Source organism: Phoenix dactylifera, unplaced genomic scaffold (assembly GCF_009389715.1).
Source record: "Phoenix dactylifera cultivar Barhee BC4 unplaced genomic scaffold, palm_55x_up_171113_PBpolish2nd_filt_p 000391F, whole genome shotgun sequence".
Taxonomy (NCBI): Eukaryota; Viridiplantae; Streptophyta; class Magnoliopsida; order Arecales; family Arecaceae; genus Phoenix; species Phoenix dactylifera.
The window spans coordinates 72,810-144,898 of record NW_024067837.1 but is presented as its reverse complement, the minus strand read 5'-3'; positions in this window follow the sequence as shown (position 1 = coordinate 144,898).

Here is a 72,089-nt window from a genome sequence, read left to right as displayed (position 1 = left end):
TCATATGATCCCTGTTAGACCTAATAAGACTCAGCTACGATAGACTGGCCATGATAAGTGTAGAAATGCAATCGAAGGAATAGGACTCGGCTATGATAGAGAAACCATGATGAGTTTGGAGACACAAGTCGAAGGAAGTTAACTTTATTTTGGAATGGGATATGGCTAGAGAATATGTTGTACATGAAGTTCATGGAATCATGGAGGAAACATTCGAAATCACTAAGAATTGTGAGAAGCCAACATGGACAGTTACAGAAACTCAATGGTTATTCAACAGTTTTAGTAATGTGTATAAATAATAGAATGTAATCTGAATAAAAGATCATTTCGCCAATCAATGAAACCAATTTATCTTCAAGTTATTTTTACTTTTATCTTTAAATGCTTTGCTTTAGTTTTCAAGTAAGGACTCTAATTTGCTAGCAGGAGTAGTAGTAGAGTACTTTGATTGTAGCTCTAGCTATACCCTATCTTTTGTTCTTCCAAATAGATGGTATGACAATAGCGAAGGTCTTTGAAGGTCAAGACATCAAGATCCATACTACTCTTATTATCATCCTTTCATTATCCCCTTTCCGGCTAATTTGACACCAATGACACACCCGTGCATCTACCCTTACCTAGCCATTAGACTTTTTACCACTCTTTGCTACCATTTTGATGAGACAAAAAGATGCCAACAAGTTTTCTAGCATTCTTATCTCTCTCTCCAATACCCGCGAACAATATTCTTTTGTACATATCCAATACGATAATGTTGGTTTCATTATATCTAATTATAAGTTATTATCTCGTATATAGAACAAGAGACCACATGAATAATATTCTATTGTACATATCCAATACAATAATGTTGGTCTCATTTTATCTAGTTTTAATATATTTTTCTTATACTTGGAATCCAAGAAAAATCTTTCATACAAATTCACTACAACAATGTCAATCTTATTCTGTCTAGTTATAATATATTTCTTTTTTATTTGGAAACATAAAATATCTTTTGCACAATTGCCTGGTTGTAGTATGCAAGATCATGAAGTAAAACTTGGTATCACTTTACTAATAATTGCACCATTTGCAAAAAATTTGCAAGGGTGCTTCGATCTGTCAATACATAGGGCCTTAGAACTATATGATCTTATATGATGGTTCATCATCAGCAGCATATTGTGGCATTTCTTGGCAAAGGTTTGCAATTTAAATTGTGTCTTCTTTCTCAAGTGTTGGCAAGTGTAGTCTGTGTACAACCACAAACACGTGAAACATCAATCTCAAATTGCCACTCCAAGAATTGTGCTATGAATAAATCTGATCAAACGTACCACTTGGCTACACTTCAACCTCACTATGATATTATATAGAACGGCATGCTATCTAGAGTAGAATTACCACACTGGCCCAAAATCTAGAACAAATACCAAACACAAAAAATATTTGTAGAGAATTACGAGAAAAAAATAATAGTGGAAGAAAATATTTGGGAAAGAAAAATATATTTATTCAAAAGAAAACAAAGGCCAAAACAATGAGTTTGGCTCTCCCTCACAAAGAAGCCTCTCGTCCCTCCAAGAGGCTTTAACTCACCAAAAAGAATCTCCTTTACCATAAAAAATGTCTCACCAAACTCTCCCTCAACTCTTCATGAGACTTTCTCCCACTATTTATAAAACCACAATCTCTCTTCCACTACTCGACAAAACCATCACTATCCCACTCCGACTAAAAAAACAAATTCAAAACACAAAGTTACAGTACCCAAGCGAATGGGTGTGTGTTTTGCACTCTAGATTTAATTTTCATGCTCTCTCATGGCCCTTTTGCCAAACAACTTGTGTGCATCAAATATGGGTGACTGGGGTGGTAGCATGATGGAGGGTTCCTCATCGAACATGGGTGACTGGGTGGTAGCATGATGGAGGGTTCCTCTGGTGGTGATGGAAGCTATGGACCGCCATGATCTTGGGAGGATGACCTGACATGGGCAAAGGGTGTGCAGGGTCTCCCGCAGCCGCTGGCGGGGACGAACTATAGGATCTCCAAGGAGCTAGAGAACCTTTCGAGGCATTTCACAGAGGTGCTTGAGTCGAGTAGTGCTGAGAGAAGTTAGCTGTGATAATGCCGAGCTTAGGGAGTCGAGTGCCGGCGGAGTGGGTTGCTCGAGTGTTGAAATCGAGAGGAAAACTTTAGTATGAGGTCGAATCCTTTTCTCTTACTAAAGACCATTTCATCTTCTGATTTAGAACGGAGGAGGATCGAATGCTGCCCTTGTGGGTGGTCCTTGGCTGGTAGCCGAACAAATCCTAGCGATGGAACCATGGATCCCAAACTTCATCCCCAGGATGGACTGGCTGATTGAAATCCTTATAAGGGTATGATCTATGGTTTTTTAGCAACCCTTTGTCTATAAGAATTAGAGATGGGCATCGAGCCGTGCCGGGCCCGGCCCGGCCCTGGCCCACCGGGCCACAGACTCAACGTCTCGTGCCTAGCACGGCCCGCTTAGCCTATAAGCTAAGCCCGGCCCGGCCCTAGGCCCGTGGGGTGGCGGGTCGTGCCGGGCCCTGGCATGAGACGGGCCGTGCCTGGCACGGCCCGTATGGCAAAAAAAAATAGCCGTTACGGGCCGTGCCAGGCACGAGACGGGCCGTGCCAGAAAAAAAAAATAGCCGTTACGGGCCGTGCCAGGCACGAGATGGGCCGTGCCTGGCATGGCCCGTCTGGCTACCAAAAAATAGCCGTTACGGGCCATGCCTGGCACGGGCCGTCTGGCAAAAAAAAAAGCCATTGCCATAACGGCTTTTTTTTGGTTTTTACCCAAAATACCCCTCCCAACAATCATAAAACGGCAAATTTGAGGGATATTTTGGGAAAAAAATATTTGGAGTCCTGTAAATACCCCTTTTCTCCCTCATTCTCACCACACCAAACCAACTCTTCTCTCCTTCTCTACTACTACTATTTCTCTCTTCTAGCAATATTTAGCAAGTGCTCTTCTAGCAATTTAATTTTTAGTTTGCATTTAGCAAGTGTTCAAGTGCTACACAAGAAGAGGTTCTTATTGAGAAGAGAAGGAGGTTCTTGTTGAGAGCACAAGAGGAAGCTCACAAATCTCGGCTCTACCTCTGGTCCTCTACTCAATTCCTCCTTGTGGTTAGTTTTTATTTTTTGCATTCATCAATTTAGATATGTCATCTTTTGAGAAAAGTCATTTTAGCATTCCTCCTATTTCTGAGGAAAAAGAAACTAATCCCCAACCCTATGTTCCTAGTTCCTCTAGAACTAGTGAACCGAGTGAAGATCAAACCTCTTCTCGTAAGAGGACTAGTGCTGTATGGTATGAATTTGATAGAATTATGGTTGATGGAGTCTGGAAAGCAAAATGTAAAAAATATGCCAAACTTTATAGTTGTAGTAGTAGTGGGGGAACAGACCATTTAAAAAGACATCAAGAGAGTCATAGGATGCATGATTCTCGTCTTCAAAGTACCCTTAATATACAAGGGGGATCACTTTTAGGTAATTTTGCATATAATCATGAAAATCAAAGAAAATCACTTGTAAAATGGATAGTTAAGGATGAATTACCTTTTAGTTTATGTGAATCTTTTAATTTTGAAGAATATGTTTAATTAAACCTACAACCTGCTTACAAAAGAACTAGTAGGCGTACATTTAGAAGAGTAGCTATGACTAACTTTTTAGCAATGAGACAAAGTTTAATTGAAACACTCTCTACTTTAAATGTAAAAGTTTCATTAACTTCTGATATTTGGTCAGCATCTGTAGGTAGTAATTATTTTATTGCTATTACTGCTCATTATATTGATAATGATTGGCAATTAAATAAATGTATTCTTGCTTTTCGTACTTTTGATTTTCCACATTCTGGGCAACAAATTTCAAATACCATTTATCAAACTGCATGTTCATATAATATTAATGATAAAATTATGTCTATTACTTTTGATAATGCATCTAATAATAATTCTGCTGTTACATTATTAAACGACTCATTGCATCCCATGTTAAATGGAAATTTATTGCATATTAAATGTGCATGTCATATCTTAAATCTTTCTGTTCAAGCTGGCATGGGCATGATTCAAGATGTCATTTCAAAAATTAGAAATGCAGTTTTTTTTATTCATGCTTCAAGATCAAGACTTCAAGAATTTAAGGAACTATGTATAAATCATGGTAAATGTTTTAAAAAATTTAAACTTGATGTAATTACTCATTGGAACTTAACATATAGCATGATACATGATGCATACCCATATAAAAACTTATTAAGTGCATATATTAATGATCGTGGATTAGGCTTTACATTGACTGAAATTGATTGGAATAAAGAAAAAAATTTGGAAGATTTTTTACTTAGTTTTTATAATGCTACTAATGTTCTTTCTGATATTTATTATCCAACTTCATGTTCATTTTTACAACAAGCATATATGATTAGTCAAAAATTTGCAGAACATAGATATGATGATGTTTTAATGCCTATTATTGAACAAATGGAATCTAAATGGAATGAGTATTGGGACAAGATATGTCCTATGCATAACTTAGCTGTTGTATTTGATCCAAGAGTTAAATTGAATGGCGTACTAATTTTACTTGATGCATATTGTGAAAATATGATTCAAGATCCTGAACCTGCTAAAATTGAGGTAAAACAACTTCTTTATGATATTTATGCTATATATGATGAAAAAATTCATGGATCTAGATTCTCCGTACAAAGCTCTATTTCTTCTTCTAGTAGTTCTCGTTCGTCATCTATTTTTTTATTCATTGCACAGAGAAAACACACACATGCTTCAAGTTCATCTTCATCTTCTTCATCTTTAAGTAGTGAACTAGAATTTTATTTACGAAATGATCTTCAGTCTGAATATGATGAAAATCAAATAGAGAGTCTAGATGTATTATCTTAGTGGAAGAGTGTTAAAAATCAATATCCTGTTATGTCTGCAATTGCACGCGATATTTTAGCTATGCCGATGTCTACAGTAGCATCGAAATTCGCTTTTAGTGCAGGTCGGCGTGTTCTTGACGAAAAGAGAAGTAGGATGACTGGCGAAACGGTTGAGATGTTTCTCTGCTTCAAAGATTGGTTGGATGCTGAGGCGAGACTTCAAGATAAAGGTGGACATGATACAACATCCTCTGATGATGATGATACAAATACTACTGAATAGTGAATACTGATGATTAGTAAGATTTTGATCATTTATTTTTATTTCTTAATTTTTTATAATTGTATATTTTTATTTTTTTAATTGTTAAAGTGAGTCATCTCTATTTTTTCTCCTTTCTTATTGTATTCTGGAGATCAGACCAAGCTCCAAACCTCCCTTCATGTACCATTTTGATTTAAATTAATAAACTGGTAGGGGTCTATGCCAAACCCCCCACCATTAAGGTGGCTTTATATTAATAAATTTTTAGTTCCCAATATTTATTAATTTATGAAAAAAAATTTATTTTCATTTATTTTAAGGGGGACGAGCCGTGCCTGGCCCGGCCCAGGCCCGATTCAGGCCCTTATGGACCGTTCCGGGCTGGTTTGCGGGCCGTGCCGTGCTTGGCCCACGAATCGTGCCAGCCCAGGCCCTTATGGGCCGTGCCGGGCTGGCTCGCGGGCCGTGCCAAGCTTGGCCCACGAATCATGCCAGCCCAGGCCCTTATAGGCCGTGCCGGGCTCGGCCCGCGGGCCAGAAATTCGTAACCCAGCCCGGCCCCCTTTTATGGGCCGTGCTAGGCACGGCCCGTTACTGTAGCAAGCGGGTCATGCCTGGCATGGCCCGCTTCGTGCCGAGCCGGGCCGGGCCATGGGCGGCCCGGCCCAATGCCCATCTCTAATAAGAATATCACTCTACTTTGCTTTCAATGCGGCATGATAGGGCATCAAGAGAACACCTCAAGTTCCCTCCGAGATCGTTGACCGACTCGGACGGCTAGTAGAATCCGACAAAGGTGGCATTGTGTCGATTGCCGGAGAAGAAGGGAGAGACAGGCAAGAAAATGGTGATTGGGTCTGGTACTTGGTTCAACCCATTGTTGGACTTGGGCTCGCCAAAGGGGCCTAAATCGGTCGGGTCGAAAATCCTTATGGCGGAGGCCAGCTCAGGCCTGACTCAGCTAAAGAGGCCCAAAAGCCCACCCAAGGTACAGGTGGGTCGCTCGCAGGATCCCTCCAAGTTGGGCTCTTTGTGTGTGGGCCCGAGGGGACTAAGGCTTCAATTTCAACTAGTGAACTGCCTCCCTCATTGAAGAAGATGGGGCCATGAAGGAGGGTGGATCTGGCAACAGCCGCTCAGAATCTACATTGGGTGATGGAATAACAACTAGGTTTGTATTATCCTAATCCATCCTACATCTGGTACTGAAGAAGTTGAACAATTTTTTTCTAATAACTATGGGTGCAAATAGGTCGGTCGGACCAGGTCACGAGTGATCTCGACCCAACCTAATAGAAGATCAGGTCGAGTTAGGTCGGGTCCATGGCTAAAATTTCTGACCTAATATATCATTCGGGTTGAGTTAGGTCTATGTATAACCCGATCCCAACCCAAAAAATTCAGATCTGGGTCGGGTCTACGTCGGGTCTGAGTTAGATCTCTGTACTTGTTATTCCCTGTACTTGATTTCTTTCGCAATGATAAAAATTATCGAAAGCAGATTATGTAGGACCATACAAGTGAAAGTGCCTAAGTATCAAGAATTGATGCCATTACAAACTAACCTAATTATGATAGGCTTAACCTTGTTAGCTTCAAGAAAAATTTTCTATTCATATATGCAATACGTTTTTTGAGTAGGAAAGAATTGCATCTATGCTAATCATTTTTACTCAACAGTGATATCCTCCCAATTTGTCAGAATTTATCTACTACTATTTTTTCTTCTAGACATATTATTAGAAAAGCATACTTAGGCCAAAATAAGGAATATAGTTTTGATAATGACATATGACAAAATTCAACAGCTGCAAAGGACTCATCATGAGCCCATCTTCTTCCACATGACAAAATTATTATTTTTTTTAGGAATATATTTTGCTTTCATTAGTTTGAACTTTCTTTTTAGGAGAATAATTTTCCCATTTAATATAACCAACCTAAGCCTTAATATAAAATTCATACCATTCGATAGTACAAAAATGTTAATCTCTTCCATCCCACTCTTCCATTCCAAATGGAGTGTTAGAGATCCTTAAGCACTCATGTGGGCCCTAACAGTGTACCAAGTTCGGTCGGATTGGGTCGGGTCATAGGGTAGAAAATCTAAAATTGTCCCAAATATCAAACGGGTTGGATCGGGTCGGGTCATGTCAGAATTTAGTAAACCCAGACTCGACATAGAAAATAAAACGGGTCTAATTTTAGAACTCGACCCAACCACATGGGTCCTTTAAATCGAGTTGGACCCGACCCATTTGCAACCTTACTAATAACAGTTTCATCCTCCATATTATTTCCATCATCATCTTTATGGAAGTAAATTCCATTCCTTCTCCTAATAATTGTGGCTTGATGAAAAACTTTGCATTCCCATCATCCTCCTTGAGCCATTTAATTCTTGGTTTTTGTCTCCACACAGTTTCTTGTTGGTACACAATTGAGAGATGTTGAGCAAGACTGGATCGAAAAATGGATAAATCCTCATTAGAAAGACCTCCCTCATCACACTCCTTGCCTTGTAGCTCCAAACTCACTTTTTCAACATCCTCTAGTCTTCTAAATAATATCTCCCACTATCATTCTATTCCATGATCTCAACCTTCTTTTAGTGAGCTCCCACCTTCTAGTCATGCGGTACATATCATTCCCTCTAACAGGATTATTCCACATACTACGAACAATGTTCCAAGGTTGGAGGTAATACAGCCACAATTTTTCAAATTTAAAAGGAGATTTGCATACCTTTCTAATGCCAATCTAACTCATATGTCTCCTTATGATCTTACCATGTAAAAAAACAAAACCCTTTCAAGTGGCTTTTACGATTTTGGTCTATAAATGAAAAGAAATATTTCCTGCAAATTCGTCACATGTATGTCCTTATTACATTTCACAAACACCTAGATTTTGTTTCCTATACAACTAAATGGAGATTTATCAACCAGCAAATCAAAGATATATTATCCATTCAGCATATAGAGACATGCGGGCATGGCATCCTTACAATCTCATCGCAATAGACACTTAGGGGTATGGAATCATTTGGATGATATGTGTAATGGCCTGGTTCCATTGAACTGGTTTGGGTCGATTGAGAGGGCCCAAACCAGATCCTTCTTTTTTATTTTTTGCTAAAATGGATGATTCATACAGTTCTAATATGGATACATCTAACAAGATCAGAAAACCACAAATTCCGGAGCGCTCTAGGTAATTCTCCTTTCCAACCCATAGGGTACCTCTGGAATGACTAGCCACATACGAAGCCACCCAGTTGGTGGCCCCTTTAACCTCTCACCCTTCTTTTTTCCTTCATGTGAATAGAATGTGAATGGAGAGGAGTCCTACCAGGAGTCTATCTCCTCTCCCGACTTCATTGGGCATGGGAGTCTAGGGATTGTCGGAGCCCTAGACCTAGTCTATAAAAGGAATTCCCCTCTTCCCTCTAACCATCTCGCCCCAAGCCCCGATCAACCACCGGTGAATCCCATCAAGTTTCCTTTTGGTTTGCATTGATCAGTCTCAGTGAGCCCTGTCAATTACCTTGCCCGAATAAGGTAATCAACCTCAATGCCCCTTCCATACTCATCTCCCAGTCCCTCAACCATTGTCACGGCTAGATTGTCACTGACCAGTTGCCAGATTTAGCTATGAGAGGTTCCCCTATTTTTGGTTCTTGCTTTCCTATTCTGCCTTCATCCATTGTCGGCCACTATGGTCGTCGTCCATCGTGGCTTTCACCAAAGATCGAGCTCTCGACGGTCTCCTATGACCACCCAAAAAGACTCGGTTGCCAACGAATGGACCGAGCCGCTATCCGTTGTTTTGGTTGTCAGTCCTCTTTCCTTTTCTTCCACACTACTGCTAGCCACCACCACTGTTGCCGCTGGATGCCATCATGGGCCACAACTCTCCGGCCATGTCTCTCTCATTTCCCTCTTCCTTCTCTCTCTCTCTCTTGCTCTCTCTCTCTCCTTTTTTTCTCTCTTCTTCACTCTTTCTCTCTTTATTTTTTCCTATTTATCTCTCTAGATATCTGACGGACCAATGGAGGGTCCAAGTAGTTATGTGGCTTTTGGTTGAGTCTAGGAGACATCCCAACCAGTATTTTGGGACTAGGTCTTGGGCTAACATTGTGCAACCATCTACTCTATCCTTTTGTAATTTTCCATCATTGACCCTATACATTTACAACTGTTTTGATGATGAGGCTTGGCTCTGTAGGTGAACAATTGTCTAGGCAAGATGGTGTTGAGCAGAACACTTTACCCCCAAGTTTATGAGGAAAGGGTCGATGTTCGCTATGTTTGAGTATGTCACTGGTAAAAGTAAGAATCCCTAGGCATGATCACCTACATGTAAACCTATTTATGCATTGCATGTTTTTGGTTTCAAGTGGCTGATTTTTATTAATAAGAAAGAGGTGATTATGTATACCTATTTATGCATGCAGGATTTAGGTGATTGCCATTACAATTATTTAATATAATGTTATATTATATTTTCTTGGTGTGAATAAGATTTAATAAATTGATAGTTAAGAAAGAGATAATTGGACTAGCCATGTTAAACTATGGATAGCCTCATCACGGGCAGAAACGTGGCAATATGGATAACCTCATCACAACCAAAAATGTGGCATTATGGATAGCTTGCCATGGGCAAAAACATGGCATTGTGGATAGCCCCACCATTGGCAGGAAGGTGGTACTTAAGATTGCCAGTGATAGGCTGGAGTATGGCCACGGTTAATCCAAAATCTAAAGATAATAATTGATTGTTTCAGATCCTATTAATGAGAAATAGATGATAAATAATATGAAATCATTGAGAATAATTGTAGTGGATTTGTGATGATACATATGCATACAGAGCAGTTTTAGTTATATAGGATGCTTAATATAAGGTTTCATGAATTATACTATTATATTGGTGCGGATATGTGGAAATTCTTACTTGGCTCTCATATCATCATTTTTTTTCTTTCAAAGTCACATAATGCATAGTCTTGACTGGGTTCGGTGTTGAGTTTGCATGATGGAGTCATTAGTTAGTTTATTTTCTTATACCAAATAAATATTTAAAAATTTTATAATTGAATAAATTTGATTATTTGATTATGATTGATTTATTTAGTTAGATTATTTGGTTATTAACAATTATATTAAAATTTTAAAAATATTAAAATTTATTTATTTTAAATTTTGTATGATTTTTAAAGCGGTTCATACGGTCGATCCAGATGGTAGGTTGGAGGCATAATAGTGCGCCTATTCAGTAACATTAACTCATCGCTTTTCGTTGGACAGTCTAAAAACTCAGATTCAGACACAAATTAATTGGAACATGAGACATATGAAGACACCATGTGAAGTTGTACCAAAAAAAACACCTTGTGATGATATTCGTACATGCCCAGTGCAATAATTTGGTCTTATTTTTTATGGTTGTAATACGGGAGACGTTGACAGAGACATTATCTATAGAAAATATGCTCTGGCTAGCCGTCTTGTACTGTTCTGTACAGATGGTAGTCTCAACTTTGATGGGATAGAAATCACCCAAGTATCTTTGAATTTCATCTATTTCCATTGCACTTCAATTTACATCGGTTGATATTATTTTATTACAGAATCATAGTTCAAAATCTTATGGTGGCAGAAGAAAATAATTAGGATTTATCTGTAACTGATCAGTTTTTCTTAGAGGCACGAGCAAATAAAATTCTTTCAACTTCAATACTGAATAGAGACATTGCCGCTTGGTTGGGTTGGGATCGTTCATATATATTATCTATCAAAGATGCAGATTTATATTAAAAATTATTTTATCCTAAAAAATTACTTATTTATATAAAAAATTAGTATTTATTCTAAAATTATTTTATTTATATAGAAAGTGACGAAAGGATCATCCGATCAAATTCATATGATCAAGCCTACCATGCCAAATATTAGGAGATTCAAGATTTAGAATAAAAAGATGATCTTTATTAGAATCTTTAGGAATTACACTCAAATTTAATAGGACTTCATATATAAAGCTTTGTCCAACAAACTCGTTGGTACTTACAAGCTTATTTTCCTAACAATCTTATAGCCTCTAGATAGAAGAAGAGATCCACTAATGAGATTCTCCTAACATTAGGGATGAACAGCAATTCATGAAGGATTAGAGTTTTTCCAGATATCATCTTTACGTCCACTCATCCTTTTTCTAACACTTGTGCTGAGAACTTGTTCTCAAGTGTTACACCTCTGACACTTGATTTTTGAAAGGTGGAGAACCAGGAGAGATTAAAACAAACATGAATATTAGCTTCGAAATCAACCCACCAATCACAAGAAGAATGGAAAAGAAAAACCAAAGAGTTTTAACTTTCTGACCTAAAGGAAGATCTGTAACCATGTTCAACCATATTCGCTTAAAGTGTAGGTGATCCTTTCTTCCAAGGTTTAGTCTTCCTATGGTAGCAGTCCTTCGAAATATGATTTGATCGCCCGCACACGAAGCAAAAGGTCTCCTTTCTTTTTGGCTTCTGATTTGGATGGTTATGGCTTCTAGGAGGTTTGGAGGAAGAGACAAGATTTGAAGGAATTTGGAGTTTTTTCTTTTTAAAGAAATTTTTATAGGGTTTGAAATAGGTTTGACTTGATTTGGTCAAATTGAGCTTGGGTCCAAAATAAGGTTTAGGCTTATGTTAAAGTCAATGCTCTTCTTCGATCCTGATAGAGTTTATAATCTCTGATAGGGTTAACTCATCTTGCTTATTACTTAACTCATGAGAAAAACTTGACCAAGATAGAGGGAGAGAATCAACCAAGGCTTGGACTTTGTAAGTTTCAGAGAATTTGCAGCCTGTCAATTTAGTCTTTCTAAGAAGGTCTTGAAATTCATGAATTTGGATGTTGATAGATTTGGAATCCACCATGGCATATTTACGGAACTTGAATATAGCGAACCGATCAAGACCAGCATCATTCAATCCAAATTCCGCTTAAAGAGCATCCCAAAGCTCCTTAGCCAATTTGGTGGGAAGGTACACATTATATAGAGAATCAGTAAGGGCACTAAGGATCCTATAGGGGCAATGGGAATCAATTTCTTCAGGGGTTTTAGAAGGAGAGCCAGATGATCCAAAATCTTGAGGGCTAAAAGAGAGTTGAGAGATTGATCTAGATGATGGTCTAGAATTAGTAAATTCTACGGTAGTGATCAACCCAAATATGGTGATCCAATATTTTACTTGGCTTTGCCACCTTCTAAAAGAAGTTCCACTATATTTTTTAGGTTTTATTGAACTATGATCATCAAAAGAAGCCATTTATGAAGTTTTGTTTGCTTAGTTTGTTCTGCAAACACAAGTTTCATGAAGATTAGCCCTATATGTTTGAATAGTTAATTAATAGCTTTCAATAATATACTTCTAGATTTTGAAATAAATGCAATAAAGAGATATAATAACAATAAAATTAAATTATTAAACTAAGAAATATAATAAGTAAAGTAACTTTATAATATTTGCACGTTTTCCAAAGCAGCAGCAATAGATATTTTAAAAACAACTAATAAAAGGCACAGATTTTAAAGATTGCAGAAACTAGTTTGCACAAAATTTAAAGCCGTAGAAAATCTACACAGATTTTAACAGTAATTTTCTATACAAATTTTTAATCTGTAGAAAATTTCTTCACTATTTTCAAAGATGTAGAAAATTCTGCAAAGGTTTTAAATATGCAAAAAATTTTCTGTACGGCTTTTAAAGTTGCAGAAATCTATTTGCATAATTTTTAGAACAATATGACTTTCCTAAAAGATTACTTTTTGTGAAGAAAATAACCTTCTGAATGTAGTTAAGGCTTTTAAATTTTTATATAATTAAACTAAATCTAAGTCTATGCTATCAAATTAAATTTTGATAAATATATATATATATATATATTGTTGCCCAGACGTGCAGCCCAAGAGGGGGGGTGAATTGGGTCTCTTTAAAAATAGTTAAAGTTAAAACGTGAAGAGAGTATGAGTTCCTTTTATCTTAAAGATTCAGTAGCGGAAATAAGAATGCACAAATATGACAGTGAATAAAGTTATGAAAAGTGTCAGGAATATGCAGAGAAAAGGAAGAGAAGAAGCACAATCACAAACACTAAGATTTATAGTGGTTCGGTGCATTTCCAGCATCTACGTCCACTCCTCAAGCCTAGCTTGAGATTTCACTATAACCCAGCAAATTACAGCCTGATTGTCTTCCGGGCTCACAATCAAAACCTAGTTGGTTTTCCCAAGCAACCAACCGAAAACCTTTTGTTTTTCGGGATCACAAACAACCCAGTTAGTTTTCAGACGAACCAACCAAAAACTTTACACCGTTTGTTTTTCCGGGCTCACAAACAACCTAGTTAGTTTTCAGATAAATCAACCAGAAACTTTTCCCTTGCTGAATATTTTCTATTCAGCAACTTCCAATCTAGGCTTGAAAGAGCCTTTACGAGTTTCAAATTAATGAAACTGTTACAGCAGCAATTAATCCAACTAAAAGAATGCTGTAACTAGAAAACTTAAAGCTTCATAACATGTAAAGAATAAATCAATGAAAGTAAAAGCTGAAGCCGATGAAGACTGTGGAAGAATGTTCCAATGTCCGAACAGCAGCTCTTCAGAATGCAGTGAGAAGCTTCGACTGATTTCCTCACAGGAGAAAGTTTTAGATTCAGTGCTGGTGAGGATGATGAACTGTTAAGCTTTTATTCTCTTTTTTTCAGTGGAAACCTTTTTTTTCTTTAGAATCTTTTTTCTTTTCTTGTTGTTTCCATTCTGAGGTTCCCTCGTATTTATAGACAAATTCTTTGGCCGGATTTGAATTCCTTTCTTTCCGTTCTGATGAGAATCTTTTTCTGTTACAGAAGAAGACAAAAGTTGTTCACAGCTTCCCGTTGTGGTCCTAGCAGTACAAGGGTCGATTTATATAGCTCAGGGGTCGACTCATGTTCATTCTGGATCGGCACTTCAAATTGTCGAGAAGGCTTTTGCTTGGTCATCTTCAAAGGGTCGACTCTTTATCCTTAAGGATCAGCTCATCTTCATCAGGAGTCGCCTCTTCAAATACAAGGGTCGGCTCATGCTTTGGTTTTTCGGTCGGCGCTGAGACTGAGCAGGGGTCGATTCTTCAAGTGCAAGGATCGACTCTTCAATTTCGGGGGTCGACTCATTTTTAACAAGGGTCGACTCATGATATATTTCTTTCGGTCGGTGCTTAGATTGAGCAGGGGTCGACTCTTCAAACGCAAGGGTCGACTCTTCAATTTCGAGGGTTGGCTCATTTTGAACAAAGGTCGACTCTTCAGGCTTGTCTCAGGCGGTGAGGACTTTCTGTTTACTTTGAACTATACAAGGGTCAACTCATGTTTTGCGGGGGTCGACTCTTTGACTGTGTTCCTTGAATAAAACTTATCAGAATCAACTTAAACTTGTCCTTTTTGCTTAGAGGTTGACTCAAGTTTTTCAAACAGAAAATCTTAGACTTCCTCTCTAATCTCCATGGACTACATTAAGATCATTTCCTTTTAGAATATGTCCAATGAGATATTTGCAAAGAACTTATGATTTTGCAGTGCTTCATTCCTTTTGATTTTTCTTGACTTATAAATCTTCATAATTAGACCAATGTCATTAATACACAACATGATCTCAAGTGTTTTGTAATCATCAAAATTCATGTTTTAGGGTTGACAATCTCCCCCTTTTTGATGATGACAAAACCATTGACTTAAAAAGAATTTTGTAATAAATTTCACAACAATTATTAGATTTCTATAATGAAGTTCCGAGCAAATATGACATTCAGAGATATATGCATAATTTCAACAGATTAAGGAGAAAGGTCTCCCCCTATCAATTATAAACATTCGAATTATGCAGAGTTCTTGTTCTTTATCATAATTTAAATCTCCCCCTATATATTAGCTTTAGTGTAAAGATTTGTATTCTAAATTCTTTTCATATTTCTTATATCTCATATTAGAATTTTTCATATATTTCTCCCAATTTGTATTCTGAATTCTTTTCACATATCTTATTTTTCATATTAGAATTCTTTTTCATATAATTCTCATTTCTCAGATTAGAATTCTTTTCATATTTCTCCCCCTTTTTGTCATCAACAAAAGGAAGGAAGTTAAAAATAATATCTGATACTAACATTAAGAATTTTGATACCATTACAGATTTTGATATGTATCAGATGCAATATGTATTAGAGTAGTATATAAACCAATGAAGATATATGTTTCAAGAAAGATAATCATTCATTGCACTGAGTAAATAAAGTACATTTGATAAATCAGAGAATTACAATTGGTATCAATTGGTATTAGTCAGCATACAAGTGTGCCAAATAATCATGAAACTCAGCTTAGTATAAGATTATGTTTTGAAAACATGGGTTTCAGTCTAAGCTTAGGTTAGGTTTAGTCTAAGGTCAGTCTAGGTTGAAGGTTTTGAAGATGAAGGTCCAGACTGATCTTCCTTTGGCTCTTCCATCAGCTTGTCAATTTTACTGTTTAGTGCAGTGATGGAGCTAATAAGCTGACTTTGTTCTTCTTGCAATTCTTGAATAGAGCTTTGAACAGTATTTTCTTGCTCTTTCAGCTGGTTTTCAATCTCAGTAATTTTTTTCTGCTGGTTAGCTGCTAGTTGTCTTAATCCTTGCAATTCAGATTTTACTTCTTTTACCAAATCAATGAGATCAATAACCTGATTCCAGCAGACTCCAGAGTTGAACATTGCATTTATGATGTTGTCTCCAATGAACTTTAACTGCCATTTTTCAAGTCTGAGTGGAGGATCTGATGGCCTTTGTATTGGTGGAGGCTGACTGACTGGAGTTTCTGTTGGAGGTGCTTGAGTAGAAATTCTTTTGCCTTTTTGTGGTGTAGGAGTGTCTTGACCACTTTCAGCTTGAATTCCTTTCCTTTTATGAGTCCATTTGCCCTCATATTTGACAAATCCCATTCTTTTCAATGATTTGTCATTGGAGACATCAAGAGACAATAGTTCCTTCTTGGTCTCCCCTTCTAGGTTTACATTGAAGTAACAGAAGACTTGAGTTAAGACCATACCATAAGGAAATGAAGCTCCTTTTCTCTGTCCTTGAGCTTCCATATATTTAATCATCAGGCATGGTAGGTTCAGTGGGAGTCTTTGTATGATATCATGCATTACTAGTATATCCCTTTCTGAAACATGATCAAATTTTTCTGTCTTCGGAAAGAGCATTTTATTGATCATGTGATGCAGTAGACGCATCTCTGCATTCAGCTGATTGGCACTGATCTCAGTCCAATCTCCTGTAACTTCTTTATTTAGAATGGTACTAATCCCTTCGTTCCTATTTTCAAGGTGATCTTTGTTTTCTCCATCATTAGGGATCTGAAGAGCATCTCTAAGAATTTTTCAGTAATTAAAATAGGGACATCTTTTACCTTGGACGAGATTTGTCCTTGTCGATATCTGGCATTGTTGTAGAACTCTTGTACCAGGTCTGGGTAGGATGGCACATTTAGTGAGCAGAGGTATTCCCAACCCATATCTTTGAGATTTTTCCCTAAGGGGAAGTTTTCTTTCTCCAAGAATTCAAAATCTACTCTCCTTCCAGTAGAGACATTTCTTATGGAGAGAGGTCCTTGTTTCGACACTGAGGATGGAGGTGACAGAGGAGCCGTAATGGGTTGAGGCGGTGGTGTTGTTTGTCTTTGCGGAGTCTCTGCCTATGCCTTTGTCCTCCTCTCAGTTTGTGGAATGGCATTCTTCCTCTTTGGTCCGGATGTAACTTGCTTTATTCTCACCATTGGAAGATCAATCAGAAACTTCGGAAAGGTTTTCTAGGGTTTTTTTGGGAGGTTTTTTTGTTTGAAGAAGAGTTTGAAGATAAAAAGGCGCTCTAAGGGGTATGAAACGTTTCAGATTCAACGTTTCAGAGAGAAAGAGAGAAGAAGCCTTTTGGAATCCGTTAATGGTTTCCTCTTTAGTCAACTCATTCAACTCATGAGTCATTTTCTATAGACTAGGAGTCGACTCTTTTAACTTAAGAGTCGTCTTTTGTGAGTTCGGGGTCGACTCTTTTAATTTAAGAGTCGTCCCTTACTACATGAGTCGACTCCTCATTCACATGAGTCGTCTCCTCAGACTGTTCAAGAGACAAAATCTTTTTGAATGATATTTAAAACTCAATTGTAAACCACGGATTAAATCAACCAAAATTCAACCAATAATAGTCAATCAAAATACAAAATTTATCATTCATAATCAGTCATCAAAATGGATCACAAATGCATAATTCACCTCTAAATTTATAAAATACTTCTTCATTAAGAGGTTTAGTGAATATATCTGCAATTTGTTTATCAGTATTTATAAATTCAATTTTTATATCCCCATTTTGAACATGATCTCTTATGAAATGATGTCTGAATTCTATATGTTTAGATCTTGAGTGTTGTATAGAATTTTTAGTCAGATTTATGGCACTAGTATTGTCACACCTTATAGAAATTTTATTTTATTTTATGCCATAGTCCTTAAGTTGTTGCTTAATCCACATAATTTGAGCACACCAACTTCCTGCAGCAATATATTCAGCCTCAGCTGTAGATAATGCTACGGAATTCTATTTCTTGCTAAACTAAGAAATTAAGTTTATTCCAAGAAATTGACAAGTTCCACTTGTACTTTTTCTATCTAATCTACAACCAGCAAAATCAGCATCTGAATATCCAATTAAGTCAGTTGTAGATGTTTTAGAATACCATAAGCCTAAGTGTTGTGTTCCTTTTAAGTATCTTAATATTCTTTTAACAGCGATTAAGTGTGATTCTTTAGGATTTACTTGATATCTTGCACACATACAAACACTATGTATTATATCAGGTCTACTTGCTGTAAGATAAAGTAAAGATCCAATCATTCCTCTATACAGCTTTGAATCAAGAGATTTACCATGCTCATCTTTTTCTAATTTACAAGAGAGGCTTATAGGAGTAACTATTGATTTTGAATCTTCCATACCAAACTTCTTTAAGATTTTTTTTGTGTACCTACTTTGGCAGATGAAGATTCCATCTCTTGTTTGCTTAATTTGGAGTTCAAGGAAGAAGTTGAGTTCACCCATCAAACTCATCTCGAACTCACTTTGCATGAGCTTAGCAAATTCTTCACATAAACTTTCATTAGTAGCACCAAATATAATATCAACAACATATATTTGAACAATTAGAATGTCAGCATTTTTCATTTTAATAAATAGAGTTTTATCAACATTTCCTCTTGAAAAATTACTCTTTATCAAAAAGTTGCTTAGTCTATCATACCAAGCTCTAGGAGCTTGCTTCAAGCCATAAAGTGCTTTGTTCAATTTAAAGACATGATCTGGAAGTTTATGATTTTCAAATCCTGGTGGCTGTTCTACGTAAACTTCTTCTGTTATGAAACCATTTAGAAATGCACTTTTGACATCCATCTGAAATAATTTAAAATCCATGTAGCATGCAATTGCAAGTAATAGCCTAATGGCTTCAAGTCTAGCTTTATTTCTAATTACAATTCCATCTTCATTTAATTTATTTCTGAAAACCCATTTTGTTCCAATTACAGAAATATTTTCAGTCCTTCTAACTAAATTCCAAACATTGTTTCTTTCAAATTGCTTCAGTTCTTCTTGCATTGCCATTAACCAATTACTATCTTTTTCAGCTTCTTCAAAAGATTTTGGTTCTATCTGAGAAACAAATGCAAGATGACTACAAATATCTCTAATGGAGGATCTAGTCTTAATTTCTTGTGAAGGATCACTAATTATTAGTTCTCTAGGATGACTATGTGTATACCTCCATTCTTTTGGTAGAGTAGTTTTACCTTTGAGTATTTGATCTTCTTCTTCTTGATTTTCATCATGCTCTGAATTTTCAGATGCAGAGACATCCTTTAGGGTTAAATCTTTGACTTGCTCATTTAGTTCTTTTGCATCATCATTGAGATCTACATCCTTTCTTGAAGAAGGGTCATTAGATTCATCAAAGATAACATGTTTTGACTCTTCTACGACTAGAGTTCTCTTATTAAATATTCTATATGTTTTGCTTGATGAAGAGTATCCAAGAAAAATAGCTTCATCTAATTTTGAATCAAATTTTTCCAAATTATCCTTACCATTATTTAGAACAAAACAGATGCAACCAAAAACATGAAAGTATGAAAGATTTGGTTTCTTATTTTTCAAAAGTTCATATGGAGTTTTCTTTAGTATTGACCTAATAGTAACTCTATTAAGAACATGACAAGCTGTATTTATGGCTTTAGCCCAAAAATACTTAGGTAAGTCACTCTCACATAACATTGTTCTAGCCATTTCAGGAAGAGTTCTATTCTTTCTCTCTGCAACATCATTTTGTTGTGGTGTTCTTGGTGCAGAAAAATTATAATCAATACCATTTTCGGTGCAGAAATTTTCAAAATCATGATTTTCAAATTCAGTTCCATGATCACTTCTAATCTTGATAGTTTTTAATCCATATTCATTTGAAATCTTTTTATACAGTTTAGTGAAAGCTAAAAATGCTTCACTTTTGTGTGTCAAGAATAAAACCGATGTATATTTAGAAAAATCATCCACAATAACAAAACCATAATGCTTTCCACCTAGACTTGCAGTTCTAGTTGGTCCAAATAAATCCATATGCAGAAGCTCTAGAGGTCTGTTTGTGGAGACAGCATTTTTAGATTTGAAAGAGGTTCTGATTTGTTTTCCTAGTTGGCATGCAGAGCAGATTTTAGCTTTTTCAAATGACAATTTAGGCAAGCCAAAAACAAGTTCTTTTGGGATAAGTTTTGAAATTAAGTCCATGCTTGCATGAGCTAATTTTCGATGCCATAACTAGCTAGCTTCACTATTTTTGGTTTTCATTGCTACTAAACAGTCCATGTTTTTCATGAGTATTTGATCTAAATCAACCAAATACACATTCCCATGTCTATGTCCAGTAAATATTATACCACTGTTATTAGTTCTAGAAACTAAGCATAATGATGATTCAAAAGTCACAATATATCCTTTATCACAGAATTGGCTAATACTTAGCAAGTTATATTTTAATCCATCTACCAATAAAACATTTTCAATAAAAGTAGTTGGAGTAATCCGAATGTTACCAATACCAATGATTTTGCCTTTTCCATTATCACCAAAGGTAACCATTCCTCCATCTTTCTTTTTGAGGGACATGAATTGAGATTCATCCCCTGTCATGTGTCTAGAGCATTCACTATCCAAGTACCATTTTCTGTTTGATGCTTTGGATGCTAGACACACCTACAAAATAGAAATTCAATTCTTTATCTTTGGTACCCAAGCTTTCTTGGATCCTTGAATGTTAGCAATGATGGTTCCCTTTGGAACTCATATTTTCTTAATTGAAACTTTGCTTATAAGTTTTTGGCTTTTAGTATTGCAAGCAGTGTATTCTTGTTTCTGTTTATCTAATTTAAACAATGTAGATTTCGGTTGAACATGAGTTGGCTTTACAAATATGTTCTTCAATGATTTCTGTTTTTTCCAAGGATTATATCCTAAACCAGCTTTATCATAAACCGCTTTCTGACTTTCTAGGATTAGATTTAATTTCTCAGAGCTTAGGTTGAATTTATCTACTATAGATCTCAGTTTTTCAAGTTCTTTAGCTAACTTCTGTTTTTCTTCATGCAGTTCCTTCTTATTATCCAGAAGCAGAGCATTTTTTTTTCTAATGTTTGGTTTTTAATCTTTAGCTCCTTATTCTTTAAACTAAGCATTTTATATTCAATCATAAGCTCAGAAAAAGCATCTTGAAGTTCATCGAAAGTGAAATCATATTCAGTATTTAAGTATACCTTACTTTCGTGTGCCATTAGACACAGATTTGCAGCTTCTTGTTGCTGTTCCTCTTCTCCAGAGCTGGATTCATCACTATCACTCCAAGTAGCCAGCATAGCTTTCTTCCTCAACCTTTTCGGAGCCTTTTTTAGTAGAGGACAGTCTGTTCTGAAGTGTCCAGGCTTTTTGCACTCATAACAGACATATTGCTCCTTATTTTCTTTGTTTTGCTCCCCCATGATTACAGGCCTTTTCTTAAAGTTTTCTCTATTTCTTCTAAAGAATTTTCTGAACCTTCTTGTAAGCAGGGCCATTTCTTCATCGTTTTCAGATTCAGAGTCCTCACTCTCGTCCTCATGCAGAGTGGATTTAAGAGCGATGGTTCTGCGCTTCTTGGGTTCATCTTCCTCAAGGTTCTGTTTCATTGAGAGCTCATGAGTCATTAAGGAACCCAGCAGTTCTTCCAGTGGGAGAGAATTGAGATCTTTGGCTTCTTAAATGGCAGTGGCCTTTGCTTCCCATGCTCTAGAAAGAGATCTAAGAATTTTTCGGACAAGATCACTGTTAGAGTAAGATCTACCAAGGCTCTTCAGGTCATTTATAATATCAGTGAATCTAGTAAACATTTCAGTTATAAATTCACTGTTTTCCATTCTAAATAATTCATACTTATGCACTAGCATACTGATTTTAGATTCTTTGACCTGGTTAGTGCCTTCATGTGTAACTTTCAGCCTATCTCAAATTTCTTTAGTAGTCATGCAAACAGATATACAATTAAACTCATTTGCATCTAAAGAACAGTAAAGAACATTCATGGCTTTTGCATTTAGCTGAGCTATTTTTTTTATCATGGTCACCCATTCAATCTCAGATTTGAATAAGGTGATGCCATCTACAATCTTAGTTGGTGTGTGAGGTCCATTGACAATAACAGTCCATAAATCATAGTCAAGTATTTGAATAAAAATACGCATACATGCTTTCCAATAAGTAAAATTTGTGCCATTGAAAAGAGGTGGTCTATTGGTAGATTGCCCTTCGGCAATAGAGGTTCCCATAGTGGCTGCCATGACCTTTAACTCTTAATTGTTAAATCAAAAGGTTTCTGTGAGTACCAGGCTCTGATACCACTTGTTGCCCAGAGGTGCAACCCAAGAGGAGGGATGAATTGGGTCTCTTTAAAAATAGTTAAAGTTAAAACGTGAAGAGAGTATGAGTTACTTTTATCTTAAAGATTCAGCAGCGGAAATAAGAATGCACAAATATGACAGTGAATAAAGTTATGAAAACTATCAGAAATATGCAGAGGAAAGGAAGAGAAGAAGCACAATCACAAACACCAAGATTTATAGTGGTTCGGTGCACTCCCAGCACCTACGTCCACTCCTCAAGCCTAGCTTGAGATTTCATTATAACCCAGCAGATTACAGTCTGATTGTTTTCTGGGCTCACAATCAAAACCTAGTTGGTTTTTCCAGGCAACCAACCGAAAACCTTTTGTTTTCTAGGATCACAACCAACCCAGTTGGTTTTCAGACAAACCAACAAAAAACTTTACACTGTTTGTTTTTCCGGGCTCACAAACAACCCAGTTGGTTTTTAGATAAACCAACCAGAAACTTTTTCCTTGCTGAATATTTCCTATTCAGCAACTTCCAATCTAGGCTTGGAAGAGCCTTTACAAGTTTCAAATTAATGAAACTGTTACAGTAGCAATTAATCCAACTAAAAGAATGCTGTAACTAGAAAACTTAAAGCTTCAGAACATGTGAAGAATAAATCAATGAAAGTAAAAACTGAAGCCGATGAAGAAGTTGGCTGTGGAAGGATATTCCAATGTCCGAACAGCAACTCTTCAGAATGCAGTGAGAAGCTTCGACTGATTTCCTCACAGGAGAAAGTTTTGGATTCAGTGCTGGTGAGGATGATGAACTGTTAAGCTTTTCTTCTCTTTTTCTCAGTGGAAACCTTTTTTTTCTTTAGAATATTTTCCCTTTTCTTGTTGTTTCCATTCTGAGGTTTTCTCGTATTTATAGACAAATTCTTCGGCGGGATTTGAATTCCTTTCTTCCTGTTCTGATGAGAATCTTTTTCTATTACAGAAGAAAATAAAAGTCGTTCACAGCTTTCTGTTGTGGTCCCAGCAGTACAAGGGTCGACTCATGTTCATTCTAAATCGGCACTTCAAATTGTCGAGAAGGCTTTTGCTTGGTCATCTTCAAAGGGTCGACTCTTTATCCTTAAGGGTCGGCTCATCTTCATCAGGAGTCACCTCTTCAAATACAAGGGTCGGCTCATGCTTTGGTTTTTCAGTCGGTGCTGAGACTGAGCAGGGGTCGACTCTTCAAGCGCAGGGATCGACTCTTCAGTTTCGGGGGTCGACTCATTTTTAACAAGGGTCGACTCATGATATATTTCTTTCGATCGGCGCTTAGACTGAGCAGGGTCGACTCTTCAAACGCAAGGGTCGACTCTTCAATTTTGGGGGTCGGCTCATTTTGAACAAAGGTCGACTCTTCAGGCTTGTCTCAGGCGGTGAGAACTTTCTGTTTACTTTGAACTATACAAGGGTCGGCTCATGTTTTGCGGGAGTCAACTCTTTGACTGTGTTCCTTGAATAAAACTTATCAGAATCAACTTAAACTTGTCCTTTTTGCTGAGGGGTTGGCTCAAGTTTTTCAAATAGAAAACCTTAAACTTCCTCTCTAATCTTCATGGACTAGATTAAGATCATTTTCTTTTAGAACATGTCAAATGAGATATTTGCGAAGAACTTATGATTTTGCAATGCTTCATTCCTTCTAATTTTTCTTGACTTATAAATCTTCACAATTAGACCAATGTCATTAGTACACAACATGATCTCAAGTGTTTTGTAATCATCAAAATTCATCCTTTAGGGTTGACATATATATATATAGTAATTTTTAGTACAATCATGAAACATGTTCTTTGACTGTTGAAAAAGTATTTTGCCTAAAAATTGTTATATATTTATTTTATAAAAGTACTATAAATGAATAATCTATTAGAAAAAATTAGAAGATTGAAAAAAACTTGCCTAGATCGAGGCATGTGATATACACTGCCCTAATAGTATGTTTCACCCCTTATGTGTATATTTGCGGCGATCTCGTCCCCAAGGTACAACAATCCGGCTCACCCCGATCCTCCTCTAATGAGTACGATCGTTAGAAAACCTTGACTCGACTAACTCCTTCAGATGCCCAGATTAAAAAAAAAATTGAAAGAGATTTGGAAGAAAAGAAAAAGAAAAATGAGAGAAGAATTCTTTATTTCGTCTCAGAAAGCAAAGAAGTATTAATTTGGATTGTGTTGTTTAAAACACTGGACCTAGAGCTTATTTATAGACTATGTTCGGTGACCGATAAGGAGCAGCATTTCTGAAGATGCGATATTTCAGAAATATCACATCTCTATGGAAACCGGAACCAACGCTCTTTTCATAAGAGTTTCAACTCTTCTGAAAGAAGCGTCTGAAGAAAATAATAAGAGTTTTAAAATTTTTAAACATATAAAATTTAGAAAATAAAGCTTGAATATTTATTATTTTTAAAATTAAATCTTTTTCTTTTAAGTTAAAACTCCAACAATTCACTTAGGCGCCACCATCCATTGGTTTCCTTAGGGTTAACTTTAACTGTAGTGTGTTAAAATGAAGTAATTTGGATTGAGCAAGTTTTGTTATTAGAATTGCGAGTGGTACATTAGTTGTAGCAGGAGGTGTTATATTGTTTGACATTGCTATTCCTACAGCAGAAATACGGGCTGCATGAAAAGGTATATTGTTTGACATTGCTGTTCAAAAATACTGGAGCGCCCACTGAGGGCTCCCTCCCTTATTACATATAGAGAAACTAATAATGTGACAGATTGAATGGCATCATGTATTGTTAATTGTGATGTGGCTTGCTGATGGCGATAACATAAAAAAAAAAAAAGAAAAAAAAAGCTTGGCTATCATGTGACTTCCTGGTGATCTGTCTTGGATCTACATGAGAGAAAAATCACAAGCGTACACACCTGGAACAAAATAAAAAAAATAATAAAAAAAGGGTGCTTTTGGCTACGATAAAGGGGCTTCAGCTTGGTCTGCTCGTATTAATGTCATTTGCCAGATTTTGTGTCCCTTAGTGTGTTATTTTATTTAGAAACCACCACCCATTGATTTCCTCCAGGTTAACTTTAACTATAGTATGGAAAGATGAATGATTTGGATGGTGCAAAGTTTTGTTATTAGAAGTATGAGTGGTATGTTAGTTGTAGCAGGAGATGTTATATTATTTGATATTGTTGTTTCTACAACAGAACGTGGATCAGGGGCAACTACTGGCGGAGGCTGATGACGATCTGCATCAGCATGGATTAATACAAGAGAAAAGTAACATGCCACATGCCTGAAAAAAATAATAATAATAATAATAAAATGGTGCTTTTGGCTACCATAAAGGGGCTTTAGCTTCGTCTTCTCGCCCCAAGAGGTAATCAAATTGCCATCAATCCAAATAGCAATAGCAGTGGAAGTTAATGGCGGAATTCCCCTTGAATGTGAATCACGAACATGGCCGGCCCCTCGAACGTGAATCACGGGCAACTACTAGCGGAGGCTGATGACGATACATATCTACCTGATTAATATGAGAGAAAAGTCACATGCCACACACCTGAAAAAAAATAATAAAAAAGGGGTGCTTTTGGCTGTTATAAAGTGGTTCAGCTTCATCTCCTCGCCCCAAGAGGTAATCAAATTGTCATCAATCCAAATAGCAATAGCAGTGGAAGTTAATGGCGAAATTCCCCTCGAACGTGAATCACGAGCATGGTCGGCCCCTCGAATGTGAATCGCAGGCAACTGCTAGCGGAGGCTGATGACGATACGTATCTACCTGATTAATATGAGAGAAAAGTCACATGCCACACACTTGAAAAAAAATAAAAATAATAATAAAAAAGGAGTGCTTTTGGCTGTTATATAGGGGCTTCAGCTTCGTCTCCTTGCCCTAAGAGGTAATCAAATTGCCATCAATCTAAATAGCAATAGCAGTGGAAGTTAATGGTAGAATTCCCCTCGAACGTGAGTCACGAGCATGGTCGGCCCCTCGAACGTGAATCACGGGCAACTACTAGCGGAGGCTGATGACAATACGTATCTACCTGATTAATATGAGAGAAAAGTCACATGCCGCACACCTGATAAAAAATAAAAAAATAATAAAAAAGGGGTGCTTTTGGCTGTTATAAAGGGGTTCAACTTCGTCTCCTCGCCCCAAGAGGTAATCAAATTGCCATCAATCCAAATAGCAATAGCAGTGGAAGTTAATGGCGGAATTCCCCTCGAACGTGAATCACGAGCATGGTCGGCCCCTCGAACGTGATAACGATACGTATCTACCTTATTAATATGAGAGAAAAGTCACATGCCACACGCCTAAAAAAAATAAAAAAATAATAAAAAAGGGGTGGCTTTGGCGGTCATAAAGGGGCTTCAGCTTCGTCTCCTCGCCCTAAGAGGTAATCAAATTGCCATCAATCCAAATAGCAATAGCAGTGGAAGTTAATGGCGGAATTTCCCTTTGTTGCTGGAAATTGGACCCGAGGGCGGTCGTCGGCTGAGAAGGTGGAGCTTCGGCGAGAGTCTGTGGATGGCGTTCCGTCGGTGAGCGGCGTCCTCCGTGGGGCCTGCAAAAAAGCCAGTGGCCGGGGTTTTCGGCGCCGGCCCTCCGATGCCTAAGTTAGAGGGGGCAAAATGTGAAAGAGGGAAGGTATGTCCAGTGTTTCTACGTCTAGCCCCCTTTGAGGTAGAGGGATTTCCCTTTTATAGAGGGGAGCTGGGTTACCTGTGATGCGACGGGACCAGATTGCCGTATGACTGAGCACGTCGCATGCATTGGTGCATGATCATGTGAATTAATGCCTTGCCGTAGAGGATGAGGTCGGAATCAGGGAGTTGTCACGGCTGACTGAACGCAGCCGAGCTGACTTGCCGTGGAGGACTGAAGATCCGTAGATAATGGGCGCCACGCGCATTAATTGTTGAGTAAGCCAGAGATACGCATTAATTGTTGAGTAAGCCGGAGATACGCATTAATTGTTGAGTAAGCCGGAGATACGCATTAATTGTTGAGTAAGCCGGAGATACGCATTAATTGTTGAGTAAGCCGGAGATACGCATTAATTGTTGAGTAAGCCGGAGATCTGCGGGGGTCGCGTGCATTAAATGCCAGGGGCGGTGGCAGGGCATGGTCTCTGATCGGACTACAGAAGGATGTGGCTGCGGTAGGTGAGTGGCGAGGTCGGACTTCCGAGGTCGGGCGTTCCGAAGTTGGTCGCCTGGCAGGGTGTCCGAGGTCGGACGCTAGGTCGGGCGCCCGAGGTCGGGCGCTTTCGAGGTCACGTGCTGTCGATGTGCTCACGTGCTTTGGGGCGACTTACATTCCCCAACACTACCCTCCGACTTCCAAGTTCGAGCCATTTTGCAAGCTCGGGCTCGGAAAGTAGTGGTCTTTATTGCACTAGTGGAGGCCAGTGAGTCTTAAATTATTTCGGCGTTCCGCGCGTTTTGGGGCATCTTTAATGACAAGAGAGGGGGCGACGCCCCTTCGTCCTTCGATGCCACTTTGTGTAGTGGGCTCATGATGGGGCCTCGGGATCCGACGGGACACCGTCTCGATTCTGTATTCAAGGGATCAGCCCAAAATAAATGCGCTACTTCGGCTTTCGGAGTCGACACGTGGCACGATCTAGACGGAAGGCGGAATTCAGTCCTGCCGATCTGGGCCGTTAGAAGGGTCTATATAAACCCCTCAGTCTGGCCCTAAAAAAGATCTCGCTTGGCTGCTTCTTCTTTTCCGCCGCTCCTATTCTCTCGTCTTTTTTCTCAGTCACAACAGAGCTTCTCCGGCAGTGTCCCGAAGCGACTTCCGACGATCCCACTCGTAGGTTACCTCCCTGCGTTAGCTAGGGGGTTCTTTTTCTTCTTCCTTTTTGCTCTTCTTCGTCTCCTTCCTTTTTTATTGTTTTTCTTTCTTCTAAAATGGGCTTGGGTCCGAGTGAGGTCGGGTCCAGTTTGTCGGGGGAGGAGCTGGAACTGGTTCGCACCCAGTTCTTTTTCCGGTCCGGGTTTCATCTTGAAACTGCGGGGCCGGAGGACAGGGTGACGCGACCGCCCCCAGGTCGGATTGGAGTGCATGTCGAGACGCTCTGCGCCGGCCTGCGGTTCCCCCTCCATGAGTTCGTGAACAACTTGCTGGTGGAGTACCAACTCGTCCCAGCACAGCTCGCACCGAACTCGTGGAGGACCATTGTCGGATTTTTGTCCCTTTGCCTCGCGCACGGGATCCCGACTTCGGGGGGCGTCTTCCGCCGGTGTTTTTTATTAAAGACAAATCCGGCGGACGGAGAGTGGCTATACTTCGCCTTTCGGGACGGTATGTCACTTTTCCGAGGTGCCCCTTCCTCTATCCATGAGTGGAAGGAGAGATTTTTTTTCGTTGCGTCCGAGGTGTCATGGGGATTCGACCCAAGATGGGGACACCCCCGGCTGAAGGCCCTCAACAGGCTTTCCGAGCTCTCGGAGAGCGAGCAGAGGGTTCTCAACGCTCTGCAAGGCCTCGGAAAGGATATCAACCTAACCGACCTCCTAAGAGAGGAGGCTTTGGTGAACGTCGGCCTGAGTTCGGCGCATCCCGAGGGTAAGATCGGTCGCATTGTTTAGTCTTTAGTCGTCGGCATTTTCTTCATTCCTACTTATTGTTATTTTTCCTGCAGCATATTCAGAAAGTAGACACTCTGGTATTCATTGCCTCGGAATGCCAGAATGAGTCTCGGCAATTCCAAAAACAACTGGAATCAGCCGGGAAAAGGCTTGCGGAGTCGGAGGCCGCGCTGGCAGAAGCCATTGCGCGGAGGGAGGCCACCGAGGCCGGGCGGCGAGCGATCGTCGACGAGCTCGAGGAGGAAAGGGCCGCGCATACTCTGGCGAGATCGGAGCTGCGCGCCTCCGAGGCGCGTCTTGTGGAGGCGCGCTCTGAAGCCGCCGGCTACAAATACGAGGGCAGAGTTCTCCGTCTGAAAATCGAGCAGCTCGAGGCCCGAGAGAAGAGGGCACTCGAGCGAGCTGAAAACGCTGTGGAGCTCTTCAAGGAGTCGGAAGAGCTTCGCGATATGTTGGAGGAGGAGACCGTAGACGGGTTCCTCCGGAGCTTCGAGAATTTTCGAAGGCAGATGGCTCGGTACTGCCCCCAGCTCGACCTTTCGAGGATCCGTCCGAGGATGGGGATGGACGCTGAGGACGAGGCCGATGTCCCTTTGATTCTTGCGGCCGAGGAGGAGCTCGCCGAGGCCGAAGCTGATATGGCCAATCAGGCGATGTCGGAGGCTCCTCCCGCGAGGCTCCGGCTGAGGCCGCTGCGGAGGGTTCTGAGCCAGCGCCCGCCGAAGGCTCTCAAGTTATTACCATAGATGACCCTGAGAGTGATGCTGGTGCAGCCGCCGCTCCCTAGGACTTAGCTTTTCTTTTTGTTTTTTCCCTTTGTGAGTGAGGTCGGCCTTCAAACTTGTTGTATGGCCGATCTCTGATTTTGTATTTCAGCCTTCGGGTTTTTATTAATGAAAGAACTTTCATTATGAATTCATGTCTATTTTTTTCTTCTCTGCGTAACGAATAGGCCTTTATTTTAATCGTTCGAGTTGATTCCCTCCTGGCGAATTCCTCTAAGTGCTGGAACTCGGCTAAACTCATAGACTCAGATTTGGGTTATGTTTGCCAAACTGTCAAGCTTAGGTCCTATAAAGAACCTTTAGGCGTCGGGCCCAAACCTTAGGAAGATTCACTAAGTCTTCGAGCTCGGATTTGGAGTCTGCCAGGCCCTTGAGCCTGGCTCCCAAATTTCTAAGGCACCAAGCTCGGGCCTTGGACTCCAAAAGGGGTTTTGCTGGGCTTTTAGATTCATCTTCCGGAGTATTCGGCCAAGTTTTTGAGCTTTGCTTTTTCGGACGTAGGTTCACGGGAAGTTCTGGGGTCGGTCTCCGTGGAGACCATGAATCAAAGTTAAGTCACCGCTAGGGCCTCCGCGGTAGTTAGCCTCGAGCCCAGTCGAGGTACCGACAAGTGGAATTAAAATATATGGTGGGTGCCTTGGCACTCCCGAGCTCGACCAGAGCATCAAAGGTCGAGATCATTGCTACAAACGGACATCGACTTTTCGGTGTTTGGGTTTGGCTGGGCCCTCATTCAGAGGGGTTTGTGTGGGCTGAAATGGAGATCATCAATAAAGAAAGCATGCACGGGGTTGATGGGACCTCGGCCTTGGGTCATGAGGGCATCCCGACCTTGGTCGGGAAAAATCCTGAAATTGATCGAAATCTTGCCGACGATTCATAAGCAAATGGATGTAATGGAGCAGGTGCTAAGTGGGATGTACCTCTTGCACCTTCGAAGTCGGGCGCCCCATGTTGAAGCAAGCCGCTCCGTTCCTTGGCTAGCTTTTAGAGGCATTTGTTGGCCTGGGATCCGCTTAAGGAACACCGGCATGCTGGGAGATGTCGCTGTCGTCGTCAAATGTTACGGAGGACCGCGAAGATACTATCCCGTCTTCCCGAAGTCGAGGAAGATTGGGGTTGCTGTCAACCTGATGACGCTTCCCGAGGTCGAGGAGGGTTTGGGATCCTACGGTCGACACACGGAGCATCCCGACCTTAGTCGGGGGATCGAGCATGAGGTCGAGGGAGCTCGGGCTCGCTGTCGACCTGATGGCGCTTTTCGAGGTCGAGGAAGTCTGGGACTCTACTGTCGACTCACGGGGCATCCCTACCTTAGTCGAGGGATCGAGCACAAGGTCGAGGGAGCTCGGGCTCGCTGTCGACCTGGTAGCGCTTTCCGAGGTCGAGGGAGTCTGGGACTCTACTGTCGACTCACGGAGCATCCCGACCTTAGTCGAGGGATCGAGCACGAGGTCGAGGAAGCTTGGGCTCGCTGTCGACCTGGTGGCACTTTCTGAGGTCGAGGGAGTTTGGGACTCTACTGTCGACTCACGGGGCATCCCGACCTTAGTCGAGGGATCGTGCGCAAGGTCGAGGGGTCTGGGAACGCACTATCGACCTGCGACGCTTTCCGAGGTCGAGGGAGTTTGGAGCTCTACTGTCGACTCACGGGGCATCCCGATCTTAGTCGAGGTATCGAGCATGAGATCGAGGGAGCTCGGGCTCGCTGTCGACCTGGTGGCGCTTTCCGAGGTCGAAAGAGTTTGGAACTCTACTGTCGACTCACGGGGCATCCCGACCTTAGTCGAGGGATCATGCGCAAGATCGAGGGGTCTGGGAACGCACTGTCGACCTGTGACGCTTTCCGAGGTCGAGGAAGTTTGGAACTCTACTGTCGACTCACGGGGCATCCCGACCTTAGTCGAGGTGTTTGAGAGAGATCGAGACCAAGCTCGATATCGGCGCAGCAAGGTGCTTCAGGCTTAACTGGAGTATCTGAACTTGATCGGGCATTCGAGCTTGGTCGGACATTCGAGCTTGGTCAGGAAATCTGAGGATCACAAATGCCCCAGTATTAGGAGAAACATGACATGATCAAAGGAGAACTATAGATGAATTATCGTAAGGAGGAGACAGGATTCATGTTCTCGGTCACCAGGGACCCCTTAGGGTTTTATTGGTAATACATCCGTAGATTTTCAGAATTCCAGCTTCGTGGGATAGGGGTTCCTTCGAGAGATTCCAGCTTGTATGTTCCGGGCCGCTGGGCTCGTGCGATCCGGTAAGATCCTTTCCAGTTCGGGGTCAGCTTTCCCTGCTCGGCTGGCTAAGAGGCTTCAGCTCTTCTGAGGACGAGATCTCCTACTTTGAAAAGCTTGGGCTTGACTTTGGAATTATAGTACTGGGCCATTTTCTGCTGGTACCTTGCTATGCGGACTCGGGCGATCTCTCTGGTCTCTTCAATGAGGTCCAAGTTATTTCTGAGCTGAGAAGAATTGGAGTCGGCGTCGTAATGCTCCACCCTCGGGGAGGGGAGGCCAATTTCCAAGGGGATAACAGCCTCTGTCCCATATGCCAGGTTGAAGGGGGTTTCGTCAGTGGGTAGTCGGAACGTGGTCCGGTAGGCCCAGAGAACATTGTACAAGTCCTCGACCCACTGTCCCTTGGATCGATCAAGCCTGGCTTTGAGCCCCTGTAGAATTGTACGATTTGTTACCTCAGTTTCTCCATTTGTTTGCGGATGGGCGACCGAGGTGAAGCGGTGGTCGATGCCGAGCTCAGAGCAAAATTTTCTGAAACGAATGTTCTCGAACTGGCGGCCGTTGTCAGATATGAGGATGCGGGGAAGTCCAAATCTACAGATGATCGACTTCCACACTGATGACCCAAAGATTGATTCATAGATTGATTTTGATGATCACAAAACCTTGAAGTATAGATACTAATGTTTATGTTGCAAGGAGAAAGATATTTATTTTGCAAGGAACATAGCAAGTTGGGAGAACACAAGAAGGCCTCCAAAGCTCTCAAGTTGGAAGAAAGCTACAATTTATTGGCCCAAGCTTAAAGTTCAAAGGATTCAATTTGGAAGAGTAAAATCAAAGAAAAAATTCAAAAGAATAGTCTTCGAGTCGACTCCTGAGGATTTCGAGTCGACTCCAATGTTTACCGAGTCGACTCCGGAGAAGTTTGAGTCGACTCCTAGGAGTCACAGGCAGAAAAGTCAGAGAGCAGTTTTCGAGTCTGAGATTCGAGTCGACTCCAGTGGAACGCGAGTCGACTCCGATGGTTGGTAGGTCGACTCCAAAGAAAGCATGAGTCGACTCTCAGCGGAACACAAGGAAAAAGTCAGAGAGCATTTTTGGGACTCTGAGATTCGAGTCGACTCCCGCATTGCACGAGTCGACTCCGAGACTCCGCGACCATCGACAGACAGAAAACCATGTTACTGCCTCTGAGATTCGAGTCGACTCCCAGACAGCTCGAGTCGACTCCAAGACAGCTTCACATCAAAAAGGCAGAAGACCAAGTTTCGCAAACTGAGAGCCGAGTCGACTCCAAGGAAGTTCGAGTCGACTCCAAGACTGGACGAGCCAAAAGACAGAGGATCGGGAGTTCGGGCTCTGAGATTCGAGTCGACTCCCAGGACAGTCGAGTCGACTCGAGAGGACAAAATTCAAAATTGGATCCACGGACTTCAGTGGATGAGCCGACTCCGAAATTGCCAAGTCAGCTCCAGAAGTTGGCGAGTCGACTCCAGGTTAAGACGAGTCGACTCCAGGTTAAGACGAGCACATTAATTCAAATTTGGAACAGTGGCCGAGTCGTCTCCGGTAAAACACGAGCCGACTCCTGCAACAGGCGAGCCGACTCCTGATCGCGCGAGTCGACTCCGATCCCAACGGTAACATTGTCAGGAAATGCAGACTGTGTCCAACGGCTCTTTTTCTTGTCTCTGACGGCTATATTCTTGTTTCCACGCCATCTAAAGCTATAAAAATAAGAAGAGAGCTAGGGGAGAAGTTATGGAAGTGGGAGAAAACATTTAGGGAAGAGATTCCAAGGGAAATCTCCCATAAGCACAATAAGGGCCATTCAAAGTGAAATAGAGAGAAGAAGAGCTTCCAAGTGTATCCCAAAGCTTCCTCTCCATCCGTGTGCTGCCGCGGTGATCCTCTACTTCGTGCCAAATCAGAAGAGGGTCAAGTAAAGAAGAAGTCGAGCTCCTCCATCTTCAAAACTCGTTTGAGGGCTTCTCTTTACTCTATTTGTTTATATTGTTATATTTGCTTGTTTAAGAAGCTTTGATTTGTTTTTATTCTTTGTTTTAATATCTTGTAACTTGATTCAATTAAGGGATTGAATCAAGGGGTTAAAGGTTTGTTGGTGAGCCAAAGGGAAAACCAACGGTGTAAGGTTTGTTGGTGAGCCAGAGGGAAAACCAACGGGGTTTAGGTTTGTTGGTGAGCCGAGGGTAAAACCAACGTGTAAGGGTTTGATTGTGAGCCCGGAAAAACAATCGGGGTTGGTTCTAGTCGGTGAGCCTGGGAAAACCGACCGAGTTCGTTGTGACCTCGTAAAACAACAAGTTGGGTTGTGAGCTTGTAAAACAACCGGCTGTAATCTGTAGGATTATAGTGAAATTCCCAAGAGGTCTTGGGGAGTGGATGTAGGTGCTGGGATGCACCGAACCACTGTATGTTTGTTGTGTTTGTGATGCTCTTTGTTGACTGACCTCCTCACTCACTTACTTAGATATTAAGCTTGCTTAACTCTTCTTCGTGCATCCTTTAGTTGCAAGCATAATCAATTTACTCAATCATTAAATTGAATAGCATACTAGGGCAAAATTAGACTAATCTTTTATTGAACCCACTGCTCAATAGTTGATTAGATTAGAATTATACTCTTGCTAAGGTTAAGCTTCACTAAGCATCCATACAACTTAGCATAATTAATCAAAAAGATTAGAAGTCGTTTAAAAGTTTTTAAAAGACCCAATTCACCCCCCCCCTCTTGGGTTGTCACCTTGGGCAACAAGTGGTATCAGAGCAGGTGCTCAAGATTAATTATTGATCTCACGATCAAGAGCCAAAGATCATGACAACTCAAATAGATAGTTTTCTAGGAGAGGGACAGTTAATTAATAGGCCTCCACTGTTTAATGGCATAGACTACACATATTGGAAAGCACGCATGCGCATTTTTATTCAATCACAAAACTATTATTTATGGAAAATCATAATAAATGACCTCCATACACTCTCTAAAACTATTAATGAAAAGGACTTAGCACAATTGAATGCTAATGCTATGAACATATTATATTGTGCTATTCATGAAACGAAGTTTAATGAAATTTCTGCATGCTTATCTGCTAAGGAGATCTGGGATACTTTAGAAACTATTTATGATAAATCTCAGATTAGCTCACATGTGCTTCAATTGCGTACTAACAATGAGATTGCAGAATCCTCCACAATAGCCGAGTCGACTCCCAGTTTGTCCGAGTCGACTCCTAGAGAAGAGCAGTCTGAAAGGCAGAGACACAGTCTTGAAGACTCTGTGAACGAGTCGACTCCAAGTAGTTCCGAGTCGACTCCCAAGCTAGCCGAGTCGACTCCAGTAAGGTCCGAGTCGACTCCGAGGCAAATCAGCTTCCTAAAGACAAGGAAAAAGAGGAAGCAAGAAGAAAGGAAGAAAGAGATAAAAAGGAAGAAAGCCTTGACCAAGAAAGAGTCAAGCCAAAAAATAAAGGTTAGGAGCAACAATGATGATATTAGCTCCAAGAAACTACAAGAGGTAACTAACTTGTGCTTTATGGCACAAGAAGACAAGGTAAAAACTGAATCTACTCTTACATCAAATAATTTTCAAGAAGAATTTTCTTATGATGAATTATTAAATGCTTTTCATGATTTGTATGGTGAATGTAGAAAATTAGCTGTAAAGAATAAAAATCTTAAGAAACTAAATCTGAAAATTTCAAAAGAAAGAAATTCTAATGATGAAATACAAGAGAAACTAAATTCTGAAAATGAATGCTTAAGGTCATTTTCAGAAGAATTGATTCAGAAAAATCATAGCTTAATTAAAGAAAATCAAAACTTAAGCGAAAAAATTAATCAATTAAAATCTTGCATTAACAAATTCACCGTAAGCTCAGAAAGATTAAAAATGATGTTTGAAAGCCAATATGTTACTTATGATAAATCAAAACTTGGCTTGACTTCTTTACTTAACAATAAATCTCTAGAGAAAAAGGTTATTAATTACCAAACAAACCATTAAATAAGATAACTTATTTCAAAAACGAAAAGAATGGGCAGAACAACTTTACCTATCGTTCTAACACAATTAAATCAAATGGTAAAGTTATTAATATTAAACAGATATGGGTTCCAAAAGGAACCATATGTCCTAACTCTCAAGGACCCAAGCAAGCTTGGGTACCCAAAATGAAAATATGAGGATGTAGACATAGATGTGCCAAGATACCCATGGAACAAATAGAACTTTCATACAAATGGGTGCTCTAGACACACATCAAAAATGAAACTTAAAATATACTTATGAAAAGTAATTTTAAATGAAATAATAATAATAATGAAATCAGTAATCCTTGCATCTCATCATTATTTTTGCTTTAGTATTTGATATGAATTGCTAGTATTGATCAATTTTGTGATATAGAAAATACTTTTGAAAATATAATCAAATCATTTCATTTTATAGTATACTTTACTCACTATTGGATAAGTTGCTAAATGATTAAACAATTTATTAAGAATAACTCTATGAATTCTCTATATGCTTGATTGAGAGTTTTTATCCATGGCATTATTATTTAAATGATAATGTGTACTTGGTATGCTTTTGAATATATGCACTATGAATACCAAGATTAAAGAAACCATCTTTGGCATATAAAATCAACTCATGCTAGTATGTACTTAATCTCAAAAGACCTTGTCATTGCCTTACTTAGATTATCTTCTAAAAGGTCAAAGTTTGCTATGCATGTTAACTAAGGAAACAAACAAAATCAATTTCTAAATCTAATGATGTTGTTTCCAATACTAAGTTTTCAAAAGCTTACACTGGCTTTGTTCTTGGCACGTAAATTGAAATATTTTCTGCATTGGCACAAACTCACAAAAAGGGTTCAAATGAAAAAGGTTTGCAAAAGTATCATGGGATAGTCTTGAAAACCAATTTTTTATCAAGTTGTGCATAGAAAATAATATTGAATACAATTGTTTCAGCACCAAGGACACCATAAGTAAAATAGGATTAATAGATTTCTTGAAGAAATGAAAAAGACAATTGTGTATGTTAGTCATTTTTAAAAGCTATCATCACTGCTTGTCATACATATGATTTCTATTAAATCTATTTTTTTTTGATGAAAACTCTTTTTGATCTTCTGAAAAATAGAAAATGAACTATTGCATATCTTTCATATTTATCAGTAGTATATGTTATACTTGATATGGTTTCTTGAAAGTAATGCCAAATCTAATAGAGATATGTCTATCCTTGGATATCATTCATCAAGCAATGCATATAGAATATTCAATGAAAAGATTTTAGTTGCAGAAATATCAATTCATTTCATTCTTTATGAGACTATTGATTTATTATCAAGATACTAAAATCAAATTATATATGTATATGGTTAATCTTTTACATATAACAATCTGAAAACATGTTAATAATTAGAACCAAATTGAGCTTTTCAGAAATGCACTTAATGAAGAAAAATTGATGACTACTAAAAGACTAAATCAAGAAAAGATGTAATAGATCTTGATTCTTGCATGATTAAAAGTAAAGATCACCACTATCATTTGCTTGCCTCATAAGCTTTATATTCTGTCAAATGAATGTGTAGAATTCACTCCTATGTGGTTATTTCATTAAAAAGGAGATCTAAATAAAATAACCACCATATTTAAAGATTACACATTACATATATGATAAAGCAATATGTGATTTGGAACAAGCATCAAAAGCATGATAGCTTAAGTAATCTTTTTGATAGAAAGTAATCGTGATAAATCTATGCATCAAAAAGAAGAACCTGTGAGGTCTTATTTGCTCAAAGTATACATAATTTTTGGTTCTACTAATGAAAAGTTATATGAAGATTTTACTTAGCTCATGTTAAGTGAGTTTGAAATATATATGATGAATGAATTAACATCTTCTCTCAAACTCCAAATTAAGACAAACAAGAAAGGGGATCTTCATTGACCAACATTAGTCCACAAGAAAACTCTGATAGAAGATTGGCATGAAGAAGGTATGTCTATGACCCCATCTTGTAGAATTTGTAAAGGATGAGCAAAGTAGATCTATTGTTTAAAGCTGTATTGAAGCATGATAGAATAATTATTTTATCATACAGCTAGTAGACCAGAGTGTATGCTCATTATGTGACCTTGTGCAAGACTTCAATCTAACTTTAATTAATCATATTTTATTGATAACAAATACGTCATAATCTGAATTTTGATAGAAACAAACGTTTAAGATAAGTTGATTAAAACTTAGTTAACACATCTTATTAATAATTATCTTAAGCAAATAGAATCTAAACTAAATTGATTTGACCTTGATAAATCTGTCTATTGCCTCACATGCTTGTCCTTGAACTATCTTGGTTAATGAATTTATCTCTTTAGTTCAAGTGATATGTGCTTACTTATATTTAGGCAATCTCTTGAGTAAAGTGACTCAACATGCAACTATTGTCATATCTCATATTGAGTCATCTAATTAAAAATATATATATATGTTGGATGAATGCTTTGTATCTTAAAGAAACTAATGACCTTCCTTCAAGAAAGAAAAATGAGAAATTTCAACTTGAAGGATATCTTCATGTAAGATACACTAAGCATTCACATGCAAACAAGAGAGAGGATCTTCTTCAGCCAAAAGTTCACACATAAGAAATCTAGTTTGGCTTGAAGAACATATAATGAATAGGTAATTTTAGATACCTTTCTCACAAATTAATTGAGCAAAGTCAATAACTTAAATCCTATTATGGCATGATTAAATTCTTTAATTATTAATTTTTGATATCATGTCTATATGTGTATTGACTGACTTATACTTTTAGAAATTGTTTCATGGTTTGCCCAAACTAAAATATATCTTTGCCTATGTCATAACCATGAAATACACAAGTATATGCTTAAAATTTTGATGTAAAATAACTTGTGAGAAGTTATGAATCCTTGAGCACAGTGAAAATGTTGTTTGCATGATATACATCTATATGACACATAAGATTATTTCTTTATTCTGCTCTTTCATGTAAATTACTTGAGAATAACAAAAAGAGAGAGAGATAAAGAAAAGAAAATAGATATTATTCAAGAGAAGTAAAATCTAAGTAAAGGCAAATACTTCAATCTTGAGAAAAAGCAAAACAAGCATAATATATTTGGGACATTTGTGAGCATTCTTTTGGAAGGGATAAAATCCATAATTAATTATACTTAAACAGGGAGAGTTTGAAGTAAACATTTTAACCTTTCTATATTGCTCATCATAGGGATGGTGCCAATGGAGAGGCTAGTGGTAGTACCCGGCACTATTTGACCCAACTATTCGGTGTAGGGCATATTAGGGACGGCACAAGAGGAAGGCTAGTGGTAGTACCTCGTGCCCCTTTCCAACTCCACCGGATAGGGAGCAAGTAGAGTATAGAACATAGGAAAGTTAAAAATGAAAGACAAAATAAATGAAAGTATATAAGAAGAATTAAGTCAAATTTCTTAATCACTTGAAAACACACTTTAAGGATGAAATCATTGCAAGATTATATTTAAATAGGAGGAGTTTATTTGAAAAGTATTGATTTGGATCCTTGACATGCTTGTTCTTAATATTTTAATGCATGATTTAACACATGAGATGTTTTGCATATGGTATGATGTCTTGATTTATGGGTTCTCAATATTTTGTAATGCTTCATACTTGGACAATTTGATTGAATGTTTGAATTGCTACATAACATCTTTTGTTTGATCCTATTGAAAAGAAATTTCAGATTTGTTATTCACAATCATTGTTAAAATCTGAAAGCTAAATAAAATAGATTCATTCACAATCATTGTAGAAAGGAGAAGAGAAGAATATCTCTATTTAGGAAAAATAAATTGATTTTGATCTATCTTTCTACTCGCCTAACTTTGATACATAATGTCCTAATACTTGTTAAAATATCCTTTATTTTGTATCAAAACTCAAAATTAAACACAAAGATTCTGAAAGTGCTTTAATGTTATTGAAATATGTATTTTTCAATCGTAATAATTTAAGATGAGCCACAATGTGAAAGATACATATCTCAAATTATGACTTAAAAGGGCTCTATTGAAAATCTTTATGAAATTCAGAATTTGATTTTGTATAAAAGCTTAAACTCCATATGATTACTAAATAAAATGTTAATGTAAGAAAAACAGAATTTATTTTGATTGCTCCGATACGCATCCGAAACATATCATTTCTTATCTTCAAAGTATACTAATTTTGATTCAAATGATGTGTCTTACGATGATCCTGATTGCAAGTAAATATTTTTAAAATATATGACTATTTTAATATTTAAAAATTTATTGAGCTTCATGAATACATTGCTGAAAAACTGTGATTAAGAAATTGAGTTCTATAAATACACATACCTCAATGATCATCTATATGTTTTTTTCTCTCCTACATTCTTAGAAACTATCATCAGAATATATATATATATAGAGTGAATACTATAAATTTTGAATAATTCTAGATCACTCTACATTCTCGATAACATAGAATTTCAGTTTTATTCACGTTTATTATTAAATTCTGAAATTCAACCAAAGAAAAGAATGATTAAAGAAGAATGCATCTTTTGAGGGGGAGCTTTAGATATTTAGTATCTTATCCTAAAGAAACTTTAATTTGATGCATACCTTGAATTTTATGGATTGATTTTGATGAACCTCCTTATATTGCAAGACATGCTTTAATTACCTTGAGATGAGTTCTATAAAGGCTGTCTTATCTCAAACCTTGAGTCTTATGAAAATGAGCTGAAACTTATAGAAAATATATTTTTGAGATTGACAATTTTATTGAACATTATCTTCAAATTCTAAACTCTTAAATGGAATGATCAATAGAGGGGGAGAAAGAACATTTCAGAAGGAGAGGTCTCACGGAACTTAATCGCGTATATCTATAACTAAAGGAGAGAGGAAGAATACAAAATGAAAAATGATCCTAATACTCTCCAATATGTATCATCTGAAATTTAATCTGAAAATCTTTATGATACACCTTGAGGCGTGTTATTTGGTTAGTATATCTTATGCATAAATCATGAACCAAATTGCAAGTTGAGCTTAAAGAGCCTCTAACTTAATGAAAAAAGGGGGAGAATAACGTGTAAAATTTTCTTGAGTATCTTTTAGAAAATCTATTTTGATATTCACTAATGAGTCCTAATTGACTTGATCTTTAAAACTTAAATTGTGTGCCAATTCATATTTTTATGTATCAAATTGTTTTTTTTTTTTGGAATAGAAGAATAAAGTCTTTAAAAGAGCTTTAAAAGAACCTTCAAAGCCTTGAACTTTATGTATACTCTAAGATATATTATAAATTGCATGAATTCATATTTTGGTATTTATGCCACAATATTTTTACACCATAAAAGAACTTTGCAATCATACTTAATATATTGTTCTTATACTCAGAAAATTAGTTAAATTGCTCTCATGTTGATAAAATACTTAATAGATTGGGCACAAGATCTTAAATGAACAAGCTTTCACACTTATTATTGAAGAGAGGTTAGATTTCCACTTCTTGAATTAACCTAAGGAAGATCCCACCTACACTTGATTAGAAAACTATCTGTGGTATCAACTTAGAAAAACTTCTTGAAAACTATCTTAATTGGCTCTGATCTGTGCTCACTAATCTGATCCCAATATTATTGCCTTAAGTTATATGATTCATATCCTTGCAATAATTTAACATTCAAATCAGAGTACAATAAGGGAAAGAAATATTTGAGTGTTCTTATCTTTGTGCTTAATGTTTTCCTATCTTTTTGATGTTGTCAAAAAGGGGGAGAAATATCTAAGTATATGCAAATATCTAAGTATATGCTCATAATGCCTTTATGCTTTGAATTGAATACAAATCAGCTTAAATTGAAATATGTTGATTGTGTTAAGCTGATTAAATCTAAAGCATTATCATGAAGTATGTTTTAAAAATATATGTTTTCTACTTCATGCAACTTTGCTATGTATTACTTCTAGAAAACAATATCTTTTATATTATCTTTTATATTGCATATACTCCAAGTTTTGTCATCATCAAAAAGGGGGAGATTGATGACCCAAAGATTGATTCATAGATTGATTTTGATGATCACAAAACCTTGAAGTATAGATACTAATGTTTATGTTGCAAGGAGAAAGATATTTATTTTGCAAGGAACATAGCAAGTTGGGAGAACACAAGAAGGCCTCCAAAGCTCTCAAGTTGGAAGAAAGCTACAATTTATTGGCCCAAGCTTAAAGTTCAAAGGATTCAATTTGGAAGAGTAAAATCAAAGAAAAAATTCAAAAGAATAGTCTTCGAGTCGACTCCTGAGGATTTCGAGTCGACTCCAATGTTTACCGAGTCGACTCCGGAGAAGTTTGAGTCGACTCCTAGGAGTCACAGGCAGAAAAGTCAGAGAGCAGTTTTCGGGTCTGAGATTCGAGTCGACTCCAGTGGAACGCGAGTCGACTCCGATGGTTGGTAGGTCGACTCCAAAGAAAGCATGAGTCGACTCTCAGCGGAACACAAGGAAAAAGTCAGAGAGCATTTTTGGGACTCTGAGATTCGAGTCGACTCCCGCATTGCACGAGTCGACTCCGAGACTCCGCGACCATCGACAGACAGAAAACCATGTTACTGCCTCTGAGATTCGAGTCGACTCCCAGACAGCTCGAGTCGACTCCAAGACAGCTTCACATCAAAAAGGCAGAAGACCAAGTTTCGCAAACTGAGAGCCGAGTCGACTCCAAGGAAGTTCGAGTCGACTCCAAGACTGGACAAGCCAAAAGACAGAGGATCGGGAGTTCGGGCTCTGAGATTCGAGTCGACTCCCAGGACAGTCGAGTCGACTCGAGAGGACAAAATTCAAAATTGGATCCACGGACTTCAGTGGATGAGCCGACTCCGAAATTGCCAAGTCAGCTCCAGAAGTTGGCGAGTCGACTCCAGGTTAAGACGAGTCGACTCCCAGTCGAGGCAAGCACATTAATTCAAATTTGGAACAGTGGCCGAGTCGTCTCCGGTAAAACACGAGCCGACTCCTGCAACAGGCGAGCCGACTCCTGATCGCGCGAGTCGACTCCGATCCCAACGGTAACATTGTCAGAAAATGCAGACTGTGTCCAACGGCTCTTTTTCTTGTCTCTAACGGCTATATTCTTGTTTCCACGCCATCTAAAGCTATAAAAACAAGAAGAGAGCTAGGGGAGAAGTTATGGAAGTGGGAGAAAACATTTAGGGAAGAGATTCCAAGGGAAATCTCCCATAAGCACAATAAGGGCCATTCAAAGTGAAATAGAGAGAAGAAGAGCTTTCAAGTGTATCCCAAAGCTTCCTCTCCATCCGTGTGCTGCCGCGGTGATCCTCTACTTCGTGCCAAATCAGAAGAGGGTCAAGTAAAGAAGAAGTCGAGCTCCTCCATCTTCAAAACTCGTTTGAGGGCTTCTCTTTACTCTATTTGTTTATATTGTTATATTTGCTTATTTAAGAAGCTTTGATTTGTTTTTATTCTTTGTTTTAATATCTTGTAACTTGATTCAATCAAGGGATTGAATCAAGGGGTTAAAGGTTTGTTGGTGAGCCAAAGGGAAAACCAACGGTGTAAGGTTTGTTGGTGAGCCAGAGGGAAAACCAACGGGGTTTAGGTTTGTTGGTGAGCCGAGGGTAAAACCAACGTGTAAGGGTTTGATTGTGAGCCCGGAAAAACAATCGGAGTTGGTTCTAGTCGGTGAGCCTGGAAAAACCGACCGAGTTCGTTGTGACCTCGTAAAACAACAAGTTGGGTTGTGAGCTTGTAAAACAACCGGCTGTAATCTGTAGGATTATAGTGAAATTCCCAAGAGGTCTTGGGAAGTGGATGTAGGTGCTGGGATGCACCGAACCACTATATGTTTGTTGTGTTTGTGATGCTCTTTGTTGACTGACCTCCTCACTCACTTACTTAGATATTAAGCTTGCTTAACTCTTCTTCGTGCATCCTTTAGTTGCAAGCATAATCAATTTACTCAATCATTAAATTGAATAGCATACTAGGGCAAAATTAGACTAATCTTTTATTGAACCCACTGCTCAATAGTTGATTAGATTAGAATTATACTCTTGCTAAGGTTAAGCTTCACTAAGCATCCATACAACTTAGCATAATTAATCTAAAAGATTAGAAGTCGTTTAAAAGTTTTTAAAAGACCCAATTCACCCCCCCCCCTCTTGGGTTGTCACCTTGGGCAACACACACAAAGTCCCGCATTTTCTACTCAGTGATCCGGGCTACTGGCTCATCCTCGACCCACTTAGTAAAGTAGTCGATGGAGACAACCAGAAATTTTCTCTGTCCGGTTGCCAGGGAAAATGGCCCCAGGATGTCGATTTCCCACTGGACGAATGGCCAAGGGGAACTGATCGAAGTCAGCGAGGCCGAAGGTCGGCGTTGGATATTGGCATTCCGCTGGCATCGGTCGCACCTTCGGACAAAGTCCGTTGCGTCCTTTTGGAGTGTGGGCCAAAAATATCCTTGGCGCAAGATTTTATGAGCCAATGCTCGGCCTCCCAAATGGTTCCTGCATATCCCTTCGTGGACCTCTCGCATAGCATAGTCCGCCTCCGACGGGCGGAGGCATCTGAGGAGAGGAGAGGTGAAGGATTTTCGGTAAAGCTTGCCCTCATATAATATGAATCGGGAGGCTAGACGTCTGATTCGGCGAGCCTCGCGCTCATCATTGGGGAGGACTTCTCTTTGTAGATAATTGACGAGCTCGTCCATCCAACTCGGTTTGGTGTCGATGTACATGGTCGGCTCAGACTCTTCTGTGCTGGATGTTTGGAGATATTCAAGCGTCGTCGCTTTGGGGAACTCGCTTATGCGGAAGATCGCCAGCTTTGACAGTTGATCAGCCCTAAGGTTTTCTGTTTTGGGGATATGGTGAATGTTGAAGGAGCCTAGGGCGGATGTGAGGTCTCGCACCTTTTGGAGATATTTCTGCATTGACGGCTCCTTTGCTTCAAAATCTTCCAAAACCTGGCTCACGACCAGCTGCGAGTCACTGAAGACCTTCAGGTCTTCTGCCTTCATCTCCCTTGCCAGGTTGAGCCCGACGATGAGCGCTTCGTACTCTGCCTTGTTGTTCGAGGCCGGAAACTCGAGGCGTAGGGCCTGCTCCGCAACCACCCCATCTGGGCTGGTGAGGATAAGACCAGCTCCACTACCCCCCGAGATCGAGGAGCCATCCACATATAGGACCCATGGCTACCTCGGGGTCTCCTTTGTTGGCATGAGTGGGTGCTTGGGGTCGTCCGGCAAAGTGCACTCCACGATGAAATCGGTGAGTGCTTGGGCTTTGATCGCCGGTCTCGGACGATATTCGAGGTTGAATTTCCCGAGCTTGACTGCCCACTTGGCAATCCTCCCAGCACGATCCGACCGCTGCAGAATCTGCTTCATTGGTTGGTCGGTCAGTATGGCCACAGTGTAGGCCTGGAAATAACGTCGGAGCCTCCGAGTCAAGGTGACCAAAGCAAAAATTGTTTTCTCCAGTCTGGAGTATCTTGTCTCAGCATCTCTCAGGATCCGGCAGGCGTAGTACACTGGTCTTTGCAGCTTGTTCTCTTCTCGGACCAGGACCAAGCTTACTGCAACCGGGGAGACTGCCAGGTATAAGTAGAAGAGCTCACCCCGCCGAGTTTTGGTGAGTAATGGTGGAGAAGCAAGAAGGCGCCTAAGCTCCTCAAAAGCTCACTGGCATTCCTCTGACCATAGGAAGTCTTTCGGTCGCTTGAGGATTTTGAAGAATGGAAGGCAGCGCTCGGCCGACCTGGAGACAAACCTCCCCAAGGCTGCGACCCGCCCAGTGAGCCGCTGCACCTCTTTGATCATTTTTGGAGGTACCATGTCTTGCAGCGCTCGGATCTTCTTGGGATTGGCTTCAACTCCGCACTGGGTCACCACAAAGCCCAGGAACTTGTCCGAGGTGACTCCAAACGCGCACTTTGCAGGATTGAGCTTCATTTGGTACTTCCTAAGCTTGGAGAATGTTTCGTTGAGGTCAGCCACATGGTGCTCTGCTGTCCGGCCTTTCACCAGCATGTCATCCACATAGACCTCCATATTTCGGCCTATCTGGTCTTTGAAGATTCGGCTGACCAGCCTTTGGTATGTAGCTCCTACATTCTTCAATCCGAATGGCATCACCTTGTAACAATAGGTGCCCTTGTCAGTGATGAAAGCCGTCTTCTCCTCATCTTCAGGCGCCACTTGGATCTGATTATATCCCGAGAAGGCGTCCATGAAGGTTAGCAGCTGATGTTCCGAAGTAGAGTCGACGAGCTGGTCGATGCTGGAAAGGGAGAAACTGTCCTTCGGGCAGGCCTTGTTCAGGTCGGTGTAGTCCACGCACATACGCCATTTTCCGTTGGCTTTCTTCATGAGGACTACGTTGGCGAGCCAATCTGGATAGGAAACCTTCCGGATGAAGCCGGCCTCGAGGAGTTTGTCCACTTCCTCGGCCGCCGCTCGCTGTCGTTCCGGGGCGGAGCCTCGCTTCTTTTGCCTCACGGGTCTGCAGGTCGGTTTCACCTGGAGTCGGTGAACCATGACCTCGGGGTCGATTCCCGGCATGTCGGTGGCTGACCAGGCAAAGACATCCATGTTGGCCCGAAGGAATTTGATCAGATGCTCACTTTCGCAGGAACTCAAGCCGGAGCCGACCTGCACGGTTAGCTCTAGGCAATTTTCTAGTAAAGGGATTTGGATAAGAAGTTCACCGGGCTTTACCCGTTTCTTCCAGGGGTCATTCCGCGCATCCAAGGTTTCGACGGACAGCGTGTGGTCCATTGCTGGGGTCGGCGCCTCAGACGGTAGCTCCTGCTGGCTTAATGCTTCGGTCGATCGCCTCGCTTTGTAGGTCACCATGTAGCACCGCTTGGCCACCATCTGATTTCCGCGGACTTCGCCTACTCCTTGGTCGGTAGGGAACCGCAGGAGCAGGTGGTAGGTCGAGACTATAGCTCGAAGGGCATTTAGCCCTGGTCGTCTGAGGATAGCGTTGTAGGCCAAAGGCAGGCAGACCACGAGAAAGTCCGTCCTCACAGTAGTTTCTCGGGGGGCGAGACAAACTGTGACTAGAAGGCTGACCTCACCCTCAACCGAGACCGAGTCCCCGATGAATCCGACTAACGGGGCATTCATTTTTCGAAGCTGGTTTTTCGTTAACCCCATTTTTTGGTAGGCATGGTAGTAAAAATATTTACCGAGCTTCCATTATCAACTAAGACCCGCTTTACATCAAACTTATTTACAATCATGGAGATGACCACAGCGTCATCGTGAGGAGTCTCAACTCCTCCTAAGTCCTCCTCCGAGAACGAGATGGCTTCGGAGGTACGCGGGCGCTTCGGAGGGATCCTTTCCTCGGTTGACTCTTCAGCCGAGCTTCCTCGTCCAATGGCGTTGATGGTGCCGGCGATGGGCCTGTTGTCATTTGGATTTTCGGGCGGCACGGCGTTTTCCACTGGCCTTCTTTCCTCATGTCGGTTTCTCATAAACCGATTGAGTACCCCGCGGTGGATAAGCGCCTCGATCTCGTCTCAGAGCTGAAAACAATCCTCCGTGTCGTGGCCGTGGTTCCGGTGGAAGCGGCAATACTTCCTAGGGTTGCGCGGGACTCCTACATCCCGCATCGGAGGCGGAGGTCGGAAAAAGTCCCGACCTTCAATCTCCATTAGAATCTCGGCCCGGGGTGCGTTGATGGGTGTGTAGTTCTCGTACCTCTCCGAGTGCATTCGAGGCCGCGGCGGGGACCTCGGTCGAGGTGGGGACCTTAGTCGAAGCTGTCCCCGCTATCGGGGCGGACTCCTCAGCCGAGGGAGATTCTTCTCTCGGCGGAGAGATCAGCTTCTCTGGCGGCCACGCTCCTCGCGGCGCTTCTTCTGCTTTTTTGAAGCCTGCTCGGTCGCGTCCCGCCTGGAGGCGATAGCCTCCTCGGCCTTTGCATATTTCCGAGCTCGGGCCAACATTTCGATGAAGTCGGCGGGGAAGTTCTTCTCGATGGAGAAGAGGAATCTGTAGGACCTCCCAGGTCGCAGCGGTGAAGCGGTCGAGGTACTCTCTGAAAGATTCCTCCTCCTTTTGCTTGACATCCAGGAGGGAGTCCGATGTTCGCCGCTGGCGTCGGCTGGCAGCGAAATTGGTGGCGAACTGCCTGCCGAGCTGCTCGAAGGAGGATACCGTGCTCGACTTTTGTTCAGAAAACCAAAGCCGAGCTGTCCCCCGGAGAGTCACTGAGAAGGCCTTGCAGAGTACAGCCTCCGAGGATCCTTGCAGTACCATGAGAGCTCGGTAACTCTCCAAATGATCGAGGGGGTCGGTAGTTCCGTTGTAGGGCTCGACTTGGGGTATTGTGAACCTCAGTGGGACCGGCTCGTCCTCGATCTGGCTGGAAAAGGAGGACTTGGTGGTAAATTCAATGTCACCCTCGCGCCTCGCCTTCCTACTATGGAGCGCCTCAATCTGGCACTCGAGGTTCTCGACTTTTCTGTCGAGCTCCCCAGCCTAGGGATTGCCACGGTAGTCTGCTCCGGCCCGTGGCGGTCCGGGGCTGACTCGGCCTCCGAAAGCTACGGCCTTCGGTCTATACTCCTCCCTGACAACTTCCTCTGGGGAGATGCCCGGGCCGAGTCTTGGCGATAGCACCGCTCTTCGTTGTTGGCCCTCGAGGAGCCATGGAGATTTTGGCTCTGGGGCACCGATCCGTTCGGAGGGAGCACTGGCTGGACCTGGGCCTGTGGAGGTAGCGTAGGTGGGGCTTCCTCACGCCGCAGGCCTTGGACGGCGGCGGCCAAAGCCTGGACTTGCTGCACCAGGATATTAAACTGTTCTGGCTGGGCTTGGGGAACCGGATCAGCCGAAGATGGCGAGTTTTGGACGGAATGTCCAGGACTTGGTGGAAGACGCCGGGAAGCGTTGGTGGCTCCTTTACTTCTCAACTTCATGGACTCGGGCCCTTCCTCTAGCGCCAACTGTTGTCGAAAATTGGACCCGGGGGTAGCCGTCGGCTGAGAAGGTGGAGCTCCGGCGAGAGTCTATGGATGGCGTTCCGTCGGTGAGCGGCGTCCTCCGTGGGGCCCGCAAAAAAGCCGGTGGCTGGGGTTTCCGGCGTCGGCCCTCCGATGCCTAAGTCAGAGGGGGCAAAATGTGAAAGAGGGACGGTATGTCCAGTGTTTCTGCGTCCAGCCCCCTTTGAGGTAGAGGGATTCCCCTTTTATAGAGGGAAGCTGGGTTACCTGTGATGCGACGGGACCAGATTGCCGTATGACTGAGCACGTCGCATGAATTGGTGCACGATCATGTGAATTAATGCCTTGCCGTAGAGGATGAGGTCGGAATCAGGGAGTTGTCACGGCTGACTGAACGCAGCCGAGCTGACTTGCCGTGGAGGACTGAAGATCCGTAGATAACGGGCGCCACGCGCATTAATTGTTGAGTAAGCTGGAGATACGCATTAATGGTTGAGTAAGCCGGAGATACGCATTAATTGTTGAGTAAGCCGGAGATACGCATTAATTGTTGAGTAAGCCGGAGATACGCATTAATTGTTGAGTAAGCCGGAGATACGCATTAATTGTTGAGTAAGCCGGAGATCTGCAAGGGTCGCACGCATTAAATGCTAGGGGCGGTGGCAGGGCATGGTCTCTGATCGGACTACAGAAGGATGTGGCTGTGGTAGGTGAGTGGCGAGGTCGGACTTTCGAGATCGGGCGTTCCGAAGTTAGGCGCCTGGCAGGGTGTCCGAGGTCAGTCGTCCGAGGTCGGACGCTAGGTCGGGCGCTTTCGAGGTCACGTGCTGTCGATGTGCTCACATGCTTTGGGGCGACTTACATTCCCCAACACCCTCGAATGTGAATCACGGGTGTGGTCGGCCCCTCTAACGTGAATCACGAGCAACTACTAGCGGAGGCTGATGATGATATGTATCTTCCTGATTAATACGAGAGAAAAGTCCCATGCCACACACCTAATAAATAAATAAATAAATAAATAGAGATAGGTTTGTAGTTGGTTGCCTGGAAAAACTAACTGGATTTTTGATTGTGAGCCTAAAAAACAATCAGGCTGTAATCTGCTGGATTATAGTGAATTCTCAAGCTTGGCTTGGGAAGTGGATGTAGGTACTTGGGTATGCACCGAACTACTATAAATCTCCTTATGTTTGTGCGTGGCTTGCCTTCTTCCTTGCTGCATCATTTTTACTGGTTTTCTTACTTTGCTTACTGCACTGTTGATGTTTCTTTATTTCCGCTGCTAAGCTCTCTGAGTTTGTTTAAAGTTTTAAGTTGTTCCATAAGTTTTAAAAGACCCAATTCACCTCCCTCTTGGGCTGCATGATGAAAGCACAAAAGTGCAATCATCGTACCACCTTAATTAGTATTATAGTTAATTTTTCATGATAAAATTAATTAATTAACATTGTATTTGTGTTTGAGTGCAAGGAGTCCAAGAGACCCAATAACATTGGGTTTGAGCTCAAATGCCCGGCAGTTCGAGCTCAACAAATTCCCCAGCTGCTATGCAAGCATGAAATCCTGCGCCGTCCATCAGGTCACCTACCAAATCAGTCCTGCATCAAGGCCCCGTGATCATTTCTTTCTCGGCCATCTGCCCAGCCAATCATCAACATCCCAAATAAATCCACTCCGTCCGCATCGTCAACGAGTCCTCCTAGCATGCCACGGATCACGCCGTCATCACAGCCGTCCATCTCGTGATCAGATCAAGCTCCCACGCATGTGAAGCATCCGCGCGTCCCCACCTTCCTTCACAGCCGTGACATCCGTCCCAGCTTCATCTCGTGCGAAAGAAGGGGAGAAGAAAGGATTCATCCCACGCGCGTCTCTTCCATTCCGCGTCTTCAACACTGCTCCCAGCGGCTCACAGCCACTCATCCCGTCCGGCCTCCTCCACATCGAGAGCTCCCGAGCCAGCTCTTCCCTCCCGTGATGCTAGCAGTGGTCCCGCGGCGCTTTCCAAGTGAGCTCCAGCCCCTCTCCCGTGATCCAAGCCGGACGATCCCACGGCAGCCTCCGCCTCAGCCCGCTAGCCAGCAAGACGTCCGCCCCTCCAGTGATCCACGCGTCTCCAACCAACGCTTCCAGCTCCTCCAGCTTATCCCGCAGCGTCTTCTTCCTTCCCAAATCAGCAAGCCGGGATCTTCTTCATCCGGCACCCCAGCAATCACGCCGTCCTCCTTCCGGATCGGCGCCCGTCTGCAGCTCCTCCCTCCTTCCGTGTCCAAGATCCCGTGATGCATGCAGAGATCCAGCCCGTCCCAGCCTCCTCTGGCCATCCACGTGTGTCTCGCATTCATCCTTCCGCATCCTGGATGACCTTCTTCCCCGATTCCAGCGATCCCGCGCCCATCAAGCGTGCTGTGATCAAGCCACCGTTCCAGCTAAGAGCCCGTCTGCCCTCTCCTTCCGCCCATGATTCAGCCATCCACGCTTGCTGTGGCACTATAAGAAGGGGAGAACGAAGAGGGGAAGGAGAGCTCGGAGGGGGTAGTGGCCGGCTGGTCCAAAGGAAGAAGAAAGGAGCTCGGCTGGTTTTTGTCCAAGAACAGGGGAGCTCTATTTCTTTCTTTTAGCACTGTTTCTTTTGGAGAAGAAAGAAAGAAAGAAAAAAAAATATATATTAGTTTATGTTGTTGTTCCACCGTGGGAGAGAAAATGAAATTTTCTTTTTGATTTTATTTTTATTTGCTGAAGAAAGAAGCATTAGGCTTCATCTTCAATTTTTTTACTTTTTGTAATCATTTCTTTTTATGAAATCAATCAATTTCTTTCATGCAATCCTTATTCTAGGTTTAGTTAAATTTCTTTTTTTTTTTATGCAATCGTTTATGTTGCCCCAGGTGACAACCCAAGAGGGGGGGGTGAATTGGGTCTTTTAAAAACTTTTAAACTACTTCTAATCTTTTAGATTAATTATGCTAAGTTGTATGGATGCTTAGTGAAGCTTAACCTTAGCAAGAGTATGATTCTAATCTAATCAACTATTAAGCAGCGGGTTCAATAAAAGATTAGTCTAATTTTGCCCTAGTATGCTATTCAATTTAATGATTGAGTAAATTGATTATGCTTGCAACTAAAGGATGCACGAAGAAGAGTTAAGCAAGCTTAGTATCTAAGTAAGTGAGTAAGGAGGTCAGTCAACAAAGAGCATCACAAACACAACAAAAATATAGTGGTTCGGTGCATCCCAGCACCTACATCCACTCCCCAAGACCTCTTGGGAATTTCACTATAATCCTACAGATTACAGCCGGTTGTTTTACAAGCTCACAACCCAACTTGTTGTTTTACGAGGTCACAACGAACTCGGTCGGTTTTCCCAGGCTCACCGACTAGAACCAACCCCGATTGTTTTTCCGGGCTCACAATCAAACCCTTACACGTTGGTTTTACCCTCGGCTCACCAACAAACCTTTACCCGTTGGTTTTCCCTTTGGCTCACCAACAAACCTTTACCCCTTGATTCAATCCCGTGATTGAATCAAGTTACAAGATATTATAACAAAGTTTAAGATAAATCAAAGCTTCTTAAACAAGCAAATATAACACTATAAGCAAATAGAGTAAAGTGAAGTCCTCAAACGAGTTTGGAAGATGAAGGAGCTCGATTTCTTCTTTACTTGACCCTCTTCTGATTTGGCACGAAGTGGAGGATCACTGAGGCAGCACACGGATGGAGAGGAAGCTTTGGGATTCACTTGGATGCTCTTCTTCCCTCTATTTCACTTTGAATGGCCCTTTTGTGCTTTTGGGAGATTTCCCTTGTAATCTGTTTGGAATCTCTTCCCTAAAAGTTCTCGCCCACTTCCATTTTTTCTCTCCTAGCTCTCTTCTTGTTTTTATAGCTTTTGATAACGTGGAAACAAGAATATAGCCGTTAGAGACAAAAATAGAGCCGTTGGAACCAGTCTGCACCTCCTGACAATATGACCGTTGGGATCGGAGTCGACTCGCGCGATCAGGAGTCGGCTCGCCTGTTGCAGGAGTCGGCTCGTGTTTTACCGGAGACGACTCGGCCACTGTTCCAAATTTGAATTAATGTGCTTGCCTCGACTGGGAGTCGACTCGTCTTAACCTGGAGTCGACTCGCCAACTTCTGGAGCTGACTTGGCAATTTCGGAGTCGGCTCATCCACTGAAGTCCGTGGATCCAATTTTGAATTTTGTCCTCTCGAGTCGACTCGACTGTCCTGGAAGTCGACTCGAATCTCAGAGCCCGAACTCCCGATCCTCTGTCTTTTGGCTCGTCCAGTCTTGGAGTCGACTCGAACTTCCTTGGAGTCGACTCGGCTCTCAGTTTGCGAAACTTGGTCTTCTGCCTTTTTGATGTGAAGCTGTCTTGGAGTCGACTCGAGCTGTCTGGGAGTCGACTCGAATCTCAGAGGCAGTAACTTGGTTTTCTGTCTGTTGATGGTCGCGGAGTCTCGGAGTCGACTCGTGCAATGCGGGAGTCGACTCGAATCTCAGAGTCCCAAAAACGCTTTCTGACTTTTTTCTTGTGTTCCGCTGAGAGTCGACTCATGCTTTCTTTGGAGTCGACCTACCAACCATCGGAGTCGACTCGCGTTCCACTGGAGTCGACTCGAATCTCAGACCCGAAAACTGCTCTCTGACTTTTCTGCCTGTGACTCCTAGGAGTCGACTCAAACTTCTCCGGAGTCGACTCGGTAAACATTGGAGTCGACTCGAAATCCTCAGGAGTCGACTCGAAGACTACTCTTTTGAATTTTTTCTTTGATTTTACTCTTCCAAATTGAATCCTTTGAACTTTAAGCTTGGGCCAATAAATTGTAGCTTTCTTCCAACTTGAGAGCTTTGGAGGCCTTCTTGTGTTCTCCCAACTTGCTATGTTCCTTGCAAAATAAATATCTTTCTCCTTGCAACATAAACATTAGTATCTATACTTCAAGGTTTTGTGATCATCAAAATCAATCTATGAATCAATCTTTGGGTCATCAATCTCCCCCTTTTTGATGATGACAAAACTTGGAGTATATGCAATATAAAAGATAATATAAAAGATATTGTTTTCTAGAAGTAATACATAGCAAAGTTGCATGAAGTAGAAAACATATATTTTTAAAACATACTTCATGATAATGCTTTAGATTTAATCAGCTTAACACAATCAACATATTTCAATTTAAGCTGATTTGTATTCAATTCAAAGCATAAAGGCATTATGAGCATATACTTAGATATTTGCATATACTTAGATATTTCTCCCCCTTTTTGACAACATCAAAAAGATAGGGAAACATTAAGCACAAAGATAAGAACACTCAAATATTTCTTTCCCTTATTGTACTCTAATTTGCATGTCAAATTATTGCAAGGATATGAATCATAAAACTCAAGGCAATAATATTAGAATCAGATTAATGAGCATAGATCAGAGCCAATTAAGATAATTTCAGAGCAGAACACATCGAATGTGATTTCAAGAAGTTTTCTAATTTGATACCACAGATAGTTTTCTAATCAAGTATAGGTGGAATCTTCCTTAGGTTAATACAAGAAGTACCACAAATGATATTCAAGGAAACACATGAGTGGAAATCTAACCTCTCTTTAATAAGTATGAAAGCTTGTTCATTTAAGACCTTTTGCCCAATCTATTAAGTATTTTATCAACATGAGAGCAATTTAATTGATTTTCAGAGTAAAAGATCAAAACTTATATATTTGAAAGACATATCATCATGTTGGATCATTAATTCTTAATGACTTCAAGGTTCTTTTATGATAATAAGAGCATTGGGGCACAAATACCAAAATGTGAATTCATGCAATTTATGATTCATCTTAGAGCTCTTTTAAAGACTTTCTTTTGTTCTTTTAGAAAATAAGCACAATTTGGTACATAAAAAAAATATGAATTGGCACACAATTTAAGTTCTAAAGAGCAAGCCAATTTGGACTCATTAGTGAATTTCAAAATAGATTTTCTAAGAGATACTCAAAAAAAAAAAATTCAACACGTTATTCTCCTCCTTTTTCATTAAGTTAGAGGCTCTTAAGATCAACTGCTTGACTTGCAATTTGGTTCATGATGTATGCATAAGAAATATTAACCAAATAACATGCCTCAAGGTGTATCATAAAGATATTCAGATTTAAATTTCAGATGATACATATTGGAGAGTATTAGGATCACTTTTCATTATGCTTTCTTTCTCCTTTAGTTATAGATTTATGCGATTAAGTTCTATAAGACCTCTTCTTCTGAAATTTTCTTTCTCTCCCCTCAATTGATCATTCCATTTAAGAATTTAGAATTTGAAGATAATGTTCAATAAAATTGTCAATCTCAAAAATATATTTTCTAAAAGTTTCAGCTTATTTTCATAAGACTCAAGGTTTGAGATAAGACAACCTTTATAGAACTCATCTCAAGGTAATTAAAGCATGTCTTGCAATATAAGGAGGTTCATCAAAATCAATCCAGAAAATTCAAGGTATGCATTAAAGTATCTTTAGGATAAGATACTGAATATCTAAAGCTCCCCCTCAAAAGATGCATTCTTCTTTAATCATTTTTAATTGTTGAATTTCAGATTTTAGTGATAAACGTGAATAACACTGAAATTCTAAGATATCGAGAATGTAGAGTAATCTAGTATTATTCAAAATTTGTAGCAATTACTTTCTAATCCTTTAAGAACAAGTTATGCTTTCTCTTAATCTTAGAGAAAATGTATAGAAATATTAATAAAGAATGATTCATTTGAAGCTCAGTTTCTTTCAAAAGCATTTACATTTTCTTTCTTTTAGAATCATTTGAGTGAGCTGAAATATTTCTAGCTTTAAGATCATTCACTCTATATATATTCTGATGGAAGTCTTTAAGAATGTAGGAGAGAAAAACACATAGATGATCATTTATAGAACTCAATTTCTTAATCATAGTTTTTCATCAATGTATACATGAAACACAATAAATCTTTTTAAAATCAAAATAAGATCATATATTTTAGAAATTTTTGTTTGCAATCAAGATCATCGAAAAATACATCATTTGGACCAATATTAGTACACTTTAAAGATAAGAAATGATATGTTTCGGATGCGTATCGGAGCAATACCAAAATTAATTCTGTTTTTCTTACATTAAGATTTTATTTAGAAATCATATGGAGTTTAAGCTTTTATACAAAATCAGATTCTGAATTACATAGGATTTTCAATGGAGGCTTTCAAAATCATAATTTGAGATATGTATCTTCCAGATTGTAGCTCATCTTAAATCATTACGTTTGAAAACACATATTTCAAACATGTAAGAGCATATTCAGAGTATTTGTATTTATGTTGAGTTTTAGTATGAGTTAGGACATTATATACCAAAGTTAATCAAGTTGAAGGATAAAAAACAACTCAATTCATTTTGCCTAAATAGAGATATCCTTCTCTTCTCTTTTTTTACAAATTTATTCAACTTTCAGGTTTTAACGATGATTGTTAACGACAAATCTGAAAATTTCTTTTCAATAATACCAAACAAAAGATGTTATGTAGCATTTCAAACATTCAATCAAATTGTCCAAGTATGAAGCATTACAAAATATTGAGAACCCATAATTCAAGACATCATGCCACATGCAAGATATATTATGTGTTAAGTCATGCATTAAAATAATAAGAACAAGCATATCAAGGATCAAAATCAATTCTTTTCAAATAAACTCCCCCTGTTTAAGTATTATCTTGCAATGATTTCATCCTTAAAGTATGTTTTCAAGTGTTTATAAAATTGACTTGATTCTTCTTATATACTTTTATTTACTTTGTCATTCATTTTTTTGAATTTCTTTTCTTAATCAATTAACGAACATTTTGTTATTGTTTTTCGTTTTTACTTTCTTATGCTCTATACTCTATTTGCTCCCTATCCGGTGGAGTTGGGAAGGGGCACGAGGTACTACCACTAGCCTCCCTCTTGTGCCGTCCCTAATATGTCCTACACCGAATAGTTGGGTTAAATAGTGCCGGGTACTACCACTAGCCTCCCCATTGGCACCATCCCTATGATGAGCAATATAGAAAGGTTAAAATGTTCACTTCAAACTCTTCCTGTTTAAGTGTAATTAATTATGGATTTTATCACTTCCAAATATGCCGAATATATTATGATTATTTTGCTCTTAAGATTGAAGTATTTGCCTTTTACTTAGATCTTTACTTCTCTTGAATAATGCTTATTTTCTTTTCTTTATTTCTCTTTCATTTTGTTATTCTCAAGTAATTTGCATGAAAGAGCAGATTAAAGAAATAATCAATTGTATCATATAGATGTATATCATGCAAACAACATTTTCATTATGCTCATGAATTCATAACTTCTCACAAGTTATTTCACATCAAAATTTTAAGCATATACTTGTGTATTTCATGGTTATGACATAGGCAAAGATATATTTTAGTTTGGTCAAACCATGAAATAATTTCTAAAAGTATAAGTCAGTCAATACACATATAGACATGATATCAAAAATTAATAATTAAAGAATTTAATCATGCCATAATAGGATTTAAGTTATTGACTTTGCTCAATTAATTTGTGAGAAAGGTATCTAAAGTTACCTATTCATTGTATGTTCTTCAAGCCAAACTAGATTTCTTATGTGTGAACTTTTGGCTGAAGAAGATCCTCTCTCTTGTTTGCATGTGAATGTTTAGTGTATCTTACATGAAGATATCCTTCAAGTTGAAATTTCTCATTTTTCTTTCTTGAAGGAAGGTTATTAGTTTCTTTAAGATACAAAGCATTCATCCAACATATATATTTTTTAACTAGATGACTCAATATAAGATATGACAATAGTTGCATGTTGAGTCACTTTACTCAAGAGATTCCCTAAATATAAGCAAGCACATATCACTTGAACTAAAGAGATAGTTTCATTAAATCAGATGGTTCAAGGACAAGCATGTGAGGCAATAGGTAGATTTATCAAGGTCAAATCAATTTCTTATTTTCAAAATCAATTTAGTTTAGATTTTATTCAATAAGGCACGCTAGCTAAGTTTTAATCAACTTATCTTAAACAGTTGTTTCTATCACAATTCAGATTATGATTTATTTGTTTATCAATAAAATATGATTCATTAAAGTTAGATTGATGTCTTGCATAAGGGCACATAATAAGCATACATTCTGGTCTACTAGCTGTATGATAAAATAATTATTCTATCATGCTTCAATACAGCTTTAAACAATAGATCTACTTTGCTCATTCTTTTCAAATTCTACAAGATGGGGTCATAGATATACCTTCTTCATGCCAATTTTCTATAAGAGTTTTCTTGTGGTCTAACGTTGGTCAATGAAGATCCCCTTTCCTGTTTGTCTTAATTTGGAGTTTGAGAGAAGATGTTAATTCATTCATCATACATATTTCAAACTCACCTTGTATGAGCTTAGTAAAAATCTACATATAAATCTTCATTAGCAGAACCAAAAATGATGTCACAAATTCTTCCTTTTGATACATAGATTTATCATTATTACTTTCTATCAAAAAGGTTGCTTAAGCTTTTATATCATGCTTTTGATGCTTGTTTCAAATCATATATTGCTTTATCATATTTGTAATGAGTGTTTTCAAATATGGTGGTTATTTAACATATATAAAGTAAGCACATAGGAGTCCATTCTACACACTCATTTGATAAAATATAACGTTCATAAAGCAAACAAATGATAATGGTGATTTTTACTTCTAATCATGCAAGAATCTTATCAAGATCTATTTCATCTTTTCTTGATTTAATCAATTTTTCTTCATTAATTGTATATGTAAAAGATTAACCATATAATTTGATTTTAGTATTTTGTTAATAAATCATTAGTCTCATAAAGAATAAAATGAATTGATACTTCTATAACTAGAATTTTTCATGAATGTTCTATATGCATTGCTTGATGAATGATATCCAAGGATAGAAATATCTTTATTAGATTTGGCATTACTTTTCAAGAGAACATATCAAGCATAACATGTACGACTGAAAAATATGAGAGATACGCAATAGTTCATTTTCTATTTTTCAGAAGATCAAAAGAAGTTTTCATCAAAAATAGATCTAATAGAAGTCATATGTATGACAAGTATTGATGATAGCTTTTAAAAATCATTTAAGTAGATGACTATCATACAACATTGCCTTTTTCAATTCTTCAAAGATTCTATTAATCCTATTTTACTTATAGTGTTCTTGGTGCAGAAACAATTGTATTCAATATTATTTTCTGTGCACAACTTAACACAAAAATTGGTTTTCAAAACTATGCCGTGATTCATAGTTTGCAAACCTTTATCGTTTGATCGCTTTTTGTGAGTTTGTGCCAATGCAGAAAATATTTCAATTTGAGTGCCAAGAACAAGGCTAATGTAAGCTTTTGAAAACTTAGTGATGGAAACAACATCTTTAGATTTAGAAATTGATTTTTGTTTGTTTCCTTAGTTAACATGCATCGCAAAAACTTTGACCTTTCAGAAGATAATCTAAGTAAGCCTATGGCAAGGTCTTTTGAGATTAAGTACATACTAGCATGAGTTGATTCTATGTGCCAAGGATGGTTTCTTTAATCTTGGTATTCATAGTGCATATATTCAAAAGCATACCAAGTACACATTATCATATCTATGATCAATAAGCAATAATGCCATGGATAAAAACTCTCAATCAAGCATATAGAGAATTCATAGAATTAATCTTAATAATGATTAATCATTTAGCAACTTATCCAATAGTGAGTAAAGTATACTATAAAATGAAGTGATTTGATTATATTTTCAAAAATATTTTCTATATCACAAAATTGGTCAATACTTGCAATTCATATTTCAATCAAATACTAAAGCAAAAATAATGATGAAATGCAAGGTTTACAGATTTCATTATTATTATTATTATTATTTTGTTATTACTTTTCATAGGTATGTTTTAAGTTTCATTTTTGACGTGTGTCTAGAACACCCATTTGTATGAAAGTTCTATTTGTTCCATGGGTATCTTGGCACACCTATGTCTACATCCTCATATTTTCATTTTGGGTACCCAAGCTTGCTTGGGTCCTTGAGAGTTAGGACATATGGTTCCTTTTGGAACCCAAATTTGTTTAATTTTAATAACTTTACCACTTGATTTAATTATGTTAGAACGATAGGTAAAGTTGTTATGTCCATTCTTTTCATGTTTGAAATATGTTATCTTATTTAATGGTTTGCTTGGTGAATTGATAACCTTTTTCTCTAGAGATTTATTATTAAGTAAAGAAGTCAAGCCAAGTTTTGATTTATCATAAGCAACATATTGGCTTTCAAACATCATTTTCAATCGTTCTGAGCTTACGGTGAATTTGTTAATAAAAGATTTTAATTGATTAATTTCTTTACTTAAGTTTTGATTTTCTCTAATTAAGCTATGATTTTTCTGAATCAATTCTTCTGAAAATGACCTTAAGCTTTCATTTTCAGAATTTAGTTTCTCTTGTATTTCATCATTAGAATTTCTTTTTTTTGAAATTTTCAGATTTAGTTTCTTAAGATTTTTATTCTTAACAGCTAATTTTCTACATTCACCATATAAATCATGGAAAGCATTTAATAATTCATCATAAGAAAATTTTTCTTGAAAATTATTTGATGTAAGAGTAGATTCAGTTTTTACCTTGTCTTCTTGTGCCATAAAGCACAAGTTAGTTACCTCTTGTAGTTCCTTGGAGCTAATATCATCATTGTTGCTCCTAACTTTTATTTTCTTGCTAGACTCTTTCTTGGTCAAGGCTCTCTTCCTTTTTATCTCTTTCTTCCTTTCTTCTTGCTTCCTCTTCTTCTTTGTCTTTAGGAAGCTGATTTGCCTCGGAGTCGACTCGGACCTTATTGGAGTCGACTCGGTCAACTTGAGGGTCGACTCTGAAATACTTGGAGTCGACTCGACTGAGGTGGGAGATTCAACACCTTTTTCTGCAGTCTCGTTGTTAGTATGTAATTGAAGCACATGCGAGCTAATCTGAGATTTATCATAAATATTTTCTAAAGTGTCCAGATCTCCTTAGCAGATAAGCATGCAGAAATTTCATTAAACTTTGTTTCTTGAATAGCACAATATAATATGTTCATAGCATTAGCATTTAATTGTGCTAAGTCCTTTTCATTAATATGAGAGAGTGTGTGAAGGTCATTTATTATGATTTTCCATAAATAATAGTTTTGTGATTGAATAAAAATGCGCATGCGTATTTTCCAATGTGGGTAGTTTATACCATTAAACAGTGGAGGTGTGTCAATTGATTGTCCTTCTTCTAGAAAACTATCTATTTGAGTTGTCATGATCTTTGGCTCTAGTCGGTTAAGACTACAAATAATATTTGAGCACCTGCTCTGATACCACTTGTTGCCCCAGGTGACAACCCAAGAGGGGGGGTGAATTGGGTCTTTTAAAAACTTTTAAACTACTTCTAATCTTTTAGATTAATTATGCTAAGTTGTATGGATGCTTAGTGAAGCTTAACCTTAGCAAGAGTATGATTCTAATCTAATCAACTATTAAGCAGCGGGTTCAATAAAAGATTAGTCTAATTTTGCCCTAGTATGCTATTCAATTTAATGATTGAGTAAATTGATTATGCTTGCAACTAAAGGATGCACGAAGCAGAGTTAAGCAAGCTTAGTATCTAAGTAAGTGAGTAAGGAGGTCAGTCAACAAAGAGCGTCACAAACACAACAAAAATATAGTGGTTCGGTGCATCCCAGCACCTACATCCACTCCCCAAGACCTCTTGGGAATTTCACTATAATCCTACAGATTACAGCCGGTTGTTTTACAAGCTCACAACCCAACTTGTTGTTTTACGAGGTCACAACGAACTCGGTCGGTTTTCCCAGGCTCACCGACTAGAACCAACCCCGATTGTTTTCCCGGGCTCACAGTCAAACCCTTACACGTTGGTTTTACCCTCGGCTCACCAACAAACCTTTACCCGTTGGTTTTCCCTTTGGCTCACCAACAAACCTTTACCCCTTGATTCAATCCCGTGATTGAATCAAGTTACAAGATATTATAACAAAGTTTAAGATAAATCAAAGCTTCTTAAACAAGCAAATATAACACTATAAGCAAATAGAGTAAAGTGAAGTCCTCAAACGAGTTTGGAAGATGAAGGAGCTCGACTTCTTCTTTACTTGACCCTCTTCTGATTTGGCACGAAGTGGAGGATCACTGAGGCAACATACGGATGGAGAGGAAGCTTTGGGATTCACTTGGATGCTCTTCTTCTCTCTATTTCACTTTGAATGGCCCTTTTGTGCTTTTGGGAGATTTCCCTTGTAATCTGTTTGGAATCTCTTCCCTAAAAGTTCTCTCCCACTTTCATTTTTTCTCTCCTAGCTCTCTTCTTGTTTTTATAGCTTTTGATAACGTGGAAACAAGAATATAGCCGTTAGAGACAAAAATAGAGCCGTTGGAACCAGTCTGCACCTCCTGACAATATGACCGTTGGGATCGGAGTCGACTCGCGCGATCAGGAGTCGGCTCGCCTGTTGCAGGAGTCGGCTCGTGTTTTACCGGAGACGACTCGGCCACTGTTCCAAATTTGAATTAATGTGCTTGCCTCGACTGGGAGTCGACTCGTCTTAACCTGGAGTCGACTCGCCAACTTCTGGAGCTGACTTGGCAATTTCGGAGTCGGCTCATCCACTGAAGTCCGTGGATCCAATTTTGAATTTTGTCCTCTCGAGTCGACTCGACTGTCCTGGGAGTCGACTCGAATCTCAGAGCCCGAACTCCCGATCCTCTGTCTTTTGGCTCGTCCAGTCTTGGAGTCGACTCGAACTTCCTTGGAGTCGACTCGGCTCTCAGTTTGCGAAACTTGGTCTTCTGCCTTTTTGATGTGAAGCTGTCTTGGAGTCGACTCGAGCTGTCTGGGAGTCGACTCGAATCTCAGAGGCAGTAACTTGGTTTTCTGTCTGTTGATGGTCGCGGAGTCTCGGAGTCGACTCGTGCAATGCGGGAGTCGACTCGAATCTCAGAGTCCCAAAAACGCTTTCTGACTTTTTCCTTGTGTTCCGCTGAGAGTCGACTCATGCTTTCTTTGGAGTCGACCTACCAACCATCGGAGTCGACTCGCGTTCCACTGGAGTCGACTCGAATCTCAGACCCGAAAACTGCTCTCTGACTTTTCTGCCTGTGACTCCTAGGAGTCGACTCAAACTTCTCCGGAGTCGACTCGGTAAACATTGGAGTCGACTCGAAATCCTCAGGAGTCGACTCGAAGACTACTCTTTTGAATTTTTTCTTTGATTTTACTCTTCCAAATTGAATCCTTTGAACTTTAAGCTTGGGCCAATAAATTGTAGCTTTCTTCCAACTTGAGAGCTTTGGAGGCCTTCTTGTGTTCTCCCAACTTGCTATGTTCCTTGCAAAATAAATATCTTTCTCCTTGCAACATAAACATTAGTATCTATACTTCAAGATTTTGTGATCATCAAAATCAATCTATGAATCAATCTTTGGGTCATCAGTTTAATTTTTCTTTTTATGCAATACATCTAATTTTTCTTTATGCAGTTTGTGTTCGCTTCAATCTTCTTGTTTTCATCCATTTTTATTTCTGCCAAAGCTTTTCTTTGATTAGTTAAGTATATAAATGCTCTTTAAATTTAAGTACATGTCTTCTAGTTAATTTCAATTAAGAATAATTCTCCGGTAGACTAGAGAATCTATTATCATCCCCAACATAATGTTCTTCTTTTGTTATTCAAAAGTTGATTTTAAATCCGAGTGAATGTTCTAATTTTTATGCAACTCCAACCGCCTTCCTGTGGATCGACCTCTTACGATCACTATTCTTCGAGTAGAACCGGTAAGAGTAAATTAAATTTAAACTTTGTTTGTCGGTTCTAACAACGATCTGTTTAGCATATTTTTAGTTAAACAGAAATCGGACGAACAAAATTTTGGCGCCATTGCCGGGGACGCAAGTCGAGAAGCAAGAACAATCACGAAGATCAAATCGGATTTTGGATGCCCGGAGTGAACGCACTTCGGTAGTAAGTTTTTATTTTTATTAATTTTTCTTATTTTGATTATTTTTAGTTAATAATTTCGTAGTTATTAAATTCTGAAATTTGAAATTCGAAATTTAAAGTTTTCTAAAAAAAAGAGTAAAAAAAAATTTGAAAAAAAAAATTCAAAAATTTAAATTCAAAATTTGAATTCTGTGATTCGAAATTTAAAATTTAAATTTTAAAAAAAAGTTAAAAAAAATTAATTAAATCAAAAAAAATTAAAAAAATATATTATTTTTGCTAGTAATTGATAGGGTGCAATCCCCCGAGGTTATCATACCTCTATTGGAACTCCTCACGGAGTAATCTCCAGAGCTTATTCAACGGGCATTCGGAGATTGACTGACACATAAGGATTATGTTTAGTTTACATTCAAGTTATTACTATAAAAAAAATAAAAAAAAATAAAAAAAAAAATTGTTTGCCCATTTAATCAGCACAACCTAATGACATTGCATAAACTTTAAAAAATTATTGATTATTTGCTGCATTTAGTATTAAGCATTTGCATAAAATAATTTAAGGGCAAAACCCATTAAGAAGATAAGGTCAGGAAGTCATTATCTGTCCTTAGCCCAAAAATCATCACCTTGCATACATATACTAAGCCAAATTAAATTAAAATCAAATTAGACGTTGGCCTTAGGGTTTTCGAGCTCAATTAGGCTCTTGGAAAGAAGCGGCTGAAAGCCCCTCCAGTGAGAATTTAGTAATTGGTGATGTCTAGGAAAGTTTTACAACAGTGAGAACTGTTATGGGTATTGTGATATCGGTGTATCCCTTCTGGCACCTCCACACACCCCGGGACTTTCCTGGTCACTGGTTCATGGATTGCTTAACTGGTAAGCTCAAGCTTAATCTGAAAGGGAGATTAGGAGCTGTCTAATCTAGAGAGAATTTCAGGAACTTTTTAACCTGATAAATCTCTGTGCAACTAGATTTAAGAAGCTACTAAACCTCACTTAGTTCTAAGACTAATAGGGTCAAATTGTTGTGTGGTGTTGGTTGTGGTCATCTGTGTCTAGCCCTTCTCTTCTCTTAGGATTTCGTTCATTTTAGGAGTCAAATATAATGAAGTGTTGATAATGTATGCATGGTAGAAGGTCATTAAGGGATAAGTTAACCCCATTTGATCCTGAGATTGATAGAACTTTTCATCACAACTTGCGAACTGTAAACCAACCATCAATCTCTACAATGGGTGAACATATTAGAACTTTGAATGAGTTGTTTGCACCCGTATCTGCTAGTCCCCCTATTTGCATAGTATTACCAATCAATAATGCAGCCCAATTCGAGATTCGGGCTGCAACAATAAACATGTTACCCAAGTTTCATGGGTTCGAGAGTGAACAACCCTACATTCATCTAAACAAATTTTTGACAATCTGTCAAATGTTTAGAAATCAAAACTTAGATGAAGAGGGTATTAAATTAAGGTTGTTTCCCATGACTTTAGAGGATCGTGCTGCTGCATGGCTGTATTCCCTTGCTTCAAATTCCATCACATCATGGGAACAACTATCTAGGAAGTTCATGGCTAAGTTCTATCCCATGGTAAAAACTGAAAAAATTAAGGATGCCATCAGAACTTTTAGAGGAAAATCTGAGGAGGAATTTTCCCAGCTTTGGGAAAGATTCCATGATCTTTTGGTCAAGTGCCCGCACCATGGGCTTGACAAGGCTGATCTAGTACATTTCTTTTATAAAGGACTACCTCCGGCACATAGAAACATGATCGAGTCCATGCACAAAGGTAGGTTCATGAACCAAACCCCGGATCAAGCCTATGAATTTCTTGTTGACTTAGCCGAGAACGCCCAAAATTGGAGTAGCTATGGTGAGGAAGTAAATAGAGATGAGTTCGGGTCTAGAAAATCAGGCAATTATGAAATGAAAGCAGACCCAGAACTAAAAAATGTCATGTCCAATCTGGTGACTGGAATGAACAACTTAAGCAAAAAGTCTGATGCTTTCACTGTTTCCACTAGCTCAAGTTCATATAAAGAGTTAAATCCCGTCATGAAAGTGGATCACGAGTCACAAAGTTTATGTATCTTGTGTAACAGTTCTGAGCATCTAGTGGAGTGTTGTCCTAGTTTACCCAACATTAAGGCTGAGCAGGCAAATGCTCTAAACTCATATAGTGCCTTCAAGAAGCCCACTCCCAATTCATTCAGCCCAGTCTACCATCCTGATAATAGGTTCCACCCAAATTTCTCATACAAACAAAATGAACCTATTCAATATCAAGGTGGTCCACCAGGTTTTCAGAAGAATTTTCCCAAGATAGGTCCCTCACAAATAAACCAATCATTGGCTCCACCTATTCCTACTTATAGTGCCCCTATCCCACAGCAATCTTCACCATTAGAAACCATGATGGCTAATATGATGAAACAACAACAAGATTTTATCAAGCAACAACAACAGACCAATACAGCCCAAGCCCAGACTAACCAATTCCATGCGCAAGCAATTGCAAAACTTGAGGTTAGTCTAAGCTAAATAGCAAACTCTCTAGGGGATAGAAAGAAAGGTGAACTACCTAGTCAACCAGTGCCTAACCCTAGTAGACAACAAAATCAAGATCAAAGAGGTCAGTATCAAATCAATGGAAATCCGACCTATGAAGTCCAGGCAATTACCACTTTAAGGTCTGGCAAGCAAGTGGACAATAAAGTCCAACTTCCTAAACATGAAAAAGAAAATAAAAATGAATCCAATAAGAACCCAATTCAGAAGAGAGGTCAAGAACAGGACAAACCAGAAAAAAGGGAAGAACCTATAGAAACATACAAACCCAAGGTTCCCTTCCCCAGTAGACTTCAGGACTCAAAGAAACAATCTAACTTTGATAAAATCATGGAAGTCTTTAAAACTGTTCAAATAAATATACCTTTTTTCGATGCCATACGACAAATTTCCTCCTATACAAAATTCTTGAAAGACCTCACCACGGTCAAAAGAAAAACCAGCATTCCTAGGCAAGCTGTTATGGCTGCACAGGCCTCATCTCTCATTCAACAACAGATTGCCCCGAAATTCAAAGATCCTGGTTGCCCAACTATTGAAATAAAAATAGGAGAGACGATCATCCAGAGAGCTCTATTAGATTTAGGAGCCAGTGTAAACCTACTTCCCTACTATGTGTACCAAAAATTAGGTTTGGAGGAATTAAAGCCTACAAATATTACCCTTTCCTTAGCAGATAGGACAGTGAAGTACCCCAAGGGGATTGCAGAGGATGTAATAGTGAAAGTAAATGAGTTTTACTATCCTGTGGACTTCGTTATCCTTGAGACTGAACCTGCAATATATCCAGACAGTCACACACCTATAATTTTAGGTAGACCTTTCTTAGCCACAGCAAATGCTGTGATCAACTATCGAAATGGGATACTGAAGTTATCTTTTGGCAACATGAAAGTCGAGCTTAATGTCTTCAACATAAGTAAACAACCACTAGACGACAAAGAAATCAATGAAGTTGACATGATTGAAAGTCTGGTTCAGGAGACTTTCTTACAAACTTATAATAAGGACCCTTTAGAAGCTTACCTTGCCCATTCCGAGGAAGGGGTCAAGCATGCGCCCCTTAGTTCTGTTCTCCTCATGAGATAGATCGTCATCAGCCAACTGTTCTTCCTCGGACTTTTCTAAAACCATTCTTAGATAATGGTTGAAAAAAAATGAATCCACATTTTGTCTGGCTGAAGACATAAAACTTAGCGCTCTTGGGAGGCAACCCAACATGTAAATATATATAAAATAATAATAATAATAATAATAATAATAATAATAATAAAACAAAATAATTAAATAAAAAAATAACTAACATGCAGGTTTGGGGGTTTTTGGTCCTAATTGTCACTTTACCCATCCATATCAGGTAACTTCTCCTCTGTCCTATTACTGCTTTAAATTTTCTTTAACATTGAGGACAATGTTAGATTTAGGTATGGGGGTGAGAATATTTTTGATTTTTCTACCTAAAATAAAAAAAAAAGATTTTAAAATCGAGAATATTTTTGATTTTTCAAAAAAAAGAGATTTTTTTATATAAAAAAAAAGAGAAGGGATTTCAAATTTTTAACTCAAGATCTAATCTTTTTGGCTGTACAAACTAGGAATTGCTTTGACAATAGCTTTGAGCTAAGGAATATGATAGCAGTTCTAGCTTGAGTTTTCGTCCCACCTATCTTTTGCTAACATGATACAAGATGATTTAGCACCAACACGTAAGCACATGAATAGTGGGGTATGTATACTTGCAACTAATATGAATACTTTTAATCTTCGGAATAATTTAAAGTTATATGTGTGATGAACACCCTAATCAAAAAAAGAAAAGATAAAATAAAATGAAAATAATGAGTTTATTTTAAGTCTTCTCACTGAGTAACCGGGTCTCTTGCCTGGCAAGCAGCGAGTGTTCGCGTAAAAAGGTGAGGATGATTAAGATTAAACTCTGAGTGACTAATTTGGCCTTGAAGCCTAGTTAACTTGAGTTATTAAGCCTGTTAGGGTGTCTCTACACCTAGTGCCCTAAGCCATCTGGATCGGGAGTCATTGGCCTAACATTCGCTACATGGGTCAGCTAGAAAGCTTAATAAGGCCAGATATTGCACAAGTCATTCTTTTTAGCATTCAGTCTGCTAAAAATAAAAAATAATAAAAAAAACAAAAAAAAATAAATCTCGGGTGTTCACGACTATTTAACTCTAGAAAGTCTTGAAAATTGGAGTGATCATGTTGGAAGTAAGTGAAAGCCACTCATTTATATGATACTATCTTGCACATCACTACATTCTTGACTTGTTAGCAGATAGATAGGGTGTAATGAAACTTGAGTTAGAGTCTGCCTAAAAATGATAGCAATAAGTCTCTATTGTCCTTGCAATTCTAGTTTCATACAGTAATACTTATTCAAATTTCGAGTTAAAAATTAGAAATTCCTGACTGATGAAGTTTGTGGGTAACTTCACTGCAAACCTTTACGAGACAACACTCGTCCACTAGGATAACCTAGGGGTTTAACGGCTTGTTGCACATGCTAAGTGCAATCGTGGTGCTCTACGAAAGTGAGTATTTATTTTAGTTCATGTATTTATATAATAATAATTAATACTTTTGCACTCTCATTTTTGCACTAAATTGCTAGAGACTAGCAATAAGCTAGTTGGGGGTGTGATGAAAGCACAAAAGTGCAATCATCGTACCACCTTAATTAGTATTATAGTTAATTTTTCATGATAAAATTAATTAATTAACATTGTATTTGTGTTTGAGTGCAAGGAGTCCAAGAGACCCAATAACATTGGGTTTGAGCCCAAATGCCCGGCAGCTCGAGCTCAACAAATTCTCCAGCTGCTATGCAAGCATGAAATCCTGCGCCGTCCATCAGGTCACCTACCAAATCAGTCCCGCATCAAGGCCCCGTGATCATTTCTTTCTCGGCCATCTGCCCAGCCAATCATCAACATCCCAAATAAATCCACTCCGTCCGCATCGTCAACGAGTCCTCCTAGCATGCCACGGATCACGCCGTCATCACAGCCGTCCATCTCGTGATCAGATTAAGCTCCCACGCATCTGAAGCATCCGCGCGTCCCCACCTTCCTTCACAGCCGTGGCATCCGTCCCAACTTCATCCCGTGCGAAAGAAGGGGAGAAGAAAGGATTCATCCCACGCGCGTCTCTTCCATTCCGCGTCTTCAACGCTGCTCCCAGCGGCTCACAGCCACTCATCCCGTCCGGCCTCCTCCACATCGAGAGCTCCCGAGCCAGCTCTTCTCTCCCGTGATGCTAGCAGTGGCCCGCGGCGCTTTCCAAGTGAGCTCCAGCCCCTCTCCCGTGATCCAAGCCGGACGATCCCACGGCAGCCTCCGCCTCAGCCCGCTAGCCAGCAAGACGTCCGCCCCTCCAGTGATCCACGCGTCTCCAACCAACGGTTCCAGCTCCTCCAGCTCATCCCGCAGCGTCTTCTTCCTTCCCAAATCAGCAAGCCGGGATCTTCTTCATCCGGCACCCCAGCAATCACGCCGTCCTCCTTCCGGATCGGCGCCCGTCTGCAGCTCCTCCCTCCTTCCGTGTCCAAGATCCCATGATGCATGCAGAGATCCAGCCCGTCCCAGCCTCCTCTGGCCATCCACGTGTGTCTCGCATTCATCCTTCCGCATCCCGGATGACCTTCTTCCCCGATTCCAGCGATCCCGCGCCCATCAAGTGTGCTGTGATCAAGCCACCGTTCCAGCCAAGAGCCCGTCTGCCCTCTCCTTCCGCCCATGATTCAGCCATCCACGCTTGCTGTGGCACTATAAGAAGGGGAGAACGAAGAGGGGAAGGAGAGCTCGGAGGGGGTAGTGGTCGGCTGGTCCAAAGGAAGAAGAAGGGAGCTCGGTTGGTTTTTGTCCAAGAACAGGGGAGCTCTGTTTCTTTCTTTTAGCACTGTTTCTTTTGGAGAAGAAAGAAAGAAAAAAAATATATATATATTAGTTTATGTTGTTGTTCCACCGTGGGAGAGAAAATGAAATTTTCTTTTTGATTTTATTTTTATTTGCAGAAGAAAGAAGCATTAGGTTTCATTTTCAATTTTTTTACTTTTTGTAATCATTTCTTTTTATGAAATCAATCAATTTCTTTCATGCAATCCTTATTCTAGGTTTAGTTAAATTTCTTTTTTTTTTTATGCAATCGTTTAATTTTTCTTTTTATGCAATACATCTAATTTTTCTTTATGCAGTTTGTGTTCGCTTCAATCTTCTTGTTTTCATCCATTTTTATTTCTGCCAAAGCTTTTCTTTGATTAGTTAAGTATATAAATGCTCTTTAAATTTAAGTACATGTCTTCTAGTTAATTTCAATTAAGAATAATTCTCCGGTAGACTAGAGAATCTATTATCATCCCCAACATAATGTTCTTCTTTTGTTGTTCAAAAGTCGATTTTAAATCCGAGTGAATGTTCTAATTTTTATGCAACTCCAACCGCCTCCCTGTGGATCGACCTCTTACGATCACTATTTTTCGAGTAGAACAGGTAAGAGTAAATTAAATTTAAACTTTGTTTGTCGGTTCTAACAACGATCTGTTTAGCATATTTTTAGTTAAACAGGAATCGGACGAACACTGCATATTTGGGGAGTGCGGGATTATCCACAAATGGAAGCAGCTCTTCAGTCTTTTGAAGTAAAATATGAGTATGGAGAAACTAATAATGTAACATATTGAATGGCATCATGCTTTGTTAATTGTGATGTGGCTTGCTGATGGTGATAACATAATAAAAAAGAAGGCTTGGCTGTCATGTGACTTGCTGGTGATCTGTCTTGGATCTGCGTGAGGGAAAAATCACAAGCGTACACCCGAAAAAAATAATAAAAAATAATTAAAAAAAAGATGCTCTTGCTATCATGCATAATGGTGTCTTTGATAGCTGCTGCATCAAGGTACCTTGATAGCCGGAGAAAAGACAGTGACTCTCATTTTGTGTCCCTTAATGTGTTATTTTATTTAGAACCACCACTCATTCATTTCCTCCAAGCTAACTTCAATTATGGTCCGATGGGATGAAGTGATTTGGATGGAGCAAGTTTTATTATTAAAAATAAAAAAGGTATGTTAGTTATAAGATTATAGTTAACTTTAACTATATTCTAGTGAATGCTATTATAAAAGATTTTCAGCTTCGTCTCCTTGCCCCAAGAGGTAATCAAATTGTCATCAATCCAAATAGCAAATAGCAGTGGAAGTTAATGGCGGAATTCCCCTCAAATGTGAATCATGATCGAACGTGATTCACATTCGAACGTGAATCACGGGCGTGGTCGGCCCCTCTAACGTAAATCATGAGCAACTACTAGCGGAGGTTGATGACGATATGTATCTACCTGATTAATACGAGAGAAAAGTCCCATGCCACACACCTAAAAATAAATAAATAAATAAATAAATAAAAGGTGTTTTTGGCTATTATAAAAGGGGCTACAGCTTGGTCTCCTCGCCCCAAGAAGTAATCA